General features: G+C 48.0%; 4 protein-coding genes across 4 annotated transcripts; 3 read left to right on the plus strand and 1 right to left on the minus strand.

Moving 5' to 3' along the window:
* Positions 1-37,279: 37,279 nt before the first annotated feature.
* Positions 37,280-40,683, minus strand: LOC127328360 (uncharacterized). The gene is made up of 5 exons (XM_051354965.1): positions 40,428-40,683; positions 38,444-38,553; positions 38,235-38,291; positions 38,071-38,139; positions 37,280-37,957 (listed from the first exon to the last, which is right to left on the minus strand). The coding sequence occupies exons 2-5, from the start codon at positions 38,549-38,551 to the stop codon at positions 37,280-37,282; spliced, it is 912 nt and encodes a 303-aa protein (XP_051210925.1). The 5' UTR covers positions 38,552-38,553; positions 40,428-40,683.
* A 335-nt stretch (positions 40,684-41,018) lies between these two features.
* LOC127329869 (BTB/POZ and MATH domain-containing protein 2-like) lies at positions 41,019-42,186 on the plus strand. The gene has a single exon (XM_051356285.1). The coding sequence runs from the start codon at positions 41,077-41,079 to the stop codon at positions 42,184-42,186; it is 1,110 nt and encodes a 369-aa protein (XP_051212245.1). The 5' UTR covers positions 41,019-41,076.
* A 1,726-nt stretch (positions 42,187-43,912) lies between these two features.
* Positions 43,913-45,052, plus strand: LOC127329870 (BTB/POZ and MATH domain-containing protein 1-like). The gene has a single exon (XM_051356286.2). It carries the CDS (start codon positions 43,913-43,915, stop codon positions 45,050-45,052), a length of 1,140 nt encoding a protein of 379 aa, XP_051212246.1.
* Positions 45,053-46,433: 1,381 nt separating this feature from the next.
* Positions 46,434-51,812, plus strand: LOC127331776 (uncharacterized). The gene is made up of 6 exons (XM_051357960.1): positions 46,434-46,700; positions 46,837-46,924; positions 47,703-47,767; positions 47,971-48,039; positions 48,130-48,179; positions 51,477-51,812. The coding sequence occupies exons 1-6, from the start codon at positions 46,629-46,631 to the stop codon at positions 51,586-51,588; spliced, it is 456 nt and encodes a 151-aa protein (XP_051213920.1). The 5' UTR covers positions 46,434-46,628; the 3' UTR covers positions 51,589-51,812.
* Positions 51,813-71,248: the final 19,436 nt, after the last annotated feature.

Genomic DNA, 71,248 nt, shown 5'->3' on the forward strand with positions numbered 1-71,248 from the left:
GCTGCTTGTCTGGTATTATCTGGGCGCTTTCGCGTTGTTACAATGAGTTGTGGTTGTGCCTCTAGGGCTCCCGGGATCCGGCTTATAAAGGCGCACGGATCTAGGGTTTACATGGAGAGTCCTAGCCGGATTACAGATAGCCTAGCTACGGTACAATATCTTGCCGTGCACGTCACGGATCCGCCTTCCATACACGTCGTACTGGATCCGGGTTCCTCATGGGCCTCCCTGGATCCGGGTCACTCCTAGGTCGGTACGGATCCGGCCTGCTGATCCTGGGCTGGACTTCTTCCTTCATGATCAACAAAGAATCGGGCCGCCCGATGGGCCACATGCCTCATCACCATCTCTGGGCCACCCGGGCTTGCCGGATCTAGGCACCGTCGATGGTACACCCATGAAGTATACCCACAACAAGAGCCCCCGTGAGTTCTCCGAGTTTCCCCTGCAGTCTCCGTCTTGCTGGTCCATCATGATCTCCGGCAAACGTTGGTAACGCGGAGAAACTTGAAGAGCTCCAACTTTGCATTTTCTTCTTTTTCCAACTTATAGCCGGAAAATGCTCCCATCCCGAGGGACTTCATCCATCGACGTTCCAAAGAACATTTCCGGGTTACTCCCTGCTTGAACGAAAGCCAATCTTATCTTCACAGAATCACCCGGAATCTTAAAAAACTCTAACGGTTTCGGAAATCCTTCATCTTCAGATCATGCTTAACAACGGAAGTTCCGTATTTCCCGCGCACAACTTCCTCATTTCCCGCACTAAAGTTTCGCAGATGCAAATCTTCAACCGGAATTTTCGGGAGTGCATTGTTAAGTCACCTCCACGTCGTTTTACCGCATTTGACCTAAACACGTGTCATCCATCCAACGGTGCGACCGTTCAGTTTCCACCGTTGGATCCGGATCCCGAATCTCCGAGCGCAGCCTATAAATACCCCGCGGCCCGGTAAAAATTCATTCTTTCACCCCCTCTCACCACATCGTCTTCCTCCTCGCGCCGCGCCGCCGCCGCTGAGATCTTGATTCCGGCGAACTTCGCCCCGGTGAACTTCGAGTGCCGCCGAACCAAGGCTTCCCTCGCTCCAAGATTCTCACGTTTGAACGGGAAACTTGCTCCGCCGCCGATTCGTGGTCACGCGGGCCGATTTCCTTCAAGTTCGGCGACCTCATCTTCCGCCGGAGCTCCGTCGCACCACCGCGCCATTAGCGGTAAGTACGCCGGACTTGTAGAAGACAACCTAGTGTAGAAGATAGGCTTAGTGATCCGGGTACTCAGACACTTTGTATGGGTGCAGCCGGAAGCATGCCACTCGAATCGTCACTTTGCACTGGTAGCTCTTCGAGTAGCCCGGATCCCAACCAAATAGAACCCATATGCCCGGATCCTATATCATTCCTGCCACCGTATGTTTCCGACATCAGACTAGCTCAACCTTTTTCCGCATCTTCCAGCACCGCTCCAAGCCGGATCCCTACCCTCCAAGAGCTCCAAGAAGAACTCGAGGGACAAGCTCGGATGGCAGCAAAGGTGCAGGAGGCGGAAAACAAGAGGGCGTCCAAGGCCCGGATCCGTGAAGGAGAAGGAGGTCAATGGTGGCCTTGCGCAACCACCGACGTGGAGCTTAGAGAGCTCCAGAACGAGGGAATGATCTCCACACACTGGAGTTTCGTTCGTGACTCCGACGCCCCCAAGCCAGAAGCCGGAGAAGTTGTCATGACCAAGGCTTGGGTGGAACGCGGTCTTTCACTCCCTTGTTCGGAATTTTTCCTCTCCATCCTCAACACCTACGGGCTCCAGCCCCACAACATTTGCCCCAATTCATACCTTCTCTTGTCCAACTTCGTGACTCTGCGAAGGACATCTTGGGATCCGGCCAGATGTCAAGTTGTGGCAATTCTTTTTCCGAGTGAAGAAAGAAACTAAGGACAAAGCAATGGTGAACTGCGGAAGCATGACGTTTATGCTCCGCCCTAATCGTATGTATCCTCCCCATGATTCACACGAGTCCGTCCGGTACTGGAACGCCGGATGGTTCTACGAGAAGAATGCTCCTGTTCCGGATGTCCACGAAGGCCTTCCCCAGTTCGTCAACGAACCTCCGGAAGAACTTGCAAGCTGGAGCTTCGTCCCTCCACTCGCCCTGACTCCAACCTTGGAGAAAGCTGCGCGGAGAATCTCCTGGCTAGTCCATGACGGACTTACCGGAGCCCAGCTTACACTTAGCTGGTTTACCCGGAGAATCCAGCCCCTTCGCTACAACGCGCGGTTGATGTGCGCTTACACCGGGGCGGATGATCTTCTCCGGGTTACCCGCCATGATCTTCCGGCTGACTCTCTGAAAAGAAGATTCAAGACGCTGGTGAAGATTCCGAGGGGCCAACAGGTCCCGGAACTGTTCAAGGATATCTACACGAACGATCAGTGTCCTCCGGTAAGCTTCGTTCTTTCCGTTGCTTCAAACTTCACAAGGATAACTCTAACTTCTGTTCATTTTCCTTCCAGCTCAATACTTTGGCGGAGGACAACTTCCGCACCATCATTCACGTCCCCGTTACCAGCGACACGGCGGAGGAGGCTCCGGAAGACGACGAGGAGGAAGAGGACCAGGCACCCCGCAAGGCGGCCCCTCGACCTACAAAGCGTCCCCGCGCCAAGGCTTCCGGCGCTGAAGCCGGAGCTAGCGGCGAGGCCTCCGCCAAGAAGCCAAAGATGACGAAACCACCTCCGCTTGACTCAAGGAAGGCGGAGCGTGCGCGTCTACGGATGCTCTCGACGGCTGGCCAGGGCACACGCCCCATCATTCCCGGCGCCCCGTGAGTTTCCGAGCATGATGCGATTTTTACTTAGCGAAATTATTTCTTGTCTAAACCCTTTCACTTGTTTGCAGGAATCCGAAAACCGCTGCCACGTGGACCACCAGCCAGGAGCCCATCACGAAGTACATGAAGAAATCTCCGGCTGTTGGTCCCTCTACTCCAGTTCCACCCAGCGCTTCCCACCCAACTCCTCAACCGTCGCCTCCTCAGGCTGACCCATCTCCCCCGCCTGCCGCAAACACTCCACCGGAGATAATTCCGGTTAGCAGCGGGCACCTGGAGGAAGAAGATCCCAAGGCCAAAAGCCCTGCCCAAGAAGAGGCGGAAACACAAGGCCAAGGAGATGCGGAAGTCACTTCCGAGAAGGCTGGAGAGGGTGCTGGCGACATAGTCGTTTTTCCGAAGAACCGGAGATCCGGCGGACACCACTTCCACCCCAAGGCGTATGCCACCAAGTTTTTTAACAAGCTGACTGAGGCGGAGAAGTGGGAACTTGAACAAGACCTGCTCAACGCCATGCTGAACAACGCCTGGGGGAAGCCGGATTCCAGGACATCGGAGATCCAGGACTTCAAGAAAAACATTGGCCAGTTCTGCGATCAGCTTATCTGCAAGCAAAAGGTACTCCCCAGTAGCCCCCAAGCATGTAGGCGGAAACTCAAAAAGTAGTTAGCGCTTAAATGCTTAGAGAAAAATTACTTCCGGGAAAGTTTTTTAGAATGGACCAGTAGCCCCCAAGCATTATGGCGGAAAAGTTCCGGCAATGATGCTTTAAAAGAAACCACTGCTACAGGCGGAATTTTTACTCCTGCACCGTTTAAATTTTACAGGAACAGCAGGCGCTGCACTACGAGCTGCACAAGAACATTGCCCTGCAGCGCCGCGTTACTCTGAGTCAGGCGGAAAATATCCGGACCCTGAAGGATGAGAATGCGGAACTGGCTAAACAACTGGCAGACGCCCAAGGTTGGTTTCCACCTTCTTCGTTATTAACCAAATTCCGACTTCAAATTTGCTGTTAACGTATATTATTATAGGCGCATCCTCCTCCCTTGCAACAGCTTCGACTGAACTTGAGAACCTGCGCTCCTCGTACCAAGAATTGGAGACGAAGCTAAAGGAGGCGGAACTTAAGAGGGAGCAGGCCGAAAGCAGCTGGCGGAGAAAAACTCCGAGCATATCGGGGTGGAGAAGGGCGAGCTGGAGCTGAAAAAGAATGCTGACAGCGAGACCATCAGGAGGCAGCAAAAGGAGCTCAACGGACTCCGGAAATTCATGGAGACAGCGGAGCAGCACTGGGACTTGCTCAATGAGAACATCTTGGGTATGATATCGGAACCTTATCAAGATATTTGCTCCGATTCTTTTACTTTGCGCTCAAATTGCATGCCTATATCCTGATTATCTTTTTATGTAGAGCCGCTTGGGTACCCGGAACAGCGCCGGAATTTGTTCCCACGAGACGATCTTACGCAACTCGCGGGTGATGACCGCAAGGATCTCATCTCCGCCTCCCGCAAAATATGCCATAATTTGAACATCAAAAGGAGCCGCACTTGTGACGTGCGCAAGCTTAGTGGTAAGCTGGACGTACCGCCGGAGCAGGTGATTGATCTACAAGCATCTTCAGCCCGAGGCGCAGCTGCAATGGCCTTGACCATGTGCCTAGCACATACTCCGGGTCTTGATCTTGATGAAGTGACCACGGGCGTTCCTCCGGATGCGGACGTCGGCGAGCTGCTGGATGCAGTGAGCGGCTACGACACCCGCATCGCGCGCAGGATCCGGCACGAGGACTTCTACGACCAGGTCGGCCTCGCTGCGACGAGGCCTTAGAAGCGGAACTTTGAAGGATCTCGACGCCTGTGCGCGACTGCGGAATCCGGAGCCGAGTTTACCTGGACCAGCTCCAAGGATGCGCCCCAAGAAGAACCCAAGACCAGCACTGCTGCTTCCGAAGAAAAGGAAAGTGAAGAAGACGTATCTTCTCCGGCCGAAGGCGCCAAGGAACAAGATCCAGAGGGCAAAACTTCTCCGTCTAAGGGGGAGTGAGAACTTTATTCCTGCGGGAAAAGCAATGCATCATTTTGGCCCCAGCGAGGGTTTGTAATAAGACTTTAAATTCTTAAGTAGCTAGGAACGAAACAATTATGCATGGGGCGGAAACACTTATCCTGCTATCCGTTAAATATTGTGTGCATGTTTCGTTTTATGTCGGAAAGCAAGTGCTGACTTCGTTATTTTCCGGCTTGCTCGCTTGACCTTCCACGAGCCGGAAAACCTTAGCCGGAAACGCTCGCCAGCGGCGACGAAGCCCAATGGCAGTCCGTCCATAACCGTGGAAACAAGCCCCCAGGCATAGGTGCCGGAAATCGCTACTAGGAATCCACGAGTTCGCAACAGATAACAACTTTATCAGAAAACTTAAGCTTACGTCCTAAAGGACGATTTTGAAAATCACAACTTTCATACACGCCTAGGCGGAAAAATCCAGCTCTGCGGTTTTAGTCGGAAAAAACATACACGATCTAAAATGAACAAGTAAAGGAGGTAAAAGACTCAAAAGAGTGAACCAGAAGCTTTATTTCATTGATCATGTATAACTATTACAGAGTTTAGAACTCGGAAAATATATGCTAAGTGTAGAAAGGACGTAGCTGTGCGATATTCCAAGGGCGATCTGTTTCATCGTAGATGTCATCCGGATCCTCACGCTTGCGTTTCCGGTGCCCGATTAGCAGGTCTATCCCTTAACTCGCGGAAATCGACAAGGTAGTACGACCCGTTATGAAGCACTTTGCTAACGACGAAGGGTCCTTCCCATGGAGATTGCAGCTTATGGTCTTTCACCTGTCGAAGGCGGAGGACCAGGTCTCCTGCCATAAAGGAGCGTTTCCGAACTCGACGACTGTGATAACGTCGGAGCTTTTGCTGATAGATGGCGGATCTCTGATCTGCTAAGTTCCGAGCTTCCTCGATCAGGTCCACAGATAGCTGTCTTGCCTCGTCAGCTGTTTCTTCATTGTAGGCGGAAACTCGCGGTGAATCGTGGATGATGTCGGAGGGAAGTACGGCTTCGGATCCGTATACCAGGAAAAAAGGGGTAAACCCTGTTGATCTGTTAGGGGTAGTTCGTAAACTCCACAGAACAGCCTCCAACTCATCAGCCCAAGCTCCGGCTGCTCGTCGCAGCGGTCCTTCAAGGCGTGGTTTAATTACTGATAATATTAGGCCGTTAGCCCTTTCAACCTGACCATTGGACTGTGGATGAGCCACAGATGCGAGGTCCGATCGTATCCCCATTGTCTCACAATAATCCCTCAATTCTCCTTGAGCAAAGTTCGTGCCATTATCTGTGATTATGCTGTGCGGGATGCCGAATCTCATCACGAGGCTGCAGATGAATTTTAGTGCCGTAGCACCGTCGGCTTTTCTCACTGGCTTAGCCTCGATCCATTTGCTGAACTTGTCAACAGCGACCAGGAGGTACTCAAAACCGCCAGGAGATGATTTTTTTAACTTACCAACCATATCAAGCCCCCAGACCGCAAATGGCCAGGTGATAGGTATGGTCTTCAGCTCTTGGGCTGGAGCGTTTGGTTGAGTAGCGTAGTACTGACAACCTCGGCAGGTCTTGACTATTTTATCAGCGTCTTCTTTAGCTGTAAGCCAATAGAAACCTAACCGAAAAGCTTTTGCAACGAGTGATCCGGGAGCGGCGTGATGCCCGCAGTCCCTGCGTGGATCTCTCTCGAGGATTTCAATACCATCTTGATTGGAGACGCATTTAAGAAATACCCCTGCCGCACTTCGTTTGTAGAGCTGTCCATCAACTATTGTGTAGGTTCGTGCTCGCCCGACGATTCGTCGTGCGAGGACCTCGTCCTCTGGCAACTTCTGATCGCTGAGGTAGTCGCGGCAAGGCTGGGTCCAGGCCGGAATGATAGCCATCACTTCCCTAGCCGGAGACACTGCCACCTCTGGGTTTTCCGGGTTAGCGCCCTTAACTGAGGGTATCCGGAGATGCTCCAGGAAAATGCCAGGCGGAATTGGTTTCCTGCCGGATCCGAGCTTGGATAGCATGTCTGCCGCTGTGTTATCGTCTCTCCTGACGTACTTGACTTCGTATCCGAGGAAGCTCTTGGCAATCTCGTCAACTTCGTCTCGTAGGCCGCCATGACGGAATTTCTGGCGTTCCAGGTTCCGGCTACTTGTTGTGCCACCAGGTCGGAATCTCCACAGCATATGATGTGCTTGATCCCTATTTCCTTAGCGATGCGCAGACCGTGTAGTAGAGCCTCATATTCCGCCATGTTGTTGGTAGCTTCGAAGTGGATCTGCAGAACATACTGCAATTCTTCTCCGGTAGGGGACTTCAGGGTGACTCCGGCTCCTGAGCCTTGATGCTGCTTGGATCCGTCGAAGTGCATGACCCATGTTTCTGGTTCCGGCTCCAGACTTGCATCCGGAGCTTCTGTCCAATCTGCAACGAAATCTGCCGTAACACGAGATTTTACCGCAGTCCTTGTCTTGTAAGCGATGTCGAAGGCGGATAATTCGATGCCCCATTTAGCCGTACGTCCTGTTGCGTCAGCGTTGTTGAGAATTGTTGACAGCGGAGCCTTGCTCACGATCACATCGGATGCTCTTGGAAATAATGCCTCAACTTCCGGCTGCCTAGGAACACGCCATAAGCTAGCTTCTGAAAGTGAGGATATCTCTGTTTTGATTCCGTCAGCACCTCGCTGATGTAGTAGACAGGTCTCGGACGTCATATTCATGACCTTCTTCCTTTCGCTCCACCACGATGACGAGGTCTGACGACTTTGTTGGTAGCTGCCGGATAAAGGAGCATTGGCTCGACTCTACCGGAGCTGCCAAGATAGGCGGGGAGGTGAGTATCTCCTTCAACCCACGACCAGCTGCATCAGCTGCCTAGTCCCACACAAACTTGTCTGTTTTCTTCAGCAGCTTGTACAGAGGTAGTGCCTTCTCGCCAAGACGGCTGACAAACCTACTGATTGCTGCAACACAACCAGTTAGTCGTTGCACATCTTTGAGACAAGTTGGCCTTTTGATGCACAGGATTGCCTTGATCTTTTCCGGGTTAACCTCAATGCCTCTGTGAGAGACTATGAAGCCAAGGAGTTTTCCGGCTGGCACGCCAAAGACGCACTTCAGCGGATTCAACATCATCTTGTACATGCGGAGGTTGTCGAAGGTTTCGTGAGATCGCTGATCAAGTCGGATCCTTTCCGGGTCATGACCGCGATGTCGTCGACGTAAGCGTGCACGTTCCGGCCAATTTGGTCCTTCAGCACCGCCGCATCGTACGTTGGTAAGTAGCACCTGCATTTTTCAAACCAAAAGGCATAGTAACATAGCAGTAAGTACCAAAGGGGGTAATGAATGAAGTCGCCTTTTGGTCGGATTCCTTCATCCGGATCTGATGATACCCGGAATACGCATCAAGAAAACACAGAAGTTCCGCCCCCGCCGTCGAATCAATGACTTGGTCAATGCGCGGCAAGGGGAACGGATCCTTCGGGCAATGTTTGTTCAAGCCAGAGTAATCGATGCACATTCTTAGTATTTCGGTGTTCTTTTTGGGTACAAGGACGGGATTCGCGACCCAATCGGTATGGATAACTTCTATTACAAAACCTGCTTCTAGTAACTTTGCTAGTTCCATTCCTATGGCGCGGCGCTTCTTATCTCCAAAGCGTCGCATAGCTTGCTTCACTGGTTTGGCCCCCGGATTTATGTTGAGGTAGTGCTCGGCGAGTTCCCTAGGTACTCCGGACATGTCAGAAGGTTGCCATGCGAAGATATCCATGTTAGCGCGGAGGAACTCGACGAGCGCGCTTTCCTATTTGGGGTCCATGTTGGCTCCGACTGAAACCTGCTTGGAAGAGTCACCTGGGATGAGGTCGTGCTTCTTGGTTTCTATCGCGGGCTTGAAGGAGGTTTTCTGCTCGGAGATTTGCTTCTTGGTGGTCTGCATCTCAGTCGGATCCACCGCGGCTCTGTAGCCTTTCAGCTCTTCTCCGGATATCACCGACTCTGCGAAGGCGGCTTCGCCTAACTCGCACTCATGAGCTGTTTTGTAGTCTCCGGATACGGTAATCATACCTTTAGGACCCGGAATCTTGAGCTTGTTGTAGATGTAGCACGCTCTTGCGTGGAACTTGTGGTAGGTGGGCCTGCCGAAGATGACGTGGTAGGAGCTCTTGAAGGGCACAACTTCAAACGTGATCTTCTCTTCGCGGAAATTATGAACATCGCCAAAAGCCACGGGAAGTGTGATGCTGCCGAGGGAGTTCGCCTTCTTACCCGGAACCACGCCATGAAACTCAGTGGTGCTGTGTTTGAGCTGTTCCTTGGTGAGGTTCATCCGCTCTAGAGTCTCCCGGGTACATGATGTTCGAGCTAGCTCCGCCATCCAGGCGGCACGTGGAGAAGTCATACCCGTCTATGCGGGGACTTACAACCAAGGCGTAGCACTCCTTTGGCACAATTGCGGGATGATCCTTCCGATCAAATGTGCACGGGATTTCCGACCACCTGACGTACTGCGGCACAGCCGGAACTATGGCGTTCAGGATCCGGGTAGCTGACTTGGAGGCGCGTACTGTTGGGGTTCCGAGGAAAGTGTGGTAAGCCCCCACGCTCTTTTTGTCGAATGGGTTGGATTTTCCTGCGGATCCTGCTTTGGGATCCGGCGAGTTATCATCCTCATCCATCGCCTCGGAACTATCGTCCTCCTTGTCCTTGTTCTTGCCCTTGCCACCTTTTCCGCGAGGGCGGTGCTTCCGGGCGCGCTTGTATCCGGCCTCCGGGTCGTTCTTTAGATCATTGACCCACTTGCAGTTGCGGTTGGTATGAGTGGACTTCCCTGTAACCGGATCCAGATGGGCCAGACAGGGCATGTCTCTGTACTCTTCATAGGTTTGCGGTGCGCGGGATCCGGCAGCGGTGACCTCGGAGGTATGCTGCGGCCCCTGCCGGCTCCGCCTCCGCGTCCGCGTCCTCTTCCGCCTCCTGGACCTCCGCGTTGAAACGCCATGGCGACCATCTCGGATCCGCCACTCTTCTGGTCATCAGGGTTCTTGCGCTTATGGCTGCTGCTGCCGCCGTTGTCACGGTTCTTCTTTTGTTGGTGCAGGGGGATTGCTGTGGCTGCGAGATCACCGCCTGCGTCGTCGTCGGCGGCAGTGTGATCGCTAGCGATGGTGATCATGTCATCCAACGTCAGTTGATTTGCATTGACCATGCAGGTTAGCTTGTGTCGCAGCAATCCTCCTCGCTGCAAGCCCCCAATGAAGGCGTGCATTGCCGTGCGGTTGTCAACGTTCTCGCACTCGTTTCTGCATGCCAACCATCGGGTGAGGAATTTCCTTGATGTTTCGCCCTTCTTCGGGATGCAAGCCTGTAGGTCGCTTGTTGTGGCAGGTCGCTTGTAGGTGCCCCTGAAGTGTTTCTCAAAAGCGTTCTTCAGGTCGAACCAGCAAAAGATGGAGTTCTTCTCGAGGTCGCTGAGCCAGATCCGGGCTGGACCTACAAGGTACAACTGGAGCATGCGGCAGGCGATGTTAGGGGTTCCTCCGGCGAAGGTTACAGCATTGTAGTAATCCTCAATCCAGGTATCCGGCCTTTCGGTGCCATCATAATGCTTCAGATTTCCAGGTAGCTTGAGGTTCATCCTTGGCTTTGGTTCCTCTCGAATCATCCTGCCAAAGCACTTCGGACCAATGTAGTCGGTTCTGTACTCGTTAAGGCGGTCCCGCGCGTCGCGCGAGCCGTGGCGAGGAGACTTGGAGCGAGAGCGAGATCTCCGGCCATTGCCTCCGCCTCCACCTCCGCCGCCACCGCTAGGTGGTGGTGAGGGAGACCTGCGAGGTGGGCGGTCTGACTTCTTGCTTCCGCCATCTGAATCTCCTCGGCCTTCCTGGTGCTGACTCCGGCTCCTGTGGCTGCCTTCGCCTTGGCGCTGGCTGCCCTGGTCGTTCCGGCGAGGCTCCGGGTCACGGCTCCGACGAGGCTCTGGGTCCCGGCTCCTGCGAGGTTCTGGATCGCGGCTCCGACGAGGTTACGGATCGCGGTTCCGGCGAGGCTCTGGACCGCGATCTTCATTCCGACTCCTCCTGGGCTCAGGCTCATGAACATTGTTCTGATTCCGGCGAGGTTCCGGCGAGCGCTCCCTGTTTCTGTTTCTTGGCAGCACGTTGTCGCGGATAACAAGCGCACCATGCCCTACGGGCCTGGTGTTTCCGGCTGGACTACGGCGGCGAGGGGGTCGCGGGTAACCGTTGGGTGGAGGTGAGGGGTTGCGGTATTTGTCTCTTCCGGAGTACATCGCGTCCTTTCCCTTCCTTGGATCCGACGGAGGCGTCTGTGACGGAACGGGGATCGGATTTGGGTGCTCCCTGGCCCTTCTTCTGCGCTCCGACGATCCGGTGTGCGATTCATCGTCCTTCTGCGCGGTAGATACACAGTTATCCGGATTGGATTCCAACCTGCGCGAAGTATCTGCCTTGTTCTGCTGCTGCATTGCTGAAGCGACAAGTGTGCGGAGATAGTTGATATCAACTTCTTCGTCCTTCTTCTTCAGCAATTCCGCAGCTTTCTGCATGTTGTCCTTTGGAGTTTCCAGCGGCTGGTGATCTGCGGGCGTGTTGAAGGGTATTCTGCGAGGCGGAATTGCTTCTCTAACAATTCGATCGGCCTCCGCCTGCGCATAGGTCATCTTTACCTCCCACTCAGCCCTCATGCTCTTGACCTGCTCGAGTGTGGCAGCAATCTCGCGGTCCTGTCTCTCGAAGTTTTCCGTCCGTGCTGCATGATCTGCCCTTCCTATCCTTAACGCAGCTTCGGTATCGGCGAGCCTCTTGGCTGTGGCCAGCATTTCCTTTCTGGCGGTCTCTAGGGCCTCCAGATCTGCGGCGTCGCCCGGGGTTATAGGTGTGTTAAGAACTGCTCGCGCGGCCACCTCCTCTCGCCGACAAGATTTCCTCCGAGGAGAATCCCTTTGGGGTCGCACTCGAGACATTGGAGATCCTTGATGGGATGGTTGGGGGTCAGATTGGCTGACTTGGTCTCCGGATCCAGTTTGTCCCAGCGCTGCTACCGTTGCGAGAACCTGCTTGGGCTGGGCGGAGTCGACTTCAGGCTGATCGCCGTATCCGTACTCCCTTATCTTGCGAACGAAGTCATCAGATTCCGTGGACGGGGTGTCGCCGGAAATTGGGCTCAGATTGCCCAAAATCGACTCTTCAACCGGAGCTTCGCTTTCTCCGACAAGCTGAGCCTGATCCGGATCTGCGCCGCTTTCCGGTGCCTCTACCTGCTCAGGACCAACTCCGTCTTCTTGAGGGGCGGTTCCGGCGGTATGGGCCAAGAAGTGTACGAAGTGGCACCTCTGCTTTTCTAACACCAGGGAAACCCAGGCGGATCTGCAATGGTCTTCCACCTGTGTTTCCTGCTCGGGGGCGGATTGGGTGGGCTTTGAAATTTTCAGATCCGAGGCGGAATCTTCCTTGGGAAGCTCCTGCATCTCAGATCGGATCTTCGCGACAGCGTCCAGCTCTGCGGCGGTCGCGTCTGCGTTACTTACCAGTGGGTTTCCGTCGGAATCGACGGTTTCCCCGATGAAGATGTGAATGCCGCCAATTGGGACGATGGAGAGCTTGACGGGGTTTGTCCTAGCCGGAATCCAGCACTCATCCGGAGGGACGATCGGCAGATTTCCGGCGTAAAGGACGCGCCCCACAGCGATGGTGTCGTCGTAGCTTCCCATGGCGGAACCCTCCCGGTTCCGGCCTCCAGACGCCACAGGCCCCACGGTGGGCGCCAACTGTCGTTGCCTAATCGACGGTACCCCGGAGGAGGGATCCTCATGAGGGGGAGAAGAGGTAGGGGCCATAGGGCGGAGTGCACACGGGACGGTGGTACGCGAGTTACCCAGCTTCGGAACACCTGCACGATGACAGGGCCTACTGCTGCTTGTGCAGTATTATCCGGCGCTTTCGCGTTGTTACAATGAGTTGTGGTTGTGCCTCTAGGGCTCCCGGGATCCGGCTTATAAAGGCGCACGGATCTAGGGTTTACATGGAGAGTCCTAGCCGGATTACAGATAGCCTAGCTACGGTACAATATCTTGCCGTGCACGTCACGGATCCGCCTTCCATACACGTCGTACTGGATCCGGGTTCCTCATGGGCCTCCCTGGATCCGGGTCACTCCTAGGTCGGTACGGATCCGGCCTGCTGATCCTGGGCTGGACTTCTTCCTTCATGATCAACAGCAACTGGGCCGCCCGATGGGCCACATGCCTCATCACCATCTGTGGGCCACCCGGGCTTGCCGGATCTAGGCACTGTCGATGGTACACCCATGAAGTATACCCACAACATTGATTGTTGTATTGTTACAGATTTGGGAGCCTCCAATTCGGTTGTGGATGTGTGCCCCAAGAACCTTGTAAAGGCCCGGTTTCCGCCTCGGGGAAATCCCTTAGTGGAAGTGGGCTAGGCCTTCGTGGCGTTGCTCACAGGAGATCTGAGTGAAGCCTTCGTGGCTGTTGGTTTGGCTTGCGTAGCAACCACACTCCTCCAAACGTAGACGTACCTTCTTGCAAAGGAAGGGAACTACGGGAATCATCTCCGTGTCATCGCGTGCTCCACTCTCGGTTACCTCTATCCCACTCTATCTCTTATATATTGCGTAGCTATATCTTGCCTAGTTGATAACCTTGTCATATAGGTAAATTCACTTAGTTGCATATCTAGAGAATTTACCTTTTGTGTCAAGCCTAAATCGAAAAAGAACTAAAAATTGGTTAGCACCTATTCACCCCCCCCCCTCTAGGTGCGGCATACGATCCTTTCAATTGGTATCAGAGCCTCGGCTCTTATTTCGGGCTTAACCGCCTAAGAGTATGCCGGAAGATGGGGCTTCGGAAGAGGCCGGTAAGATGGTCACCATGGAGGACATCAATTCATTGAGATCCTCCATGGACGCTCAAATGGAAAGCATGAGAAAAATGATTTCCGAGCTTTTGACTCCGGTCCTTCCTAAGGCTCCCACCGTAGAGGTAAAGGACACGGGTGTGTCAGAAGAGAGAGGTGCTTCGGCATTACCCTCCTCTACTAAACCCGTGGAAGGTGATAACTTAAACACTAACAAATCTCCCATTACATCTCCTAGAGATACTAGTGGAGGTGAGAGCTACAATCGAGTACCTCCACCTTTTCTATCTCCCGATATACCGGTTCCCCATCCCCATTTGAACATTCGGGGCGACCCACCTAAGTTTTCCGTTGAAAATTTCGATACTTGGCGATTTGAGTTTCGCTCTCATGTTTGCAGTGCCTCCAATGAACTTTGGAGAATCATCTTGGAAGGCTTCAACCCTTACAACCCCGACAAGTTGACTAGAAGAGAAGCGGTTGATAGTCAACTCAATAACACCGCCTTGCACATGATTCAAACTAGTGTGGGGACAAAGGATTTGCCTCGTGTTCGGAACTACACCACCACCAAGGAAGCTTGGGAAGGTTTGGCCGCTAGTTGCATTGGAAGTGAGAGCACGAGAAGGAACAAGTATAATGCTCTTCGGAATCAAGCCGAAGGATTCATGAGGCTACCGGATGAAGATCATCAAGTCATGTATTCAAGACTTCTCATCGTTGCCGACTCCTTCCGGCTTATTGGTGCAACCCACATCAATGACTCTTGGATCAAGGAGAAGTACATTGAATGCATGATGCCGTATGTACCCATTGATGTCAAGACCCTTGTTGGGAGAGAATGCTATTCCTCTCTCTCATCTCAAGATGCCGTGCACGAGATGCAAGCCCTCAAGGTGCTCGAGCAAAACTCTCATGATTCCCTCAATCGTGCCATTGGGATGTCAAAAGGGAACAATCTTGCCTTGACGGTCAACTCCGTTGAAGAAGTGATTCCTCAAGAATCTTATAGGGCATCTTGGAGCATGTCCTATCCGGAAGATTTCCAATGCCACTACCATGACCACATGGCCTTCCATGCAAAGTCGTTTTGGATTGATCCGTCCAAGGCCAAGGAAGACAACATCAAGAGAAACAACAAAAGTGGGTTCACTAGCTTTGGTCCAAAGACAAGATCATGCTACAATTGTGATGACAAGCGCCACTTCATTGCCGAATGCCCCTATGAGAATAGAGAGCTTCATAATGGGAGGCTCATTCCCAAGGACAAGAGCAAAGACACAAAGGGCAAATATTCAAAAGCCCCCAACAAGAAATTCTACAACAACAAGACCAAGAAGGGCAAGAGGCCCTCAAGAGTTGTGCTAGTAACAAAGGAAGAATATTCTTCTGATGAAGTGGGAAGCTCTAGTAGTGAGGAAGATGAAGAAAGCTCAAAGGAGTTGGCCGCCATCGTCACCACCAACATTCCCTCTTCATCTCTCTTTGACTCTCCCAATGAGAATCTTCATATCAAGAATGCACATTGCTTCATGGCAAGGTCCTCCTTGGACACATCTATTGTGCTATCAACTCAAGAAGAGTATACCTCCGGAGATGATGATGTTGATGATGAAGAAGATGCAACCTCTAATGGATTGGTCGCTCTTGCCTCTCTCTCCACTAACTCTTCATCACCAAGTGAATCCCCCAATGAGGTCATTCATGTGGAGGAAGAAAGTTGCCTCATGGCTAAATCCTCCGAGGTATCATCCCCTAACCCCTCTATGCCTAACATATCTAGTGATCTAGGGGTTGATGATGCTAGTCTAAAAGTGAAACAAGAAATGCTAGAGTTTGATGATTTCATTCTCAACCTACAAGGTAACACTAAAAAGCATGTTTCAAATCTCATGGTTCGTATAGCTCAACAAAGTGATATTCTTGAGAAAAAGGGTCAAATAGAGAGAGAAGATTCTCTTGAAATCCATGCTCTTAAAAATGCTCTTGAGGAAAGTCAAGAAACTATAGCTTCTCTTGAGGAGAGGCTAGAAACTCTTGAAGAGCCTCAAGATAAAATTAACAAGCTCACAAAAGCTAGAGATCTTGCTAGGGCTAAGTCTAAAGTGCTTAAAAAGGAAAAGGCCAAATTTGAGGTTGATCATGAGAAACTTGTGAAAGATCTAGATGAACTAGACAAAGCTCACAAAGCTTTGAAGAGTGAATACACTCTCTTATCCAAGTCTTATGAGCAACTTCAAATTAGGCTTGCCTCATATGATGTGCCTAGTTCCTCTACTCCGTCATGTGATCATGCAAATGTTATTGAGGAAAATGCTAGGTTGAAGGATGAACTTGCTAAGGCCTCCTCTCCCCAAAGTAAACTTTCGTTGGATGATCTCTTGAGTAAGCAAAGATCAAACAATGGAAAGGAGGGCCTTGGTTATGGGGCCAAGGCAAAGAAGGCAAACAAGCAAAAGGTCAAGCCCGCACAAGAGAAGAAGAAAGATATCACTAATGGTGAAGCCCCTAAGGGCAAATCCATGAATGATGATGATGCGGGAAATGCTAACCCTCACTATGTTTTATTTAAAGATTATTATGGTGATGTTTATGCTAAATATGTTGGCCCATATGATGGTTATGTTGCTTGGTCTATTTGGGTCCCAAAGACCCTTGTTGCTAACAAAAGAGGACCCATTGAGAAATGGGTACCTAAATCCAAGAATTGATCTCATGTAGGACTATGCCGCCGGAGGGTCAAAATGGGTACTTGATAGTGGATGTACAAGTCATATGACCGGCGGCAAGAACCTCGTCAAGGAGTTGAGGCCCAATACAAATAATATCACCGTCTCCTTTGGCGATAATTCTACATCCGAGGTAATCGGTTTTGGCAAGGTTGTGGTTGCACACAACATTACTCTTGTGGATGTCATGCTTGTCAAAACCCTTGGTTACAATTTGCTCTCCGTTTCCTCCCTCGGCAAGATGGGTTTCGCCGTCTTTATTGATAATGATATTGTGGTCCTCTTGTAGAGCAAGACTCTAAAAGTCGCTTTCGTTGGGTATCGCGAACATAACTTGTATGTGGTGGACTTTTCGGGGACCACCACTTCAAGTGCGATGTGCCTATTCGGAAAGGCGGATGTGGGTTGGTTGTGGCATCGCCGCCTAGCCCATGTCAACATGAGAACTTTGCAAAGTCTTCACAAGGGGAACCATATTGTGGGACTAATGGAAAATGTTTCTTTTGCCAAAGATCGTGTTTGTAGGGCTTGTGTTGAAGGCAAAATGCATGACTTTCCGCATCCAAGCAAGACTATCATCTCTTCCAAGAGGATCTTGGAGCTCCTTCATGTGGATCTCTTTGGTCCCGTTACTCATGCAAGTCTTGGTGCGAAGAAACATTGCTTGGTGATTGTTGATGACTACTCAAGATACACTTGGGTCTACTTTCTCAAGACGAAAGATGAGACTCAACAAATATTCATTGACTTTGCTACCGAGGTGCAACGCCAACACAACCTCCTCATTATGGCAATAAGAAGTGACAACGGCTCCTAGTTCAAGAACTATACACTCAATGATTTTCTTAGTGATGAGGGGATACATCATCAATATTCCGCTGCTTACACCCCTCAACAAAATGGTGTTGCGGAGAGGAAGAACCGGACTCTTATGGATATGGCAAGATCTATGATGGCGGAGTATAAATCCCGCTATAACTTTTGGGCCGAAGCCATCTCCACCGCTTGCCACTCTTCTAACCGGCTCTATCTCCGCAAGGGATTGAACAAGACTCCATATGAAATACTCACCGGCAACAAGCCCAATATCTCATACTTCAAGGTGTTCGGTTGTAAGTGTTTCTATAAAATCAAAGGAGTTCGTTTGTCTAAATTTGCTCCTAAAGCTTTGGAGGGTATATTTGTTGGTTACGGTGCCGAATCTCACACTTATAGAGTCTTTGATGTATCCTCCGGGATTATCATTGAATCTTGTAGTATGAAGTTCGAAGAAAATGATGGCTCCCAAGTGGGGCAAGTTGATGTATGTGCAGGTGATGAAATACCTCAAGATGCCATAGTAAGAATGGGTGTGGGATTTTTCCGCCCCATTGAGGGACACGGTGTGGCGTCTCGGGAAGAACTATGCTCTACCACGGTGGAGCCCTCATCCTCTCAACATCAACAAACCCCATCTCTTGAAGCAAATAATGCACCAACCCAAGAACAAGAACAAAACCCTCCCTCTTGTGTGCAAGATCAAGGACAAGATCAAGGACAAGATCAACCACGGATTCATGATGGATCCGATGGATATCCTTTCAACATTCTACTCTCACCGGATAATGTCCAAGATCAAGCACATGAGGATGAGCAACCTCAAGTAATTGAGGAAGCTCAAGTTGAAGGTCAAGACGGGGACCCAAATGATCAAGTTGATCAAGTGACACCTCCAAGGCCAAGAAGAACCAAGGAGGAGATCGAGGCCCGTCGTTTAGCAAGAAGAGATAGGACCCTTGAAATTCGTGGACACACTCATGACAAGGTCCTTGGTGATGTTCGAGCAAAAGTCTCCACAAGAAGGCAATTGGCTAACTTTAGCAATCATCATGCTTATATCTCCGTAGTGGAACCCAAGAAAGTGTTTTAAGCCCTTGAAGATTCGGATTGGGTGGAAGCTATGCATGAGGAACTCAACAACTTCAAGCGCAACAAAGTGTGGACCTTAGTAAAGAAGCCAAAGGAGTGCCGCAATGTTATAGGCACTAAATGGATATTCAAGAACAAGCAAGATGAGTTTGGAAATATTGTGAGGAACAAGGCAAGATTGGTGGCTCAAGGTTTCTCTCAAGTTGAAGGGATTGACTTTGGAGAGACCTATGCTCCCGTGGCTCGTCTTGAGTCCATCCGTATCCTTCTTGCTTATGCATCGCATCATAACTTTAAGTTACAACAAATGGATGTGAAAAGTGCTTTTCTTAATGGTTCTTTGCATGAAGAGGTGTATGTTAAGCAACCCCCGGGGTTCGAGGATCTCAACTTTCCTAACCATGTCTACAAGCTTGATAAAGCACTTCATGGTCTCAAACAAGCTCCTAGAGCTTGGTACGAGCACCTTAAGGAATTGTTGGTAGACCGTGGGTTTGATGTTGGGCTAATCGACCCCACTCTTTTTTACTAAGAGGGTCAATGGGGAGCTTTTCGTTTGCCAATTATATGTTGATGATATTATATTTGGCTCTACTAACAAAGCTTTCAATGATGAATTCTCAAAGCTTATGACCGATAGGTTTGAGATGTCTATGATGGGAGAGATGAAGTTCTTCCTCGGTTTTGAGATCAAGCAATTGAGGGAAGGAACCTTCATCAATCAAGCAAAATATCTCCAAGACATGCTCAAGAGGTTCAAGATGACCGAGTTGAAGGGTGTGGCCACTCCTATGGTTACCAAATGTCATCTTGCACTAGATCCAAATGGTAAAGAGGTGGATCAAAAGGTATATCGCTCCATGATTGGATCCTTGCTTTACCTTTGTGCATCTAGACCGGACATAGTGTTGAGTGTTGGTGTGTGTGCAAGGTATCAAGCTTCTCCTAAGGAGAGCCACATGATGGCTCTCAAAAGAATCTTTCGATATTTGGTTGATACCCCAAGATATGGTATTTGGTACCCCAAAGGATCAAGTTTTATTCTCAATGGATACACCGATGCGGATTGGGCGGGTGACAAGGATGATAGGAAATCAACTTCCGGGGCTTGCCAATTCCTTGGTAGGTCCTTGGTGTGTTGGTCTTCTAAGAAGCAAAATTGCATATCTCTCTCCACCGCCGAAGCCGAATATGTTGCCGCCGCAAGTGGATGCACTCAATTGTTATGGATGAGGCAAACTTTAAAGGAATACGGTGTCATTTGTGACAAAGTGTCTCTATTATGTGACAATGAAAGTGCCATCAAGATTACCTATAATCCGGTGCAACATTCAAGAATGAAGCATATTGAGATCCGGAATCATTTCATTAGGGATCATGTTGCCCGTGGTGATATTGAGCTTATCTATGTTCCTACCAAAGATCAACTTGCCGATATATTCACGAAGCCTCTTGATGAAGCAAGGTTCTCTTATTTGAGGAATGAGCTAAATATCATTGATTCAAGGAGTATAGCTTGACCATCTTGCAAACACACCTTCGTCTCAAAATTTTATTTGGTTTAGATGTGGGCATGGAGATAGGGGGAGTGCGGTTTAAATTATTGAGCTATCCCTCCCCCCATAATGCCAACATTAAAGATTTCATTCTCGTTATATCATATGTTGATATGTGAGCTTAAATGATGAGTATTGGTTTGGACCCAAGATATATCTTCGCGGTGCCATATCATAACACTCATATATGGTGGCCTAGGCCACCGCACTCTTCTTCGTGAAGAGTTGCAGTTGTTTAGATCTTCATTGGATTTTATTGACATCTCCTTGTTTATGGGAAATCACTCATTTTTGGCCTTCATTTGCATTATTTGCAAAAATGAGTGATCATGTACCATCTCACAGTTTGGCGTATCTGTCCTAAGCCTATCTCATCTAAGACATATCCTTCACCTTCTCCATGTGCACCTTGTTCGTGTCAAAATCCTGTTTTTGGGCACAGTTTCCTGTTCCACCGGAAGTTCCGGTCGTTTCGACCGGTACTTCCGGCCGGTATCCTTTTCGCCAGTTCAGCCCTGTTCGTGTCCAGCCTGGGTGGTTCCTGAGAGACCGGAAGTTCCGGCTCCAACGAGCGGAACTTCCGGCCTTAAGTGGCCACTATATAACTGGGCCGAACGGGTGAGCAGTTCCATCTTCCTCACTTTTCCCCTTTCCAAGATCTATTTGGTGGTGCTCCTCCCCTGTGACGGCTGCTGCTCCTCCGGCCGGATCTCCCTCCTCCGGCGCTCCCCGCCGGATCGTCTCCGTGGATCGGCATCCTCTCCCTCTTCTCCTCCATGGCTCCCCCCGGTTTGTGCCCTCTCCCTCTCTATGTGTGGGTAGACCTCACTAGATGAAATATAGGGCATACTCTAGGCAAAGCTATGGTAGAAATCCTCTAGATGCCTTTCCTCTACTAGATCGTGCTTAGGATGTCGTGGTAATGCGGTTCTCTTAGCCATTGCCTCAGATCTGGTGAGAAACTGCCATTGTTTTCGAACAGCCGGAAGTTCCGGCCCTTCCCGCCGGAACTTCCACCCGGGGGCGGAACTTCCGCCGGTTCTCACCGGAACTTCCGGCCTGGCGATTTTTTTTGCTGTTACCCGATATCCTGTGCATGCTCTGGTGTTTGGCCTCCTTGCTTATGTGCTTTCATTCATCATTCCTATCTTTTTGATTCCGTTATCAGGTGGTTCCAAGAAGAGAGGCAAGGATCATGTGGATGAGGTTGAGGAAGAGCTTGAGCAAACCCGACCATCCAAGCTCACCGCTCGCCAGCAAGCTGCAGCTGCTCAGAGGCACAAGTCACCGGCTGTTCGTGGGAAGAACATACATATATCCGTGAAGGGCATGCAATATAATGAGTACAAGGAGCTCCGTGACATGAACCCTTACCTCACCCCTCGGAACAATAGGGTTGGGGATAAGCGGTTCCACAACAAGTCCCAAGAGGAGATATTCTATGAGATCTACATTCCATTCAAGAAGCCCCTCAACATGCTATTGACACTGGGAAGATGGCCGCTAACAAGTACTTTGAAGAAGCTTATACTATGTGTGGAGAGTTTGGGCTCTATCCCATTATGGAGCTCAACAAGGACTATGATGTTGGGTTGATTCAACAGTTTTATGCCACCGTCCACTTTGAGCAAGATGAAGCAAGAACATTTCGGTGGATGACTCATGAGAGGCTCCTTGAGTCTAACTTGGCAAAGTTTGGAGCCGCCCTTGGATACCCTCGCTACCCGGGTGTTAATGCAAATGGTTGGAGGTGCCATGATAGCTCATGGGCTCAAACAAGGGAAGTCTTGGAGCACCTCTACATCCCCGGTTGGGGTGTTCCGGGCAAGAGTGCGGAACTTCTCCCCACTTGGGATATTATGCTTAGAGTCTACCGGGAAACCATTGGACCAAAGGGTGGCAACCTTGATGAGATACATCTTTATGAAGTGGATCTTATGGCGAACTCTTTTGCTAAGAAGGGCACCGGTGAGAAGCTTGATGTGATGGACTACATCTATCATGAGATGTGGTCATGTGTGATGGAGAAGAAGCTTCCCGCCTTTGCTCCGTACATTATGAAGCTCATTGAGGACACTTGGATGGATACTTGCAATGCTAGACTCGTTCAATCCATTCCACTCACTCTCACATCCCATGAAGTGAAGACATTGAGGGCCAAGCGCCACAACTCTCCTCTTGAAGATGTTAACCCCATGGATGAGAAGCCACCTAGTTGGGCTTCCAAGCTAGCACGCCGCATGAGACAGATCTTTTGCCTCACCTCTGCAGTCAACCAACGTCAGTATCAGCAGCATGTTGAAGCCAAGAAGTCAAGGGTTCGTCAGAAGAGCATCATGAGGGCACTTGAGGTGGAAGTGTCTCCCCCCGGATCTGAGGAGAATGTCACTCCGGAAGCTGAGTGGGTCTCTCGTTATGGTGTCCCTCTTCCTCCGGATGGCCTTGAGATCGAGTCTCCTCCTCACACTCCTCCCTACCCCGGCGCTTCATCGAACCTCCCTCCCGGCTGGGCTAACGCCGACCCTTGGGGCGCGTAGATTCTCCTTTTCCTTTTTGGTGCTTTGGTGCCAAAGGGGGAGAGTGAGACCTTATTAGGTTGCTCTTCGGTGGGTATTTGCATGGGGGAGTCACAAGCTCGTGTTGGCTTTGGTTTTTATTGCTTGTGATTCTAGTTATCTTTATGGTGTCGAACTATGTCTTAGCTATTTGGTTTGTAAACTCTATCTATGTGCTTGGAACCTTATTTGTGTATGGTAAACTCCGTATGTGAGTCTTCCTTGGTTATCTATGTGTGCATGATCTTACTATCCATATGCTTATCACTATGTTGTTTTGCTAACCCTTGGAAGACGGATGCAAGATATAGGGGGAGCTTCTTATGTACCATTGACAAGGTATCAACTGTCAATGCCTATGGATTGTAGGCTAGGGTTTAGTTGGAAGTAGAGGGTAAGTAGATCTCGAAGGTTTCAGCCGAAAAGTACTCGACGATTGTGAAAACTAGGGTTTGTAGACAATGATTCGATTATCTCTTCGTCCCTCGACTCCCCCTTTATATAGGAGGTGGAGCCGAGGGATTCGTGCTATACAAGTTACAGAGTCCGGGACGGTTTCTAACTCATCCCGCCAGATTACAAATAACACTTCCTATTACAACTCTTAACTTTCCTTAATATATCTTGGGCTCCCGAATCTTCTTATTCTTCGGGTAGTGGGCCTTCAGTAAACCCCGGGTACTATCTTCGGCAGGCCCATTTGGGATGCCTATGTCAGTAGCCCCCGAGATTTTGCTTGAATCGTAGAGTCAGGGAAAATCTCCACTGTTTATTTTTATTTCGAAAGCTTTAACCTTTTTATACTTCTTCACATAAAATTCTATATTGTACAGGGATAATGGTAGTTGGGGCTAGTTCATCTGACGGATCAGGTACTAGTTAACTGCTCTAGTGGCAATCCGCAAAAACCTACTTCAAGATCACGTCCCTGGACATGATCTCGGGATACTGGTGTAAACTTCGACAGGTGCCGCTTAAGGTCTTACCATTCTGTCGAGTCCCAGTCAAATTTATCGGGTACCTAACGCGTCCGTTAGGATTTTTCTTCGTATCTGTTGATACGGATAAAAGTAGCAGAGCGCAGTCTTTGGCAATGCCACGCCCAGCAGAACGGATCTGGGGTCTTACCTTCGCAAATTTGCGGCATTCAGAAATTGATCGCAACTTTGGCGTTCTGAGAATATATTGTCGAGTGCTTTTCCGGCTGTTGGAATGGCACATTTTATCGAGTCAAATATGACTTATATTGCTCTCCCGATGGGAGTATATGTAGAGTTAATTATAACTCGAAATATACTCTCTTGCTTTTCTATCTTTTATTTTTGAACTTCATCGGGTACGCGAACAGCGTTCCCGATGGGAGTAGCCCCCGAGGCTACAGCCAAGAACTTGTGCTTGGTTGTAGGCTCAACATTTTAGTCCACCTTGTCACTATATTGTCATTATGTTCCAATATGATCTTCTTTTTATCTCTCGGGTGCGCGAACAGCGCTCCCGATGGGAGTAGCCCCCGAGGCTACAGCCAAGGACTTGTGCTTGGTTGTAGGCTCCCGCAATTTCTATACTGCCATACTCGAAATTTTACTTTTTGTCGAAGTAGCCCCCGAGCATTTGGGCAAAAACTTGTATTTGATCAAAGGCTCCCGAAGTATTCAAATAACTCCTCCTGTCGCCAATCTTCTTTTATTTTCTTGTCGGCATGCTTCCCTTAATCAAATTTACTTCATCTCTATTTAATAGTCGTGATTTTTCTGCCCTGTGGGTCCATTGCTTCTACCACGTTGACACGTCGTGCAAGTGGGGGACACACGTCCTCCGCTTTTCCTGGCGCACGTACGGTAACGCTTATCTCAGTAAAAATACCTTTTTACCCTTTTATCTAGAAGATTTGTTGTCACCACACGATTTCTTCATCCAACGGTGCATTGCTTCACCCGATTCTTATATAAACCTTTCTTCAACCTCCGTTCACTCCCTCGCTTGCGCCGCACATCTGTTCCTCTTCGCAAAAGCTTCCCCTGCGCCCAACTCTCTCTGATCTTCCGCACTCACGAACATTGCTTTGCCCATTGCCGTTGATGCCACCGCGTACGCGACTCACTCGCCACAGCACTCCAGAATCCAAGATGGCCGCCGAAGATCTTGAGTGGGAGAGATCTAAAATCTCCAACCAGGACGTCAACACTCTGAAGAGGCTTGGCCTCATGAAGAAGGAAGACGCCATCCGCTTTCCCAGCGAAGAAAGCTACCCCAACCCTCCAATGGAGTACCGGGTTAGTTTCGTTGATCACCTCATCCGCGGCCTTTCGGCCCCAATTCACGATTTCCTCCGCGGCCTTCTTTTTGTTTACGGGATTCAACTGCACCAGTTGACCCCCAATTCCATCCTTCACATTTCCATTTTTATCACACTTTGCGAATGCTTCCTCGGAATCCCTCCTAATTGGGCTCTGTGGAAACGCATTTTCTGCCTCCGCCGCAATGGCTCCCACAACGCCACTTATAACATAGGCGGCGTTGTTATCTGTGTCCGAACTGACGTTGATTATTTCGACGTCAAGTTTCCTGATTCTGTGCAAGGATGGCGCAAAAGATGGCTCTACATTCACGAAGAAAGTGCCAACTCTGTGGAACACAACATAATCCCTTTCGACGGAAGTGCCAAAATTCAGCGCCGCCGTTCCTGGGACGCTGAAGCTTCCGAAGAAGAGAAAAAGACGACGAGCACTTATGTCTCGTATTCATCAGCTTCAAAATACTCGAGGCAAAGAAGCTGTCGGTGTTCAAATCACTGCCTACTTCCTTAGGATTAGAGTGCAGCCTCTTCAGGCTCGCAAAAATCCCCTTTGGACGTATTCCGGAGAAAACGACGCCAATAGAATCTCCAGTGATCTTTCTGCAAAGGATTTGGAGAAGTTGATTCGAAGAGTTTCCCGCTTGGCGAAGAAGGATCCTATTCCCTCCTCTTGTCGCGTGGAACCATACAGCTCCGCCAATCCTCTCCCCGAGGTATTTTGTCTTCTCGAGTTTCTGTCTTGTTCCGAACTTTCCTTGCATCTTATTGCATTGAAATCTCACTAATTTTTTCTTTTATCGCTATTTTCTTGCAGAACCATCCTACTATGGCTTCCCTTCCTCCTCTTCCTGAGGATGGAGAAGTCGAAGAACAGGCTATCGTTGCCGAAGACACCCAAGGTTCTTCTATTCCTGAAAGTGAAGTTGCGGGTTCTCACAAATCTGCGGCTTCCCATGAAAAAGAAATTGAATCTGAACCCAGCGAGTCGACGCAATCCCTTCCTCCTGCTGTTTCCCCAAGGAACAAAAGGAAAAGGAATGATGTCGAGGATTTTGGCACTTCTAAGGCTGAAAAAGTTGTTCCTTCTCATCCGAAGGCAGCTTATGATCCTTATATTGAATCCCTCGTCAGCTCGTAAGTCACCTTTATTTCTCCCTTTTTCTGTACTCGATGTGTTTATCTTGTCTTACTTTTTATGCTGCCGATTTTTGATCGACAGTGATGACGAGGAAGAAGTACCAACTGTTGACGTGGCTCCTCGGACAAGCACGTCACATACTGTACTTGCCTCAGACACGCTAGTTGAAGGAGAAGAATCCTCGCCTCCTCAACAAAACGTCGTCACCACAACTCCGCCGTCAAGCCTCCTTGCTCCTTCACCAAAAAGGGCAAGGATTGAAATGTTTGTTCAACCTGCCCCTCAATTGGGCAGCTCGTCGACTCTGCTCTTAGATGATGTAGGTTTGTCGATATCTATATTTCCCCTATTTTGCTTTTTCATGCCTTCACTCTCTTTTTCATGCCGATGTGTCTCTTGCTGTGTTCTTCTTTAACAGCCCATGATCAAAGAGCTTCTCCGCATCGGATCCCAATTTATTGGGTACCGTGAATATGCTAGCAGAGCCGAAGGTAACAATTTTTATGCTTGCCGTTTTTCCTTGACTTTTTGCGCCTGTTGCTTGTCGTGATTTTTGATCTTTCTTCTCTCTTTTTTTTTATCTCGACAGAGAAACTTGCAGAGGCCAACGAACGTGCCGACGCACTTGCTCAGAAACTTGAGCAAAGTGAAGCGGCTCGCAAGAAAGCCGAACTTGTTGCTAGCGAAGCCAAAGCCGAGGCTGATGAAGCCAAAGCAAAAGCTGCTAGTATCGAGGAACTGCAGAAAAAACTTGAGGATGCTGCATCTGCCTTAAACGAGCACAAAGCTGCACAAGCTTCTCGTGAACAGGGGATCCTCAAGCGCCTGAAATCACAAAGTCGACGCACTTACAGTAATATTATTGATCCCTTCTATTTTTATGAGAGTCGCTATTTCTTGTTGTTTGACCAACGTTTTGTTTTCTTGGCAGATCAAACAAACCAAGATTTTGATCTGGAGAATCCTGTCGATGACCCTCTCCTTGACGCACTTTCCTATCTGGAGCTGCATGGGTCCGAAATTCGTGAAGGCGTGGCAAATGCTAATGCAGGATTGTCGGCGTTGTTCCCCTACTTCTTCCCGAAGAAAGAGGAGCCCTCGACTTTCCTTAACCTTGCCAAGATGTTCAATTCACCAGAAGACCTTGGACTGAAGATGCGCCAAGAAAATATGAAAATTGCCGTCGAAAGCACTGTTGCTTTGGTTGCTGACAGTCAACAGGCTGTTGATTGGACGAAAGTTGGCGACACCGAGCAGATAGAGCAATCAAAATGGAGGTCGCTGATTAAGGCAGCCAAGCCCAACACGAAGAAGATCTTGGCCTATCTCGGGATCAAACGAAACGGCCGACTCCTAGCTCATCAAGGCCGGAGGTCTAGTTGCATGCCTCTTTATTTTTCTTTCTGTGTTTCTTTTGCTCTTGTCGCCAAAGTAGTCATTTGGCGACACGTACTTCCTTAGCTCCACTGTAATGCTTTTGTAATTATTCCGAGAGATTAATGAAAACTCTATCTTTGCTTGTTGTTTGATGTTGTCTTGTCTAAATTTCAGTTGATATTTGATAACTATACTCCGTCTTCCGCTCCTTCCAATATTTCGCCTTCTTCTTCTCGCTCGAGGAGAGCTTTTGCTGATACTGCACCTGTCGAAGATACCTTGTCGCAAGAACTGGATGAACTTCGAAAACAACTTCAGTATGCGAAGAAGCAAACACTTGTGATGATGGAGAAGTCTCATAAGTCATCTGAAGCCGAAAAAATTGCACTTCAGCAAGCTCGCGAGGCCGTGGCTGCTAAGGAAATTGCTGCTTCCGAGGCTGAAAAGGCGACTACTCGAGAAAATTTCATGCTCGAGTTAATGAATGAAGCCAGTGCAGATATGTCGGGTATGCTTGTTTCATCCTCCGATATCTTTCATCTTCATGCTATGTCTCTTAAAGGTTTCTACTTCGTTGTTTTGATAGGTTCCTTTATTGATGCTGCTGCCGAGGAAGAGAGGGTAAATACTAGGATGAACCTCCTTGTTAACCTTTCCCTTGACCATGGTTCTCTGTTTTGGGCTACTCCGGAGAGGACCCGCCAAATCGTCAGGTTTCAGGATCGCACCTCTCAAACTCGCGACTTCCTTGACTTCTGTACCAAGACCTTGTCTATGGTTTATAACTCCATGTTTCCTCGGAACATTCAACCAAAAACTCTTCCTGAGTTAATGGAGAAATTCAAAGAAGCTCACAGGATCCATGACTTCGTCAAAGCTCAATTGGTAGCTGGCGCCAGATTTGCTCTTATCATGCTTCAGATCTGCCACTCAAATCTTGACCTTACCCAAGTTGTTGCGAAAGTTCATCAGAAAGTAAAGCGCCGAAGAGTTGGTGTCGACCGAATTAACACGAAGGTTTCGCCTGTAGCCGAAGAAATGATTGAAGATCTTCTTCGGATGGATGCCGACTTTTTTGCCGATGGTCATTACGCTGATTTTCTTGGCGCTGCTCCTGAAGAAAACAGAATTACCCTTGATGACATACTGAATCAAGACTAATTACCTTCCTTTCTAAATAACTCTTCTTTGTAACCCATGATTGTGATTATATTGTGAAGCAATCATTATATTTCTATATTTGTCTAGCTCCCGAGTGTTTCGGTGGCTATTTACTGTATTTATATATTGCGAGGTTTTGAACCAAGGCATTTATTTAATATGTATTGATGGCGAATATCAGCCCCCGAGCTTCTTTATTGAGTACTATTTTGTATTTTCGTTGACTCACGAGGTACTTTAGTACCAAGGCAAGGCTTTTCTTTGTCGATGAACTATATTGAAATCCGTCGGGTCAGAGACTTTGAGCATGTCGATAAAGAAAAGTTATATTGACACTATCTTTATTATATTGCAGCACCGCGAGCCCGCCTCATTAAAAACCTTTCTCGGTCCCACTCGGTGCCCCAAGAAAGGAAAAGAGTGCGTCTGAAAACTCGCGGGCGTTTCAGTACATTGAAGTTTTACAAGGACTATATTTCGACTCTAGGCGTAGAACCGCCTGAGTTGCGCCACGTTCCAGGGGTTTTGCTCCTCCACCCCTGTCTTCTTGTCCTTTATCCTGTATGCTCCTCCTCCGATTACTTCCGTGACAATGTAAGGTCCAAGCCATGGTGACTCGAGTTTTTCATGACTTTTTTGCGTGAGCCGAAGAACTAGGTCTCCCACCTGAAAAGATCTTGGCCGCAAACGTCGACTGTGGTAATTCTTCAAGTCCTGTTGGTATTTAGTTACCCTTGATAGTACCTCGTCTCGAGCTTCGTCGAGTGCGTCGACGTCGTCTTCCAATGCTATCTTGGAAGTTTCTTCATTATACTTTGTGACTCTGGGGGAGTCGTGCTCTATTTCTATTGGTAGTACTGCCTCTGCTCCATGGACCAGGAAAAACGGTGTCTCCTGTGTCGCTGTATTTGGTGTTGTTCGGATGCTCCACAACACACTTGGTAGTTCTTCTGGCCAGGTATGTCGAGCTTTTTCCAGTGGTCCTAACAGGCGTTTCTTGATGCCATTGCAGATGATGCCGTTGGCTTTCTCGACTTGCCCATTGGTTTGAGGATGTGCAACTGACGCGAAGTGCAACTTGATACCCACTTCTTTGCAATAATCTTTGAATTCGTGGGATGTGAAGTTACTACCATTGTCTGTGACGATGCTGTGGGGCACTCCAAATCTGAAGACGAGTCCTTTTATGAATTTTACTGCGGATGCTCCATCTGGTGAATTTATCGGCTTCGCTTCTATCCACTTTGTAAATTTGTCGACAGCTACTAGCATGTACTCCTTTCCTCCTGGCCAGGATTTGTGTAACTTGCCCACCATATCAAGTCCCCATTGGGCAAAGGGCCATGACAATGGTATTGGTGTTAGTTCTGCTGCTGGAGAGTGGGGTTTTGCGGCAAACCTTTGACACGCGTCGCAAGTTCTTACTATTTCCTTGGCGTCCTCGATTGCTGTCAACCAGTAGAATCCTGCCCGAAAAACCTTGGCTGCGATAGCTCGACTACTTGCGTGGTGGCCACATATTCCTTCGTGTACATCTTTCAAAATTATCCTTCCTTCTTCGGGTGTGACACATCTCTGCAGGACGCCTGAAATACTTCGCTTGTACAATTCTCCTTTGACCACCGTGAAAGCTTTGGAGCGTCGAATTACTCGTCTTGCCTCAACTGGATCATCGGGTATTTCTTTCCTGAGGATGTACGATATGTACGTATGCATCCATGGTATCTGTATCACCATGACCAGGTCCTGATCTTCTTCTTCTTCCTCTTGCTTTTCCTTGGTAGCCCCCGAGGGTTTCTTCTCCTTCTTTTTTGATTTTATCGATTTTGTAGATCTCTCTGTTATCTCTTCCCAAAATACACCTGGCGGAACTGCAAGGCATTGCGACCCGATGTTTGCAAGGACGTCGGCTTCGTCGTTGCTCAATCTACTAATATGATTTACTTCGCATCCATCGAACAACTTCTCGAGCTCGTTGTACACCTCCTTGTATGCCATCATGCTATCATTGACTGCGTCACATTGGTTCATAACTTGCTGAGCCACCAATTGTGAGTCGCCAAAGATTTTTAGTCGAGTTGCACCGCAGGCTTTCGCCATCTTCATCCCGTGTATGAGAGCCTCATATTCTGCTTCATTGTTAGATGCGTTAGGGAACGTCATCCGAAGGATGTACTTCAACTTGTCGCCTTCAGGTGATATGAGTACTACTCCTGCGCCAGCCCCTTCTAGTCTTTTGGACCCATCAAAGTTCATGGTCCAGGTTCTCGATAAGTCTGGAGGTCCTGTGTTTTGCAACTCCATCCAATCTGCGATGAAGTCTGGCAAAACTTGCGACTTGATTGCTTTTCTTTTTTCATACGTGATGTCCCGAGGGGAAAGTTCTATTCCCCAAAGGGAGACACGACCCGTAGCTTCTGGATTGTTTAGTATATTTGACAAGGGAGCTTCATTGACCACTATGATCGGGTGTGCCGAAAAATAGTGGCGCAATTTTCGTGCTGTTGTGAACACTCCATATGCTAGCTTTTGGTACTGAGGGTACCTTTGTTTTGAGGGCGACAAAACTTCGCTCACGAAGTATACTGGCCTCTGCACTCCATGGATTTTCCCTTCTTCTTCTCTTTCAACAACTAACACCGTGCTAACCACTTGGGGTGTGGCTGCAATATACAGCAGGAGAGGTTCCTTTTCCTTTGGCGCTACCAAAATTGGTGGTGTCGAAATTGTGCGCTTCAAATCCTCGAAAGCTCTGTTGGCCTCTTTGTTCCATTGGAATTTATCTCCTTGCTTTATCAGAGCGTAAAATGGTAACGCTTTTTCTCCCAGTCTGGCGACGAATCTGCTCAAAGCTGCGACTCGCCCAGTTAGCTGCTGTATCTCTTTCAACTTTGTTGGCTTCCTCATTGTTACTATAGCTTGTATTTTGTCGGGAGTTGCTTCAAGCCCTCGTGCTGAACCTAGGTACCCCGTAAGTTCTCTATTTGGGACGCCAAAAGAACACTTCGTCGGGTTCAACTTCAGGCAGAATTTGTCGAGGTTGTTAAAAGTTTCTTTGAGGTCCTCGATCAGCGTTGCCCCCTTTTTTGACGTTATGACGACATCGTCGATGTATACTTGCACGTTTTTCCTGATCTGTGTCGCTAAACACTTCTGCATCATCCTCTGATATGTTGCTCCCGCATTTTTTAGACCAAAGGGCATTGTCTTGTAGCAGAACACGCCGTAAGGTGTAATAAACGCTGTTTTGGCTTCATCATCTTCTTTTAATCTGATCTGGTTATAACCAGAGTATGCATCCAAAAAGGAAAGACGTTCACAGCCTGCCGTGGAGTCGATGATTTGATCGATCCTTGGGAGGGGAAAGTGATCCTTAGGACAATGTTTATTGAGACACGTAAAGTCGACGCACATGCGAAGGACTGTTGTGTGTTTCTTCAGCACCATCACTGGGTTAGCTACCCATGTGGCTTCTGTAGATATCTCTTTGATAAAACCAGCCTCCTCAAGTCGATTTATTTCTGATAGCATGGCTTTGCGGTTTGGTTCCGAAAAACGCCGCAAAGGTTGTTTGATTGGTCTCGCTACTGGATCCAAGTTTAGGTGGTGCTCGGCAAGTTCCCTGGGTACTCCTGGCATGTCAGCTGGACACCATGCGAAGATTTTCCAGTTCTCACGGAGGAACTTGACGAGCGCTTTCCTATGCGATATCCATGTCGTTTGCGATAGATGTCGTCTTTTTTGGGTCTGTCGGGTGAATCTGCACCTCTTTTGAATTTTTCTCGGTATTGAAAGTTGATTCTTTGTTTGGCCTTCCAACGTCTGGCAGTACGTCGTAATCAGTCATGCTTTTTGACGCCAAGTACTCAGCTTGCATCCCGAAAGTTTCTGATAGCCGGTGAAAGTCCTTATCGCACTTATCGGCTAAGGCAAAGCTTCCTTTGACTGTGATTGGTCCCTTTGGTCCAGGCAACCTCCACAGCAGGTATGTATAGTGTGGTACCGCCATAAACCTAGCATATGCTGGTCGTCCCAACAGAGCGTGGTATTGCGACGGAAAATCCACGACTTCAAATTCCAGCCTCTCGATTCTGTAATTTTCTCGGGTCCCAAACTGAACGTCGAGATTGATCTTCCCCAATGGATAACTTGGTTTCTCCGGTGTGATGCCGTGGAACCTTGTGTCTGTTGGTTTCAAGTTTGCTAAGGATATGTTCATCTTCCTCAATGTATCTGCATACATAAGGTTTAGGCTGCTGCCGCCGTCTATAAACACTTGGGAGACATCAAATCCTGCGATAATCGCCGGCGAGAATAAGTGCCGACTGCCCTGGTCGAGGGACTTGCTGCGGGTGATCTGCTATTGTGAAGCCAATATCTTGTCCCGACCAATTAAGGTACTCAATCGTTGGTGGAGGCATTTTTTCTGCCATAAACACCTGTCGTGAGATTACTTTCTGAGCTCTATTGGACGGCCTTCCCTTCTGAATCATTGACACCGCTCCGTTGGAGTTAGGATCAACATAAGGTGGTGGTGGAGGTGCTGCCGCTATTCTGAGCTGATGCCGATTGTCGTCTGTAATCGCGGGAGGAGGCGGCAAGTGAATCTCGCTTCTGGGTTCCCGATGATTTCTCTGTGTTGCTCGCGCGTTAGCGTTTTTACGCATACCGCAACATTGCCTGAAAATTTCGACAGTCTTTCTGCAGGTGCCCCGACTGTCTTTTACCGTTGCTATCGAGGAAAAAGTGCATCCGACACGGTCCATTCATCATCTCTTCGTGGGACACAAAAGGCCTTGGGAATCTAGGCCCGCTATTTTGCCTCGTTGCGTGAATCATCCCTGTTATCACCTCGCTGCTCATTGCTTCTCTGATAATCATCTCTGTTGCTTCCTCCTGTGTTTGCCCGAAAGCCTGCCGAAATTTGCCCTGGAGCGTCATAGTTCGGATACTGCCGAGGAAATCGTCGCCTTGGTTGATAGTTTCGACCGCGGTCCTCCTCTGGTGACCTGTGCCGTTTGTTGTGGACAGCATCTTCTCCATCTGCCCATCTGTTTGCTATCTCCATTAATGCGGATACTGTCTTTGGATTGGTCCTTCCCAAGTCCTCGACAAAATCTCCACGCCTAATTCCTGCGACAAACGCATCTATTGCTCTCTCGTCAGATATATTTTCTGCCGAGTTTTTGATGATATTCCACCTTTGGATATACTTTCTCATTGGCTCGTCTGGCTTTTGTCGACATGCTCTCAACTCCTCTAACGACGCAGGTTTTTTGCACGTGGATCTGAAGTTCTTGACGAACACATCCTCGAAACTTTCCCAGCCGTCGATGGATCCTGGAGTGAGTTTCTTTATCCAAGATCGTGCGGCTCCACTCAAATGCACCTGGATGCTTTGCATAGCTGTTGCTCTGGTTCCTCCTGTGAGCTTCACCGTCTCCAGATAGTCGACTAGCCAATCCTCTGGACCTTGAAGGCCGTCGAACTTTTTGAAATTATCGGGTAACTTGAATCCTGAGGGGACTCGAGTTTTTCGGACTCTCCTCGTGAAGCATGGTAAGCCGCACATATCTTCGTCGTTAAGCTTCCGGAGATTGCCGATGATCCCTTCTGCTTTGCCGCGCTCCGTCGACCCTTGCTTGTGCTTCTTTGTGTCTCTTGCTCCACTTGGTCCTTCAGGTGCGCCGTTGTAACTGCTGCAGGTCGTGGACTATTTTGCCTTGCCGCTCCTTCGGGAGGCGTTGATACAAACGCTGTCCCCATAGCTCCAACTCCTGCTACCGCCATATTGTACAATGTTTCCCTTGGATCACCTGGAGGTGGTTTAGATGCAAGGATAAAAGCATGTGTCGCCATATACCCAGCTTCTGGTGTCTTAGGGATGATGTTTCCTCTTGTATCTATCGACATGAAGGACATGTCGAGGTTTTGGACCAAGTGTTCTCTTTCTGCTTCGGGTATGTGTTGCAGCCTTGATCTTGCTCTGTTCCGCGCCTCCCAGTCGCTATCACCCTAAGTTCTAGATTGTCGACTTAGATCTGCCCTTCTCCCCGTCGGGATGCGTAAGCTGCCTCCTTTCTCCCGTTCAACTCAGCTGTCTGTTTTTCCAATTCCACGGCAGCTCGTGCGAGCCTATATTGATATGCTTGTAATTCCTCTGGTGTGGCCGTGGTAGCCATTGGTTCTGTACCGTTCATAGCTCTCGCGGCTCTGTCCCACGCTGCTTGTGAAAGTTGAACTCTATCTCGCGGCTCTGGCCCGACGTATTTGTTGCCCAGGCCTTGTCGCAGATTGGAGGGATCGACGTATGGATTTCCCAGATCGTCGAAAGCCTCAGATGTTTCCTCTTGATCTTCAATGGCATAAATCTGATGATACTTTGTACTCAGATCTATGTTGGGTTTGGTGACATAATCGTTGAGATTGATGAAGACCTTGCCCACTGTGATAGATTTGTCGATGAAGTCATAACTGTCGACATCACTTGAGCCATCGCTTATATATGAGTCCGCAGATGACTCAAACGACATGTCGTTGAAGATCTTGGCGAGTTTCTCTCTTGCTCTGGTGCTGACGTAGCGTGTCGCCGAAGTTTCTTCTTCTCCTGACTCGGTTGACGATGCATAGCTTGAAAAATCGGAATCGACCGCCGACGATCCCGATGAATTCGGAATTTCGACACGATACGATCCCTCCTTCTCGACGCGAAAGTGAAACCTTCCGAACGTCATCTCCATGGGCTCCGCCAGATACGCATATGCATCCAAACGGGAGGGTGGGTGAGGAACAAAATCGACAAGACCAGCAGCGATCTGTTTACCTCGATCCATTGTGTTGCTTGCGGTTGACGATGTCGAAGATCTTGAACGTGCCATCGAGATCAGATCCTTACGCCTCTAGTTCCCACAGACGGCGCCAATTGACAAGGTATCAACTGTCAATGCCTATGGATTGTAGGCTAGGGTTTAGTTGGAAGTAGAGGGTAAGTAGATCTCGAAGGTTTCAGCCGAAAAGTACTCGACGATTGTGAAAACTAGGGTTTGTAGACAATGATTCGATTATCTCTTCGTCCCTCGACTCCCCCTTTATATAGGAGGTGGAGCCGAGGGATTCGTGCTATACAAGTTACAGAGTCCGGGACGGTTTCTAACTCATCCCGCCAGATTACAAATAACACTTCCTATTACAACTCTTAACTTTCCTTAATATATCTTGGGCTCCCGAATCTTCTTATTCTTCGGGTAGTGGGCCTTCAGTAAACCCCGGGTACTATCTTCGGCAGGCCCATTTGGGATGCCTATGTCAACCATTGCTCATATCTAGGGGGAGCTCCTCTATATCTCTCACATTGTTGTTTACATTATCTATTCCTTGCAAATACTTGTGTTGTCATCAAACACCAAAAAGGGGGAGATTGAAAAAACATTTCCCGCCCTTTTGGGTTTTGTGTGTTTGACGTCAACACTACGTATATTTTTATGTGTGTTGATGTAGACAGGTACAAGCCATCAAAAATTATGTTGGATCGGTGTATTGGTTTAGCTGTTCTGAAGTTCTGCAGGTTTTCTGTATCTAGCGGAAGTTCCGGCCTAATCTGGCGGAAGTTCCGTCCTGACTTTTTCAGCAGAAGCTTCTCAGCGCCGTCTGTGCTTAGTTTATCTCTTCAGGACCGGAAGTTCCGGTGGAGTTGGCCGGAAGTTCCGGTCAGCGGAACTTCCGCCCAACTTCCGGGCAAGTTCCGGAATTCCGAGTTTGTGGCTCAGTATAGTTCTGTAAGGTTTTCGCAAGTTTCCGGAACTTGGCCGGAACTTCCGGCCACCGGAAGTTCCGCCCAAGTTCCGCCCCTTCTTTTGCTTTGCAGGGATTTTATCAAGGGCGGAAGTTCTGGCCCGTATGGCCGGTACTTCCGGTGGAAGCCGGAACTTCCGGCCATCCTGGCCGGAACTTCCGGTCTAAGTGGAATTCGTCCCCAACGGTCAGATCTGAAAGCTCCACCCATATAAATAGCTTTCTTCTCCAAAGGGACAAGTTGCTCAATCATTGCACAAGAAATCTGCCAAGCTTCACCACCATTAGAGCCACCTCAAGAAACACAAGATTTGCAAGATCTCCTTCCTCCCCCAACCAAAGCTCTTGATCTTTGGAGATTCGAAGGAGAAGCCACCGATCTACATCCTCACCGAAGCGATTCTCATTTCCCCCTCATTTGTTTGAGGGATCTCATGCTAGTGTTCCTATTTGGTTCCCTAGTTGATTTGTGTTGATGTGTTGTTGTTGATTGTTGTATTGTTACAGATTTGGGAGCCTCCAATTCGGTTGTGGATGTGTGTCCCAAGAACCTTGTAAAGGCCCGGTTTCCGCCTCGAGGAAATCCCTTAGTGGAAGTGGGCTAGGCCTTCGTGGCGTTGCTCACAGGAGATCTGAGTGAAGCCTTCGTGGCTGTTGGTTTGGCTTGCGTAGCAACCACACTCCTCCAAACGTAGACGTACCTTCTTGCAAAGGAAGGGAACTACGGGAATCATCTCCGTGTCATCGCGTGCTCCACTCTCGGTTACCTCTATCCCACTCTATCTCTTATATATTGCGTAGCTATATCTTGCCTAGTTGATAACCTTGTCATATAGGTAAATTCACTTAGTTGCATATCTAGAGAATTTACCTTTTGTGTCAAGCCTAAATCGAAAAAGAACTAAAAATTGATTAGCACCTATTCACCCCCCCCCCCCTCTAGGTGCGGCATACGATCCTTTCAACAGCTATTATAGGTTAAAAGGACCAGAATAAAACACTCACAGCTAGAGCATAGTGGCACCCCCCAAAAGTGATTGTACGTTTTGATAATTTCTTTGTCGCCTCCTTGAAACTTCGTATGCTAGTAATTAGCCAGTCATATACAAACTTGGACAGATCATATCTCGCAAAACTTTTACAATCTTTGAAAATGTGAAAGTACTGGGTGCTTGGTAAGAGGCTTGAATTTGGACACAAGAAGCTTGTGAAACAAACTGACATGAAGCAAATGAAAATATCTTCATCTGACAACTCTTCCCCAGAGATGAGCTTGTTGGCAAAGAAGTTGACATTTGGAATGGAAGTTACTTTGAAATGAGACAACAGAAATTCACGGCCAGCTTCACAATCAGAGACAAGTTCAATACCACCAATAGGAAGATCCAGAATATTATGGATTGTTTGCTTATTAACAGGAATGAATTTCTTTGTTAACTGAATTTCAGAAGAATTGGTGTCAAATACACTTGCTATCCATTTCACAAATCTAAGCGGGACATCTGTTTTCACAAACTTCAACATGCATTCCATTCCATAGAGTTTGATTACAGAAATCTGCTTATCAGTCAATGCTTTGATTACCGTTGAAAACAACTTTCCAGAGTACCTTGTACACACTTTGCTGTCTGCAATCTCCATCCTTGACTTCTTAGACTGCAAATTAAATACATTTGGCAAGTTAGAATACATTAAAATTCAGATTCTACTTGATCTGAGATGTTGCTGATATCTTGTAAATGAACTAATAGAAAATTTTGGAGACACACCTGATATGCAGGTATTGGATTATCACGGATGTTGCTTTGCATTATTTTCCGTTTAAGGCTCTTAACTTTCTGCAAATAGAAACAAAATAGGTACTCAAATAAGTTATCTCAATCAATAACTCACATATTATTTTCATATGTGCATGTTGAAGTGAAGAACTAACATGTTTCATGTAAAACTCGATGAGCGCCTTATCAAAATTGCTATCTCTCATATTGTCCTATTAAAAACAAAACAACAGCACAGATATAAAATTATTAAAAAAATAACAAAAAACTGAAACAATATACTACCTCTGCATTTACACTAAAATACATGCATGGGTAGTACAAACTAGCAAATGGATGCATATACACAAACTACCAAATGAACCTTAGACACAGGATTGCAGAAGTTTTCTTCGTTGTCTTCTGATAAATCATCTTCTGATAAATCTTCCTCTATGTCTCTACTTGCAAAGTTTGTGTGAAGTTTACCCATAGCTGTACATAAATTCAAATAATATATATCAGAAACTGGAATAAAAAAATAGGAACTCATATACACTATCTACACTACATATACACTGCATATACAATTTATCTACACTGCATATACACTTGCTGCCCTAAATTCAAATAATATATATCAGAAACTAGAATAAAAAAATAGGAACTCATATACACTATCTACACTACATATACACTGCATATACAATTTATCTACACTGCATATACACTTGCTGCCCTTCACCATAGGAAAAGAAATATCATCGACAAGGATTCCTTGGTGTTGTGAGCACAAGCCAAGTTGAGGCTGCTAATTTTACTTCTATCTACACTACATATACACTTGTATCTACGCTGCATATACGTTGGAGATATAGAAACTATATTTACTTGCATATACGTAGGAGATATACTTTGGCAAAGTGAGGCTGCTCTACTCCTACCGGACCGTCTTCGACGACACAAGGCGAGGTGAGGCTGCTACCGAATATACACTTGTATCACACTACATATACAGTTGTATCTACACTGCATATACGTTGGAGATAAACAAATGCATCTACGATTGTATATACACTCTGCATATATGTATCTACACTACATTCTACATACATTTGACTTTCTGATATATACAATGCATCTACGGTATATATATATATAAAACAGATACACTGCATATAAGCTAGTATATATAAACAGATACATGCAGACAATACTGAACTGTCTATGGGGGACTTCCTAATTCATGAAATAACTGGCATATACACAGTTAAAAAGCTACAAAAACAAGAGCGCTTGCTGCCTAAAAAAATCCTACAACTCATGAATATAGCTCCAGATATCAGCTATATTCATACACAAACGCATGTAGAAATCTACACTTCTATCACATAACTTTACATGTCTGCATATATACACCGCATCTACGACAGTATCTACACACCTTTACAGCATGGCGATGCATATATAGCATATACATCCAACAATTCAAACAAACTGCATTTACATCCAAAAATCACTAGGTATATAGTTGCACTGCATATACAGCACATAGTAGTTGCACTGCATATACAGCACATGCCAAAAAAAAAAACTCCCTGCGCTTGGCATGAAAATCACATCCATAATCAATGTACATACACCACCGGCATCCACGGCGCTCCACAAAAAAAGCACTACAGAATCTGCATGTTGAAAAGGCTCCTCCATACTTTCAAGATGCAGATACTGCATATAAATTGCAGCTATATACTGACAAACCACAGCATGCGAACTGTAAAAAATGTTCAGAAACGACACATAGACAGTTACAATCCACGGATAATTCAACACATAACCTAACTCACACACCTTCAACACTTCCACGCAAGTCTGAACGAAGATTTGCCCCTCGCTACAGAGCAGCTCCATCTCTTTGTGTACAAGTTAAAATTCGTGTGGTATTCTGGATGAGGGTGAAATACTGCCAAACACGCCGACCGAACAACACAGAGAGCTCGGCTACCAGCCCTTGCCTATCAACCACATCCACTACCATGTATATCTGAGATGCTGAACAAACCACGGGTACATCAACATAGACAGCACGACATGAAACTACAACTACGACAAAAGAGCTAGACTAGGAACTTCCCCACTCCGAGGACTATCTACTGCACACAATCTCCCGATTCGCCGACGAAATCGACTCGTCATGAACCAAAACAACAGATCCACGAAAAAATCCGCCGACGAAAAACTCGCCACCCACAACAGCAACACCTAGACGGCTAGAAAATACTACACGCAGGTCGCCTACCACTCACGGAAGACGTCGTTGACGGCCAGCAAAAGAAGAACAGCGAGGGATTTGGGGGATCGTCGCTTACCTTGAGGACGAGCTCGACGTACAACAATGGAGATGCCGCCCCCAGGTCCCCGAGGCCCCGCAGCCCCGCAGCCCCCCACTCGCAGGTAGCAGAAGGGCGCAGCGATCTACGCTCGACCGCGGCGGACGGGCTCGTCTCCGACCGCGGCGGACGGGCTCGCCTCCGACCACGGCGGCGATTTCCCCCTTCCACGCCGCTACCTCTCCCCTTCCCCGCCTCGATTTGGGTCTGAATGAATTTGGTCGAAATGAGGATCCCGTTGGGCCAATGTGAGCCCCCCTGAGCGAAAAAAAATGGTCCAAACAAAACCAGAGAAAAGGAAAAAACCGGTCAACACTGGGGGAGCCAAAACAAAACTTCTGCTGGATGAAAATACACGCTAGAAAATTCGAGTGACAGCCAAATAGAAAACAACCGAGTGATAAACAGCAAAAGTGTATTTCTGGGACGTGCAGAGAACGGTGTCTATAAATTGATTCTAGCCCAACGTCGTACACGTACGTACTAAATCGTAACAGATCTGCTGAGATATTACGAACATGCCAGCGCCTCCTGGTTTGCATGCCCTAACACATATCCTGGCCCTGCATCTCCAAACCACGATCGATCTCTCCTGTTCCTCATCGGGAGACCCGCCCACACCGACACCATGCCGTCAATGTCCGCGGCTATGTCCGCCCTCCGCGCCGCCGGCCGGCAGCATCTCTCCGCTTCCAAGTTCGTCCCTAAGTTCGTCGAGAGGCAGGTGACCGGGTCACACGTGTTCCAGATCGACAAGTACGCGCAGGCCAGGAGGATGATGCCCCATGGCGAGAAGATGAGATCAGACGCATTCAGCGTCGGCGGCCACGACTGGCGTGTCGAGTGCTACCCAAACGGCCTCACGGGAAATTACGGCTTCATCTCTCTCTACCTCACCCACGCCAGCCACGCCAAGACCGGAGACGCTACGGCGAGTTTCAGGTTCAGTATACTCGACCAGTCCTGCTGGAAGCCATCGTGCATTAAGTTGTCAGATGACCATTATCGTTTCTCAGATACTCCTAGTAGCACTCATCTCTCTTGGTCTTGGGGGTTTGGAGATTTCATTAAACATGAGGATCTGGACAAGGAGAAGCATCTCAAGAACGACCGCCTCATGCTCCTGTGCGATGTCACCGTCGCCGGGCTGCGCGACGACGACCACGCAGTTGCAGAGGTAGAGCCGGCGTCGCCGCCGGTCGACTTGCATGGGCCACTTGGAGAAGCCATCTGGAATACAGAAAAACCGGACATGGAGATCGAGGCCGGTGGGGTGACGTTCCCCGTCCACCGGAGGGTGCTCGAGGCCCGGTCGCCTGTCTTCAAGGCAGATCTCTCCCTCGCCCCCGCGGCCGGCGAGGGAGCTGCTGCACTACGCATCGATGACATGGATGCTGACGTGTGCAAGGCTCTGCTCCGCTTCATCTACGATGAGATACCCAGTACGGACTTGCTAGCGACCGCTGGGATGGCGGAGCGGCTGCTCATCGCAGCGGACAGGTATAAGGTGGAGAAACTTAAGCATATCTGCGAGAAGGCGCTGCTGCCGAGCGTCAGCCTGAGCTCCGTGGCTGACACCCTCGCGTTGGCGGAGCGGCATCATTGCCCCGAGCTGAGGGAGGCATGCATGCGGTTCCTCTCTTCTCGTGACAACATTCTAGCACTTGCGGAGACGGATGATTTTGAGAAGATGAAGAAAGATTGCCCCTCTGCTCTGCTGGAGCTGTTCGTCAAATAGACGCTTGGACAAAACCGATAGGTCCGGTGCAACGTGCCATCTCTTTTTCTTTCTTTTAATCACTAGATTCTTAGTACTACATCGAGATTTTCTTGGGTCTCGTCGATTTTTTGGAAAGTGGAATTTCAGTTTAGTTATAATTAAGTACTCCCATTCTTATGAAACTTGTCTTAACTTCGTTAAATTTAGATGTATATAGATGCTAAATACTAGCTACCTCTGATTCAAGGAATAAGGCGCTCTCTCGTTTTACGTATTTTTCGTTTGACTAAGAGTTACTTTAAATATATAAAGATTATTTGTATGAAATTAACATCATTATAAAAAAAATTTCAATACGAATCCAACAATACTAATTACATATAATATAACTAAGATTTTGTTGCTCAATTTTTATGGTCAAAGATCGCCTTAGAATACGCGTGCGCTTTATTCCTTGGGACGGAGGTAGTAGTGTCTAGAACTCTAGATACACCCAAATTTTGACACGGAGGGAGTATAAAACTAGAAGGTTGTAGTTTTTAGTGAACTGAAGTTGCCTTTCATAATTACGGATAGGTGAAAATATCTCGGTTCGCTGGACGCCCAAGGTCGTACACGTAGCCAGGGGCATCTTTGTCAAACCAACACCAACACCCACCAGAAGTCCACGAACCGTTTTTCCTCTTCCGCTCCTGAGAGGCGGCGGCAGAGGCGATCCCTAATCTTCCCAATCTCCGGCTAGGGCGTTGGGCCTGGTTTCCTCTTCCTCCGCTTGCCGCTCTGGCGGCGGCATGAGGGAGGGGGAACCTCATTCCTCCGTTCTAGCCTAGTAGTTAGGGTTAGTTTTTGTCTCTTATGGTGCGTCGTTGGGGTGGTGGGAGCGGCGCCCGGGCAAATAAATCTGCCACAACTCCACTCCCACACCGGCGGCGACCTTCACGGCGGCGTCTCGGAGTTGTTGGCAACGTGTGCTTGTCGATCTTTCAGGTCGGCGGCTTGGTCTTCTCGCCGTTCTTCAGATCTGGCGAGATCTGTTTCTCAACGTGTCACTGGCGTTTGTCGTTGTCCACGACGGCGCTGGGGGCCGGGGCGAGGTGGTTCTTCTGGAGCGAAGATGTTGGTCCAGAGGTGGTGGTTATGTCGTTCTTCTTCGACTTCGTCGATGGGAGGCGGCGTATCTTGGTCCAAGACAGCACGGGGACGTCCCCCGATCGACGTGCCACAGCGACATGTGCCTCGCTGCTTGCAGCAGGCCTGTTCATCGACTCACAAAGCCTCGTTGGCGATGATGCTTTTTGGATCTTGCAACGGTGGAGGCTCGGCGTCTCTTCTTGCGCTCGTCTCGGCGGCGTTGGAATTGGACGGCCGCTGGCTACGGTGGTTGCAGCAAACCCTAGAGATCGTTTTGTATTTCTCGATCTTTTAGGTTTTTATCTGCAAATTTAGGATTATCATTTTATACCGGTTTTTCTTTTAGTTTCCACATGTGTTGCTTTCATTTGGTGTTCAATTAATGAAATATGTGGTTGCTCTCGAAAAAAAAGGTCGTACACGTACATAAGTCGTAACAGATCTGATGAGATATCCCGATCTCCTGAACATCATGCAAACTCTATCTGCACATGCCAACGCCTCCTGGTTTGCCGTACATATATATACATACCCGGACCTGCATCTGTAAACCACGATAGACGACCTCTCTCGTTTTCCTCATCGGGAGACCCGGCCCGCCCAAACCGACACCATGTCAATGTCCGCCGCTCTGTCCGCTCTCCGCGCCGCCGGCCGGCCGCATCTCTCCGCTTCCAAGTTCGTCCCGAGGCAGGCAACCGGGTCACACGTGTTCCAGATCGACACGTACGCGCAGGCTAGGAGGACGATCGCCATGGGCGAGAAGATCAGATCAGAAAAGTTCAGCGTCGGCGGCCACGACTGGCGTGTTGAGTGCTATCCAAACGGCTTCCCCGGATATGACGGCTTCATCTCTCTCTACGTCAACCACGCCAGCCACGCCAAGACCGGTGACACTACGGCCAAGTTCGGGTTCAGTATACTCGACCGGTCCTGCTGGAAGCCATCGTGCACTAAGTTCTCAGATGAACCTCATGGTTTCACTAGCACTGTTATCTCATGGGGATGGGGAAAATTCATTAAACACGAGGATCTGGACAAGGAAAAACATCTCAAGGACGACTGCCTCAGCATTCTCTGCGACGTCAGCGTCACTGGGCTGCGCGCCGACGATCACACCGAGGTTGCCGAGCAGGAACCGGAAGCGGCACTCCTTGTGCCGGCGTCGCCGCCTTTCTACTTGCATGGGCCAATTGGAGAAGCCACATGGAATAGACAAAAACCGGACTTGAAGATTGAGGCCGGTGGGGAGACGTTCGCCGTGCATCGGTGGGTGCTCGAGGCCCGGTCGCCCGTCTTCAAGGCAGATCTCTCCCTTGCCTCGGCGGGCGGCGAGGGTGCCGCTGAATTACGCATCGACGGCATGAATGCCGACGTGTGCAAGGCTCTGCTCCGGTTCATCTACGACGAGATACCGGGTACGGACTTCCTGGAGACCGACGGAATGGCCAAGAGGCTGCTAATTGCGGCGGACAGGTATAAGCTGGAGAAGCTGAAGCAGATCTGCGAGATGGCGCTGCTGCCGAGCATCCGCACAAGCTCCGTGGCTGCCACCCTCGCGTTGGCGGAGCAGCATCGTTGCGCCGATCTGAAGAGCGCATGCATCAAGTTCCTCTCTTCTCCCGGCAACCTTAAGAAAGCTCTCGCGGAGCGGCATCATGGCCCCGAGCTGAGGAAGGCATGGTTGCGGTTCCTCCCTTCCCGTGACAACAGTGTAGCACTCGCGGAGGCGGATGGTTTTCCGAGAAGATGAAGACAGCTGGTTGCCCCTCCTCTACTGGAGCTGCTCGTGAAGTAAATTGCGCAAGAAAAGCTAATTCAAGGTGTATGCGCATGGTACTCAATCACAATTCACAACCTTTTCCAATGCTAATCTAGAAAATGTCAACTATAACGATTCTTCTCTTGGCTTGATGACTCCATCACATCTGTTGATTGGTAGTAGCGCCCAAATATCAGTGCAATGATTTTGTGTATCCGGATGGGCAATTGCTAGAGTGGAACGCCTCTCTGAAACTTGGATTGAGTCTGGACCTGAAGATCTCCTTCAGTTGCTAGACATTGATCGTTATGTAATCCTTCCTGATCAATGAAGTTCCCGCTTTACCCGCTAAAAAAAAGTGAAAACACCTTCAATACTCCAAATTAAAGCTGGCAATCTCCTAGTCCGCCTGTTGTCTTTTCCATCGGACCCCTAATATTTTGTCAAAACCACCACAATGCGGGCGCACACACACCATCCATCCACGCGCGAAGTCACCGTAAGTGTTTAGATGCACAAAAATAGCACCATCCTTGAAATAATTTCAGTCTTAACAAGACACATGAATAACACATGACTATCTACAACTCTTAATTGTGCACAAGCACCAGGAATCTAGGATATGTTTGTTGTATCCATAAACCACCATAGACAATGCTTCAGTTTTGATGCCCTATGTTTCACTAAAATATAATACTATTTCGAAGGCGACATTCCATGCAACGGGGGAAAGATAAATGTGTTGAATTTTTCAGTCATAATACTTCTACTCCAATCTAATCTCATAGGCACCGCGTGAGTGTGTGTGCGCTTCTAGAATTGAAGTGTTAAAAAACTCTTCAAAGATATCATTGTAACGGGTCCAGGTTCGGACAGCGGTATTGGAGTAATAGCCGACAAATAAAGGGACATGGTGTTTCTCCTCCCTAGTGCATGTGCTCGATCCTGCCTGAATAGTAACATCAAAACAAATAGTAGAAAAAAAATTGTTCATAAACATGAGCATGTGTTCTAACTGTAATCCAATGGTCTCCAAAAAGACACATATTTAGTGGTTGGTGCACAAAAAGGACAAATATGAGGGATGTAAACAACAAATCTGAATGCTCTTGAAAGCATCATTTTTTTTTTGCACAGACCAACATACATGTTATTTCTCTGTAAAATGGTGCATGCAGCAACAACACGTTCTTATGTTTGTTGTAAAAAATCAGTTTTTTATTGTATTTTGTTTGCTATTTTTTCGATTTTTTTACTGGAGCAGTAGTATTTATTTTATTTTATTGAAGCAGTAGCATTTTTTTTTATTGAAGCAGTAGCGTATGTTAAGATGTAAATTTTGACAGATAAAGCCCACAACGTAAGTGCAAGCCCATACAGCAAAGATGGACCGGGGAAATTCACCGCATCATCGTGTCCAGCAACTAGGAGCAGCAAAGCACGAAGCCGCCGCCGCCGCCGCCGCCGTACGCAGGGAAACAAGCAGCAACACTGAGCGCAGCCGGCCGTACCGCGACGCCAACTCCCCTCTTCCTCCCAGCTGAACCAGCTTCTCGCGCACTCGACGATGGGCGTCGAATCGGCACACCCAACCCCCGCCGCCGCCGCCACCGCCGAGCAGGCCCAGGATCTCATCGACGTAATTCCCAAACCTCCCCACTATCTCACCCCTGGACTCTACTCTTCTTGTTGTTACGATATAGTGTTTATCGGGGTGTACTCTTTGCGCGATTGACTAACCGAGTTGGCGGGTTTCGATTGTGCTGCTCTGCCAGGCCGCGAGGTACGACGAGCTGGAAGACGTCGTTGCCCTGTTCTCCGCCGGAGTTTCCCTGGACTCGGCAGATTCGCAAGGGCGGACGGGTTGGTTTTATTCTCGCCCAAACTGCTCGAGTTCAACTGCTTGGATTGCTCTTAGTTTTCTGCTCAGATTTTTGTGCTGCCGCCATGTGATTTAAGTACGGTGTGTGAATATCTCATGGCGATAGTTGCGTACTTTCCATATGATGGGGTGGGAGATTAGAACGTTGTGGATATTTTGAATTGGGTTGGCTCTTTGGTAGAAGCCCAATGATGTGTCTTTTGATGTCTACTGGACGTGCCTTACAATGGAGTACTGGCATATCTTCTCCATGTTGCTGTCCTTATTAAGCCACTATCATAATTTAACTTATAACTATAGAAGTTTCCCTGGACTCGGCAGATTCGCAAGGGCGGACGGGTTGGTTTTATTCTCGCCCAAACTGTTCAAGTTCAACTGCTTGGATTGCTCTTAGTTTTCTGCTCAGATTTTTGTGCTGCCGCCATGTGATTTAAGTACGGTGTGTGAATATGTCATGGCGATAGTTGCGTACTTCGCATATGATGGAGTGGGAGATTAGAACGTTGTGGATATTTTGAATTGGGTTGGCTCTTTGGTAGAAGCCCAATGATGCGTCTTTTGATTTCTACTGGACGTGCCTTACAATGGAGTACTGGCATATCTTCTCCATGTTGCTGTCCTTATTAAGCCACTGTCATAATTTAACTTATAAACTCTAGAAGTCTCTGAAAATCGAGAACTTCCAAATTCATTCGAAGCTCGGTGACAAACTTGATGACCAATTAGGCAGATACCTAACCCTTTTCCCGTTACTGCCAGCTCTTCATATGGCTTCTGCCAATGGACATCTTGCTGTGGTGGACTACTTGATTCAAAATGGTGCGGTAAGAAAGCTACTGGTTCTTAGGGTTTTTTTACTGTATTGTACTACCATATAAACTATACTACTGCTTCAGTATTTCTATTTAAGTTTTGCTCCTCTGGACACTTGAAATCATCTTATGGATTTCAAACCGAATTTGCACATTTCTTCAGAAATTCGTGCTATGGTGATAACTGTTCTTTATGGATGTAAAATTAATTGCAGAATGTTAATTCTACAAACTTGGAAAAGAACACGCCTCTCCACTGGGCATGCCTCAATGGACATATAGAGGTGGTTCAGTTGCCTCACCGTTCTATTTTTTTTTTCTTGTACTGATTTGAATACTTATTCTCACCGCTGCTTATAAAAACAACTACCCAGGTAATCAAAGCTTTGATATGTGCTGGGGCTATTGTAAGTGCACTGAACAGGTATGTAAATGACTGCACCAATATTTTTGTTCACAGCTAAAATGGTTGCACCAATTAGTAATGGTTTATTGCTGCAGTCATTTCAGTTTTCACCTTTAGTCTTAAGGCTCACAGATATTTTTGAATCATAAAGTGACTTTCCGTTGGTAGTACACATTGAACTTAGCAGACGCACACACCGAAATAAAAATCGTAGAAATGTTGAAATCTTAACTGGGATCAAGTATGACTTACTTACTATGGGAAATAATGTACATAGAGAAAATAAGCACATGCATGGCAGGATCCCCACATTATATCATAGCATGTAAAATTCGTGGCGATAGAGCAATCCATTATTTGGATACTGTAATATCCCAATATTGTTTGCTTGAGTTGTATGCGTTCTATGGTGAGAATATGCATATTGAAGTCCTGGATGCTTAAGTGATATCTTCTGTCATCAGTTCTTTTACACTCATTTGTTACTATGTGCTTGTGTATAGACAAGAAAGGCATGGCCAGTATTGGATTCAGCAACCATAATTATTACACAAGAAAAAAGGCCTCCATATCTTGAGTAGCTTCAGGTGCTCAAGACCACATTTATTAGTTAAAGTAAAATAATAAACGTTAATGCGTACCAAGATCATGGAAAATTGGCATATCGACCTCAGGGAGAGCGGCACAAGGGTGTCGGATGATCAACTTGTGTGTACCTTGTCACGCGGAGGAGTGAGAATGAGCTATGAGAGTCTTTGTGGACGGAGAGGAGATGCTAGACTGAATGGTCAGATATGTGTCAGGTTGTGTGTGTAGAGGATGGATAGCGAGAGTAAAAAGACCACCAAAAGAGCAAACAATCTCCTACTTTGCTTGGTTATTTTTACAAGATCTCAATAAAAAAAATTCATCACACATCCTTGTCTTATCTTCCCTATATATTAATTTAGTTGTCTGTCTCACACGTTTGGTCTATTTTCCCTCTGAAATGAACATGTTTTGAGGATAGCACATGAGGAATACGAAACAAACAGTTTGTTAGGTCTTATTGGTAATTATTACTGGAACTCTTACACCACACAACTTCTAAATCATAGATAAATGAAAATAGATAATTATCTAATTTTCATTTAGGAACGAAGTTGTTGCAGATTATCAAATGACAGCTCAACATGACATTACTTACAATAATATTATGAACTTTTTTTGTGATTTTGTATTAAAGTTGCATGTGATTTAAAGTGCTCCTTTGTTCGTTGCAAGCTCAATCTTTAGTTGGATGCAACCGCTCTGATAGAGAGCTGAACTAGATTATTTGGATGCAACAACCTAGATAAAAAAATGAAGTGGAAATCATGCATACCATCCTTCATTTTTATGTGTTTTGTCTAGTCTTTTGTTTCGTATTCTTCTGTTCCTCCCTGTACCTTTATAGCATGGTGGGTTAAAGAGGGGAAATAGATCATACATGTCCAGTAGGGGAGAGAGAGAACTACAACTAACTACATAATGGATATGAAAGCTAAGACTGTGATGGTTTTGTGGCTGGGATCTTATAAAAACAATGAACTAAACTGGCTAACTACTTACTATGTTATCAATCTATGTTACTCTTTTCTCCAAACAGCTTCCGCATCATCTTTTCCCCCTTCCCCAAAAACTATAAACTAGGCTCATTGTCCCTCAGACGTGACATTGTACACCCAAGTCCAGGTGCATACTCATGTACACCCTTTGCTGCACATTCTCAGACTGCCAAGCCACTTTTTTGTCATCTTGCTCAATAATTTCTCCCTAATATTTTGCACGTGATTATTCAATTTTTAGTTAACTTAGGGTTAATTGGATAGATGCCATTGCAATTTCCAGCTATTTGAGAAACGCCACTACAACTTTCAACTTTTAAAAAACACCATTGCAATTCTCTATACATCCCATAAATGCTATTATGCTCATTTTAGCACACATACCACACAATATACACTCGTATTTTTGTCCTACATGCGTAACCGCATGCATGACTGTTGTCTGTCATCTGCCTCCACGTCACTAGCAAAGAGTATTAAAAACACAGTTTATAATGATATGTTTATATGAATGTATGTAAGCACCGCAAAAGCTAAAATATATTGTTTTACCAACTAAATAGTATATGATGGATTAGCACAACATGACTCCACTCGTTAGAAAATATTAGCAAGTAAAGAGAGAACTTTATACGTGCTGCCATTTCATAAATATACCACGTGTGTATTGTTTTATTACAAAAGAAATACTGTATCATAAATTAAGAAAATACTTATTACAAAAAAATGAACCGGCAGCACAAGCAAACTCTCGTAGGGACCACTGTGTCTATGTATGTACAGCGGTACAAGTGTATATTGCGTAGTTTGGTGTTAAAATTGGCAAAATGGCGTTTGTGGAATGTATAGAGAATTGTAGTGGCATTTTACAAAAGTTAAAAGTTGCAATGGTGTTTCTTAAATAGCCCAAAATTGCAGTGGCGTATATCCAATTAATCCTTTGACTTATGAATGTTCTCTTGTGCGCCTAAACCAAATACAACCCTGATCGTTGTGTGTACGGCTGAGCAAGGTTGTTTGTTTTCAATGATTACTGAAGTGAAGTTAGAAATGATGTGTTGAGATTATGTAAGACGTTTTTTCTTTTGGCAAGGGGATATAAGGCCTTCTTTTCTTGGGGTGGGATACGTAGTTGTTGATATCAAATGCCGAAGCGGCCATGCCTTACCTTATCTCCGCTAAGACTAACGAATGAGTGTAAAAATGTTAAGACATAAAATATATCATTTAAGCAACCCTGACTTCAGTTTTATCTCACTGTAAAATTCAGGCAAACAACATTATTTTATTATTTATTCATAAATTGGCTTGCTAAACCCCCTAGAATTTTGCATTATAGGATCTAATACTCTACAATGCGCCCTACAATGTTATTATTTTCACTAAATACATTGATGTCCGTAGGTGAGTACATTTACTTTCCGTGGTTACTAAGTCTCCCAGTTCAGACTGCAATATTTCTAAGGTTGCAGTGTGTTGTTACCCAAACAAGAAACCAATTTGAGAGTTTTACTGTTGTGTTATCTCAGTCAGTTATTGTTCAGTTACTGTGAATCTATTTGAACTGGTCTGCTAAGTTCTATATGTATTACCAATGGGAAGTTATTTATGTTAAAAAATTCCGTGAGTCTTCACGGTAAGGTGAAAACATGTATTTTTTCAGGAGCATCTATTAGATATTTTGTCAGTAATGATTTTGTTTTTGATGGCATGATTTGGTATTCTGCAGCCATGAGAAAACCCCTATGGACGAAGCAGTGACCCTTGGAAAGATGGAAGTGATCGATGCAATTGGTGCAGCAGTAGCTCAAGCAGAGCTCGATGGCGTTACTGTCTCCTAAACAGTCACTTAGGAGGCTGATATAAGCTAGTATCTGGGGCACTAGAACATGAGTTACCTATATCATCTGTTTGGGCCATCGCCTGCTAGTGTTAAATGGCATAAAATCTGGCTGTAGGTGCAGCAGATCACATGTAGTGTCTTGTTCTATAAGATTGCAACTCTCTTGTTTGTAACTTGTAAGGCCATCGACATCTGCTGAGCTAATTCTTTCTTGTTGAATCACATAGCTACATCTCCAGATTTACACTTGCAGTGAACTGAAAACTGGAAAAGAGCGAATATGCATAAGATTAAGGGAAACAATAATAAAAGCACCAAACTGTCATCTACTCTATAGAACCGGAAGACAGAGAGAAATTGAATGCCATGTAAGTCACATTATCAAGCTGGGCAAGGCCAAATACAAATTAATCAAAGCTGAAAATGGGATCCACCGAAAGAAAATAGTTGTAGAAACATATGGGTGACGACAAATAAACCAAACTAATGATACATTAGGTTCTGCTTATAAGTCGTATATTCTTGGTGGCAACAACATACTGAACATGGAAATTGTCTATTCTCATAAGTTCATCACTACGGAACGTAGGAGAGCACGCACCATGGACTATGCTGGCCCAAATGTGAATACTAAACTTTCATCACAGATAATAGGAGAGAACTCATCATACTCCTCTATTCCCAAACTATAGATGGTCTCTAGTGCGGCTGTCTTGGGGTCATAGTAGCCCAATGACCGACCCGTGCTGAGCAAAATCCGTCCGTCCGTTGGGTCGATACCCAATGGTGTGGTCTCCTCTGAAGAATATTCCGGGGAGAACTCTCTGAGGTCTATGCGATACTCCCTTAACCAGGTCCCAGTATTGTCCTTCATCATCCATATGTCAATTACGGTAACGCTCAGGTTCGAGCAAGCCACACAAAGCGCACCTTGTAGACAGAGGATAGACATAAGCCTGACGGGATGGCTGCACTGTGGGCCTTGAAGAACCTCGAATTCCTCTGAGTGAACATCGAAGGCCACGATTTCACAATTTGGAGAAGCTGGTCCAAGATTAGGATCTACTAGCCAGCAGATTTTGCCATTGGAATACGTGGGTGGCGTTCTAGCTAATACTACCTCCGTTTCAAGGAATAAGACGCACGCGTATTTCAAGACGAACTTTGACCATAAAAATTGAGCAACAAAATCTTGATTATATTATATGTATATAGTATCGTTGGATTCGTATAGAAAAACACTTTTTAATGATACTAATTTCATACAAACAATCTTTATCTATTTTAAGTAATTCTTGGTCAAACAAAAAGCTCGTAAAACGAGGGCGCCTTATTCCTTGAAACGGAGGTAGTATATGTCTCGGAGGAGGGTCTATTGGACGCCATTCCCGTTCTTCCACATACCGTAGTTTGCACTCAAGCTGGTACTCAAGTGTTGATGAGTTCTTCCGTTTGTAGCTGGTAAGCACTAGCAAATGCTTGCTAGTTTCCAAGTTATAGCCCAAGCCTATACGGCCACAGAAGGAAGTGTCTTCGTCGTCTTCAAACGCTATGTGCTCACAGTAAGCCGTGATAGGATTGCAAACAAAACTCCCAGTATGGCTAGTTCCGACATTGAGACCATGACAAGGTTGTGAACATGCAATACTAGGACCTAGGCATGGTGTAAAGTCTAAACCAATGAAGTTCTCCAAATCGATGCATCGTTTGTCGGGACTAATTATGATCATGATACGAGGGCTCTTGTTAAGGTTTGCATGGATGATATGCGAACGTTTAAAGCGTTCAGTCATGATCATCGCACGCCATTCTCTGCAGACCAAGCTCAAATCGGCGACCGAGCGTGCCGGCATCCACTTGAGGATGTGAAACCAAGCCTGCTTTGCAGGCGAGGAGAAGACAATCTCCTCGACCGTTCGTCCCACGGGGACGAGGCTCTCCTGGAACAAGCCTAGCGATGGGTGAGCGCAGCCGGCGAAGCTACCCGCGTCGTCCGCCCTGAATATGGTCTCCACTGTGCCGGCACCGTCAGCGTCGACGGCAAGCACCTTGCGGTTTCCTGTCCCGAACATGATCTTTTGGTGCCCGGCATTGTCATCGTTAAACATGTGGAGCGGAGATATCCAGTTGGCATTCGCAGGCATCCGCGCAGGTTCCGTCCAGACCATTAGGTCGATGCAGCAGAGCTGCTCCCACCTCCGATCTCCCAGCATCCATATACAATATAGGTCACCGTCATAGCAGACGCATAAACGCCCGTGTAGCTCCACCATATGGACGGAGTCATCCTCCGGATAGGGCGGTGGCGGTGGCGGGAGCAGCAAACCGAAGGTCTCGTCGCTTACGCTGAAAGTGACAATGCCACCATCATCGACGGAAAGGAAGTGCAGATACCCACAGAGGAACACGCCTGAGTCTCCCTCCGAAACGATGCACACCGAAGGCTGCTGGGCGGCGGGCCTCCAGTACGCCGGCTTGTCGAGGACGTAGACCTCGCAGCAGGGCGGACCGCCGTCGTAGCTATCGCTGAATAGGCGCACTACCTTGTACTCAGCGGTGACCGAGCAGTAGCCCAGACCGTAGGATACGTCGAAGAAACACGGTGGCTGGGGTTGGGTGGATGTCTCGTACCGGCGACTCATCTTCAGTGGCGCTGCGCTGTCAGGAAGAAGCAAGGACGAACCGATACAAGGGTTGTAAACGTAGTAGCCGGCATTGTTGCTGCGGACGAGGTGGAGGCCACGGACAGGCGTGGTGATAATAGCTGGGTCCCAGAACTCTTTGGGCTTGCGCGTGAGCTGCTTCACCGGACCATCGGGTTGCCATACGTGAAAGTACGCTTCTTCTCCGGGTGACGCGTCGCTTGGGCAGAACCGCAGAAGAAGAGCCTGGGCTGGCCATCCCTGTTGGCTCGCCGGAGGTGGAGTTCGATGAAGGTTGCCGACGAGAGCGCGGCGCGCCAAGCGCGCGACACGGCGCGGAAGCGGCCGACCGACTTTGCCGGCAAGTAAGGGAGGATCTCCATGACGATTGTATCCTCCGGCAACGTCGGCGAGGACTCCTGGGCTCCGTTCGCCATATTGGTCATCAATCAGCCGGCCGGTGGATGCGGTAAATCGTCTCTTGATTGGTAGCGATGGATGTGCACGAGTAAGTTTGCATTGCGGCGCGCGCAAATATTGTTAGAATTGTAATTGTCATCTAACTCTGTCTTACTTGTAGCACACGCCTATACGTGTTGTATACAGACGTGTATGTTGTATTGGTCATATATATATATATATGTGGAACGGGCTGGGATGTTAACCCAAGCACCAAACCCTAAACCTTGTTTTTGACTTGGTATCAGAGCCGACGCAGCCGCCGCTGCGATCCCATCTACCGCCGCCGCCGAGAGACCTCTCCTCCGCGTGCCGCGATGACTTCCTCCCTCCAACTCTCCACCATCGTCGGATCGTCCTCCTCTTCCTCGATGGCGAGCGTCTCCGCGGGGAACGTCCCGGTTCCCCCGTTCAGGTTGGAGGCCGGCAACTTCAATCTGTGGAAGGGCATAGTTCTTCCCAACCTAGCCGGCGCTGGACTGCATCGTCACCTCGACGCTACTGCCGTCGTGCCTGCGAAGACGATCACCGAGGGAGACGGCGACAAGGCCGTGACGATTCCTAACCCCCAGTATGACAACTGGTGGACTCAGGACCAGCGCCTCATCGGGCTGCTCCTCGTGACGTGGTGTTTGATGAGTCTGTTTTTCCGTTTGCCACTCCTGGTGTGTCAGTTGATGTGTCCACCTTTGAACAAGCCATTCGTTTTCCGTCTGATGAACCAGTTACTAGTGAACCAGTGCGGAATTATGATCTGTCTTATTTGTCTACTGATCCATCTATTCCAAGTGTTGTTTCTCCACAGGTGCCAGACAGCTCGCCGCTTGAGTCCGCCGATGGTGTGGCGATCGACGCCCGCACTCCTGTGCATGCTGTGATCGACGTGCATGGCGCGTCCATGCACGCGCAGGAGCCGAACAGCGCCAGCGAGCCGCTGAGCGGCATCGGCGAGCCGAGCCGGCCTCCTGCATCGTCCGTGCCTGCTTCGGGCCAGCCCACGTCGCCTTCTGCTGCGTCTCCAGCAGCCGCGACGTCTTCGGCTGATCCCATCGTGAACCAACATGCCATGGTAACGCGCCACCGTGACCAGACTCGCCGTGAGAAAACGTACACAGATGGTACCGTGCGGTATGATCCGCGTCGCTGGGCGTTCTTTGCGGCTCCTACCTCTCATCGCGAAGCTCTCCGTGAGCCTGCATGGCAATCAGCGATGTCTGCTGAGTTTGATGCACTTCAACAGAATGGCACTTGGATTCTTGTCCCGCGGCCGCCTGGTGTCAATATTGTGGGCAGCAAGTGGATTTTTAAAACGAAGCATCGTCCGGATGGCTCCATTGATAAGCATAAAGCGCGGTTAGTTGCGCGTGGTTTTACACAGCAGCATGGGATTGACTATGGAGATACCTTCAGCCCGGTGGTGAAGGCTGCTACAGTTCGTATTATACTGTCTCTCGCAGTTTCTCGCGGATGGTGTCTTCGGCAGGTGGATGTCAGTAATGCGTTTCTGCATGGGTTCTTGGCTGAGGATGTCTATATGCAGCAGCCGCCTGGCTTCGAGGACACTCGGTATCCCTCTCATGTTTGCAAGCTTCAGCAATCCATCTATGGTCTGAAACAGTCGCCGCGAGCGTGATATGCTCGCCTGAGTCAGCTTCTTTATCGACTTGGTTTCTCCTCCTCTAAGGCGGATACATCCTTGTTCTTCTACTCGCGCGCTGGAGTGCAGATTTTTATGTTGGTCTATGTCGATGACATTGTCATTGCTGGCTCTACTCCAGAGGTTGTTGATGTTTTGGTTCGAGCTCTCTCCAGTAATTTTCCTATCAAGGATTTGGGCCAGTTGGAATATTTTCTTGGATTGAAGGCCACTTACAATTCAGGGGGGGCTAACCTTGACTCAACGGAAGTATGCACTTGATCTTCTTCATCGAGTGAACATGGAGAATTGTAACCCGGCCACCACTCCACTCTCCGTATCTGAGACTTTGGCGCGAGACACCGGTACTCCACTCAGTTCAGATGATGCTCATCGGTATCGCAGTGTAGTTGGTGGATTGCAGTATTTGACACATACCAGGCCAGATATCTCGTTCGCTGTCAACAAAGTTTGTCAGTTCTTGTCACAGCCCACGGATGTTCATTGGGAATCTGTCAAGCGAATTCTACGTTATGTCAAAGGGACACTGGAAACAGGCTTACGTTTCCACGGGTCCACATCTACTGTCATCAGTATTTTTACAGACGCTGATTGGGTTGGATGTGTTGATGATAGGCGGTCTACCAGTGGGTTTGCAATATTTGTTGGTCCAAATCTTGTTTCTTGGAGTGCAAAGAAGCAACCTACTGTCTCGAGATCTAGTACCGAGGCAGAGTATAAAGCATTGGCTAATGGAGCTGCTGAAGCTATTTGGGTAGATTCTCTACTCAAGGAACTTGGTGTTGTTCGGCAGCGTCCTCCCATATTGTGGTGTGATAATCTAGGGGCGACATACCTGACGGCGAATCCAGTCTTTCATGCTCGGATGAAACACATAGAGATTGATTTTCACTTTGTGCGAGAACGAGTTGCTGCTGGTGACTTGGATGTCAGGTTCATATCCACTCATGACCAATTGGCTGATGTGTTTACAAAGACAGCCACTAGACAGATGTTAGATAGATTCCGGTTCAATCTTAACCTTTGTTCATAGCGGTTTAGATTGAGAGGGAGTGTTAGAATTGTAATTGTCATCTAACTCTGTCTTACTTGTAGCACACGCCTATACGTGTTGTATACGGACGTGTATGTTGTATTGGTCATATATATATATATATGTGTGGAACGGGCTGGGATGTTAACCCAAGCACCAAACCCTAAACCTTGTTTTGACTAATATGACATGGATCGGTTGTTGTAAGAGTATAAGGATTCTAAACCGGATAGAATACTGTGTATACATTAGAGGCTCGTACGTGATATACGTACCGGCTAGGCTGGGACCGCAGACACGGGCGGAGCAACGGCGTAACTCGTGCCGGCGGCGCTGCACGGTGCAGGCGGCGACAGGCGGGTCCCGTCACGGGCGTAGCTCCCAGTCCGCACGTACAAGATCCACGAGACAAGCTTAATGGAAGCTTTTAAGGAAGGAATTAATCGACACTTCTCATACAGGTGCTGCATATGCACCATGCATGTATGGCCAGAGGGCACGTGCCCTGTTGAATACTGATACCGTATATGGATACATAGGAGAGCACTATTTTTTAGTAAGGGACAATATTTTACCGATGCGTTCCCGCCAAGGCGCCAACATGTTCGTAGGAAAGTATGCGTACTAACAGCGGTACAGGCGAAGAAGATCTGATCTATGCTCACTAGTAGAAATAGGCCTAATGTCGCGGGCCGTAAGAGCCTTTTGTCGCGGGCGGTCAGCCGGGACAACGGAGGCCGGGACGTAAGGTCCACCACGTGGCAGCCGCGGGACGCGCAGGAGACACCCCTTTTATCATGGGTGGTAACACAGCCCGCGACAAAAGCCCCTCTACTATACGTGGCGCGCGCGGGACGCTGCTTTTTAGGGTTTAAGGGGTGCAACCACCCCCCACCGCCCCCCCTTATTTCATTTTTTCATTTCAAAATAAAAAATTCATATATTTGTACGCTACTACAAGCTGTACACGTTCATTCATTATATATAGATCGAGCAAACAAATATTCGAAGCAAAAGTCTATTCGGAGACTGTCCTTACATATACATGGAGCTCACGACTACTAGGAATATATCCCGTCGTCTATTTGAACTATTACACGGGGATCATGACCAGGTCCTACTTTGATTAAACAAACCTCTTTTGTCTATCATTTCTCTCATCAGAAGTTTCGCCACTTCCTTCGCAATTTCTAGTAGGTGTTCGTGTGGTTGGAGCTTCTCCCGCATGAACTCGACCTATATAGGAAAATGAGATGAATATGACTATATCAATCTTGATAACGAAATATTAACGATAATAAATTAAAGTTGTGAATGTTATTGCTTACGTTGAATATATTATCGTTCTTCTCATTGGTTAACATGCGAATGGACTCACAAACGTATTATCTACATAGATTCGTCCCCTGTGGCTGCTGGGCGTACGGTACATGAGTAAATGTTAGCTTCTCTGCGAAGTCACCCATATTATTCTTCTTGAAAACTCTCCAAACCCTGCTAGGCAAAAAAATGATTGAATGAGTGGATAATTAATTGATATCTCACAAAAGATATAGCGCGACAATTAATGATTGAAATTACCTCTGAAGCAAGTGCTGGAAGTCGCGGAACCCTTCCAGGCCTCTACTCAATGGGTCCCTTACTTCACTATTCCCTTATCAACTTGAATGTCTAGCAGAATTCAGTGGAAACTGCACATGTTTATATATATATACGTCATGAATTACACTTAATTCGAGTAAGAAAAATTGAATGTGTATAACAGATCAGTAAGACTCTCACCTGTAGTTGTAAGGAAACAATATTGAATCACAGAAATGTTGCTCCGTTATAAACCTTAGTAGGTTTCCACCTGTTTGTTCGGCTTTATCCCTTACCGTGTCATGATGTACTTTATCTGGGTCAACAAACCCAATACTGGTTATCTTTTTTCTTCTGCATTCATCGATCTTCAGTCTACATAAGAGAGTACATAAGATATAATGAGTATATGCAATGAACATGAACAACTGAATGAACAGGAACATATATGTAGTTAACAACTTACAAGCAATAGCAAGTCATGAGAGATTTGTTGAGGGAGTCTAAATTGAATAGCTGTCAGTGTTCGGAAATCTCAATATGAAGATCCTCGCTTCGGAAGTAATATTCTTCTGGGATATTCGCCACGATGAATTTTGTGTTCTCCTTGCACGCATCAAGGTACCACTGATGCAAATTCCGCATATGCGTTGGCAGTTGATGCAACCGCTCTTTGCTGACCAAGTCGGCCCCGTAGACATATTTAGGGGCTATATCAGCAATGGGTAGTGCAGCATCTTGGGAACTCAGCAATTGCTCCACAGTTCATCCCATTTGAGCCGCTAGCGCCGCAACTGCTTCCATATTGAAACCACCATGTCCCTGGTACACTGAGGGAACATCTAACACTTTGAGGGGTGGGATCGATTGTTTCACCTGTTCTTCGAGCTGGGGAACTTCCTTTATTTTTATCCTTGATGTCGCTTGTTTGGCCTTGAGGGGTGCAGTTTTTGTACTTGATATCTTCTCGGCTACACTTCTAGTTGATGATTTGCTCGTGCTGGCACTATCCTTCTCTTTGCCATGCTCAATTACCCTCGCAAGTGTGCGTGTATAATCATCCTTCTTCTTGTGTAAGTCATACTGCGATGGTGTGTTCAGAAAATCAAGAGCATATGCTTTTTTGCTTCTCGGTGTATGGTGCTGGGGGCTTGGGTTTCTCCTTATGAAAATGTTCATGCATTTGTTTCTTTACAACGGCCTCAGTTTCCTCGATACTAAGATCGTAAGGACGGGGTGGGGGGAGGAACCTTTGGTACTCTTGGGAGGGGTGACAGTCGTCGGCTAGGACTCTTGACACGCTTCTGCTTGGGTGCCTGCCGAGTCTTAGTGGGCGCAGGCGGCGGCTGTGGAGATGGAGATGGACTAGGGATGTGGTGGTCGTACTCATGGGGTGATGGCGACATGTGACCACTCGGAGGAGGTGATGGTAAACCTGCGATCACTTGGAGGACGTGATGGTGACCTGCAACGACTAGTAGGGTGTACCTAGCCTGGAAGCTTGATGTTTTTCTTATCCCAAAGAATGATGTCACCCAGTACGTCTCCGAGTGTATCCCGACCTTCACCTCCAGGGATTTCAAGCTGTAATGACTCAAACGACGGTACAATGGAATCCACCCCGGCAAGAGCATAGCCAGCTGGAATCTCATTGCCACGCCATAGTGCCAACTCACCTTCAAGTCCTAATGTAGGTAAAACAAAGCCAACCGCCACCTTAAGAGATAGGTTCCTGAACACCTCATGGAGATCACACTTCTCCATGATTCCATCCACGGGGTAGCCAGGACCACCATTTATCATCCGTGTACATTCAGGCGGGGCCACCGAGTCAGCCACGCTGCTTCGCCGCTGAGATATGCTGGCGGTATTATCTGGCTCGCGTCGTCCTTTAAGTTCGTTAATCTCCCGCTGCTGCTGCTCAATCTCCCGCTACTACTGGTCAAGTCGGTGTTGGAACTCGGTTAACCGGTCATTCTGCACCTCCTGCTGGCGTTGTTTTGCTCTCGCTCGGCTTCTATAAGTCTCCATGTTGCTCGGAAATCCAATCTCCCACGAATAACTAGGGCCGAGGCCTCTTGTTCGTCCTCCCTTTTCAGGATTCCCGAGGACAAGCGTCAGCAAGTCATTCTCTCTATCGGGAACAAACTTCAATTTTCCCGATTTAATATCTGCCCTCACTTCAAGCCATTTTCCCTGGGTACCTTTACCTTGCTGTCATACTTACATCCATGCGCAAGGAACCAATTTCGAGCCCTCAAGTCCCAGTTTTCTCGGATGGGTTTTGGAGTGACCCCATTTCGCTGCATCTCAGCCTCTTGTTCAGCCCACTTAGGCATGGCTTTTTGGTAGCCCCCTCACCCCGTATGATGGTGATATTCCTTTTCACTTGCATTCTTCTTGTTTTTCTTTGACAATTCCACAACATCCTCTGAGGTCTTGTACTTCACAAATGCATCCCAGTTATGCTCTTGCTTCGTTAGATAGCCTTCGAATTTTGGAGGCTTCTTCTCCTCCTTATAAGTTGCCCATAATCGCTTCTTCCAGGCCCGAAATAGTTCCCCCATCTTCTGAAGAGCCCACTTCTTCACTAGCTCCTTCTGCTTGTCCATCTCAATCTGCGATTCCAATTCTGGCAAGGTGAAATGTGCCATGAGGTCGTCAAAAAGCTTGCCTTTGAACCTATCGGCAACAAACTCACTTTCGGGCACCTTCTTGCTCTTGTTCCATTCTCTAACAGTGATCGGGATGTGATCCCTAACCATAAATCCGCACTGATTTTTAAATGTCGTTGCGGCATTTGCGGGTTCCACCGGTTGGCCTTTAGGTGATATACGTGTAATTGTGTAGTGGTCATTTTTGCCCAACTTCTTTGTCGGACCTCGTTTGTCCAACTTATCTTGGGAGGCCTAAGAGAATAAAAATTAATTAATTTATATACATGTACATATAGAATTCCATTAATGGCTCTAGTGATCATATACCTCGCTATCACCGGAGCACTCGGCTTCTCCATCACCGGAGCCGCCGGCTTCTCCATCACCGGAGCCGTCGGCTTCTCCATCAACGAATCCGTCGGCTTCTCGATCGACTTCTCGGTCGGCTTTTCCATCAACGAATTGTTATCACCAGATTTTCGCCAAATCAGAAGATGGGCCGTGATTAAGATGGGCTTGGAAGATATGCACATGAAGTGTTTATGAATCAGCCTCGTGCGAGAGTTTGGGCTAGATTGCCCGTGTATCTGTACATTATAGTAGATCACGTTTTAGTTTAGATTTAAGAGATAGAGTTTGGTTCGTACACAGTTAGGTTTATTCCAAAGATAGAAAGTCCACGGACTATAAATATGTACCTAGGGTTATTGAGAAAGGAGGACGATCACGTTCACAACAAACACAATCTAGGCGCATCGCCACCCCTTGTTTCGAGGGTTTCTTCCGGGTAAGCGTCATGCTGTCTAGATCGCATCTTGCGATCTAGGCAGTATCATTTTATTCGTTATCTTGTGTTGCTCGTACTGAAGCCTTGTTGATGGCGAGTAACACTGTTATCATAGATGTTTTTGGGCTAGCATCGATACTTTTCTGATGCGTTTGCTTAGCTATGCTGCCCCTGAATATCTAGCTGCCTTTGCACCTATCTTGGGTGTAAGGGCAGCGTCTTGCTTGGACTTTATTTAGTAGATTTGATCTGTTATGGTTGATCCTTGTTCTCCAAGGATTTGTTTGATATCCGCATGGTCAGGCCTTGCAAACGGGTTGAACGATCCAGTAGTGCGTGAGGTATGGTTTGCCGATCCAAGAGGGGTTGTTCCGGGAATTGACTCTATGTTGGTTTTTAGGCCTCTTCTTGGATTAGTTTTCTGTTATCTTTCGTATCTGCCAGGTTCAACTACGTGTAGGATGTTCCAATTATGCGGTGAAAACCCTAGACTGTCGTAGATTGATTTAACTTGGTATTGATCAAGCAGGAACCCCATGTTATCGTAGATCCACTACGAACCATGGATGAATCGGCTCTTTAAGCTGATCCACAGGGTAACCCGAGAGCCGATCGAGGCTCGGATTTAATGTTTACGTGTCTGCCATGCAGGAAATTAATCGAAGCAATCCATCACCTTCCTGACCAGGTATAGGTCAGGTGGCACGCCCTTCGCAACCGCAAGGACGCGTGCCGGAGCATTGCGGGCCGTCGCCCGAGGGACCAGGACCCACCAGCAGTTCTGGGAGCCTCTCGGCTCTCCGTGTTGCCCGTCGCCGCTCGCCGGTGGGTTTTGGCAGGCAACACATTCTGGCACGCCCGGTGGGACATTCTACAGCAACTACGTCAACATCTGCAGCTGAGATGTCGGACGAACCAATCAAGTACGAAGATCTGCCTGAGGATCACAAGAAGAAATATGATGAGATTAAAGCTGTCTTCGAAGCCGATCTCATCGGCTCTTTCGAGAGAACCCGTAAACATGGCATTAGGTTCAAAGGATTCTCACCCGAAGGCGTTCTCGATGAAGTAGATCTGTCTCTCCCTTCGGAGGAACGCACCAGAGCTCTGCGCTAGGAAGTTAATTACATGGTGGCTCATTCTCTACACCGCCATTCTGAGAGCCTGGTGAACACTTTGGAGCGTATTGCGGTCCGCGTGGTTCAGGAAATCATGAAGCATCAGTACTCTCCGTCAGGGCCTGCCCTAGGAACTCACCAGGGAGAAATACCGTTCCACACCAGACCGCAGCTGCCATTCACGCTTGCAGCTCCAGAGCCACAGGGTTCACCGGCATACGTCGTCTATAGGTTGGAGGCGATCCTGGCGATTGCCAATTCCTGTATGAGCCACCTAAAGAAATCCCACATGGATACGTGTGCACATACGTTCCGGACTGCAATAACTTGGCGCGCACGAACCAGATTGCAGCAGGAGGGATTTCTGGAGCAGACGGCGATAAACAGGCGTGGCTAGCTAAATGTGCCACCGGAACGAGTCATGAAAGCTCAGCCCCTGCAGCTCATACCGTGGAACAAATCAGTACAATCTTGAGAGACCAGTTCGGCATCCTGCCAAAGAGGAGAACAATCGGCTATTCCAAGCCGTACCCCAATGAATATGATTTGATTCCGCTGCCACCCAAGTATCGGCTCCCTGAGTTCTGAAAGTTCAATGGATCAGAAGGGTCTAGCTCAATTGAGCATGTGAGCCGATATTTGGCACAGTTGGGCATGATTTCAGCATCAGACCTGTTACGTGTGAGGTTTTTTGCGCAATCTCTCACAGGACCAGCTTTTGGGTGGTACACCTCGTTGCCACCAGATTCAGTCCGGACGTGGAAGCAACTGGAAGAGCAGTTTCATGTTCAATATCACTCAGAAGCTACCGAGGCTGGCATTGCCGATCTGGCACAGGTGCGGCAGAAGCGGGGAGAAACGGTGTCGGAATACATTCAGCGTTTCAGGACTGTCAAGAACCGATGTTATTCGGCTCGTTTAACTGAGAAATAAGCAGTTGATCTGGCAGCGTTGGGCCTCGCAGCGCCGATCAAGGTTCTGGCTTTCCAAGTGGAATACAATTCACTGGCGCACATGGTCCAGAAATTAACGTTGTATGATCAGCGCCACCCAGAATTGTACCAAGATAAGTTCAAACGCCCGATAGGCCTGGTCGAGACAGAAGAAGTTGAGGACTTTGCAGAAGACCAGGAAGTAGCCGTGGCTGAATGGGCTCGGGGGGCGGCTCCCGTGTCCTGCAAATGGGTGAAACAACAAGGACCAGCAAGAGGGTTTGACTTCGATATAAGCAAAGCTGAGCAGATATTCGATTTATTGCTTAAGGAAAAACAGCTGAAGTTACCCGAAGGCCATAAAATCCCTACGGCGCAAGAAATGAACGGGAGACCGTACTGCAAGTGGCATCACTCATTCACCCATATCACCAGTGACTGCAAAGAACTGCGTCAGCAGATCCAAACGGCGATAGAACAAGGCCGTTTGATCCTTGGTCAGTTTGCCATGAAAGTGGACACGCAACCGTTTCCTGGCGTCAACATGGTGGAACACAATCACTCCACGAGGCGTCAGCTGGATTTCTCATTCGAGGTTAACATGGCAGGGCCAGTATACCACCATGGCAGGGATAAAGAAGAAATCGGTCCCTCCCGTGGCAAGGAAAAGGAGGAGGCCGGCCCACGCGACCGGCCCCGATGTGATGACAGACGGTACATCACCGAGGAACAAGTTAGAAACGTGCGGTATCAGCGGCCGCTCTCTGCGCATCTCCTTAACAAATATGAGCATCAGTACGACCGACACCGGCGGTACGATGTAGACAACGAAAAATATCGTCGGTATGATAGAGACGACGAAGGGTATGAGCACCGCGCTAGGGGGAAGTCAAGAGAGCAGGAAGACATGGACAGAGACTGGGATTGTCCTTTCTTTAAGCACTGCTGGGATTCAGGAATGAGCCGATTACGTACAATCGACAACTGCCCGGAATGTAGACAGCAGAAGAAGGACACGAGTGAGGTTCCAGTGTTCAAGCGTCTAGGGCCTCTCCCATCTCAGAACAGATGAGCTGAGTCATCTCGGGGGGAAGATTTCGACGAGTCAGAAGATGAAGAAGAAGATAGATACCACCGGCCAAGGTGGTGCCCTGATGGACTTAGTCACTCCCAAAAGCGTAGGGTTCAGCGGCTACGTAGCTTGGAGGAAGCCGAGGCACAATACCTGCACACGTTGAGGAAAGCGCGGCCTGATCTGGCCGTGAAAATTCAGCAAACTTTGGAGGCAGAGAATCGTCCACCGAAGAAAGAATGGCGCCCCAAACAAATAAAAGCCGATGCGAAGGCATCGGCTGGCACAAATATGGTGTTCATACTTCCATCGGAGTTTTGTGCTCCAAGAGCCGAAGAAGTGCCGGTAGCACAGTTTGACTGCGGCCCGCGGCCAGTTATCTTTGAAAAGCCACGAGAGAAGAGCTACAAACATTTGAAAGCCTGTACCTAAAAGGTTATATCAACGGGCAGCCTGTCGGCAAGATGATGGTTGACACAGGAGCGGCAGTCAATATAATGCCATACTCCATGCTACGGCGCTTGGGACGCTCTAACGCCGATCTGATCAAAACCAACGTCACATTAAGCGACTTCAACGGCCAAGCATCAGAAACACAATGCGTTCTGAATGTGGATCTAACCGTGGGCTGAAAAACCATCCCTACATCGTTCTTCATCGTCGACAGCAAAAGCACCTACGCTGTCCTGCTAGGGAGGGATTGGATTCACGCCAACTGCTGCATTCCATCCACAATGCACCAATGCCTGATACAGTGGGATGGAGATGAAGTGGAGGTCGTTCATGCAGATGACTCGATCGATATCTCCATAGCTGGCATGAATATTTGGGACGCAGATGACCAAGAGCCGATCTCTGGAGTCAGTTTGGACGGCTGTGAGCGCATCGAAGCTTCAAAAAACGGGGTGAGGCTGGTCTTATCCACCGGCCTGACAGAATAGCAAGAGCAAAGTCAATTGACGTACGTGGCAAGGCCGATCCCTGCGATCGGCCCCAAAAAATAAAAAGCAATGATCTTACCTCAAGCATGTCACGTAGTCGTAGTAGAGCACAAATAAGGTGTAAACCTTCATTGAGCAATGCAATCGAAAAGGAGGCCGATTCCAGCAATCGGCCCAAATTATCCTCACCATACGTTTTGCCTGTGTTCAGCATCGATCTAGCAGGCGACGGAAAGCTAGGATATGGGTTTACATCGGCTGATGAGCTAGAAGAGATTGACATTGGTCCTGGGGATAAGCCACGACCAACATTTATCAGCAAAAAGTTAGATCCGCATCTGAGGGGCCTGATGATAGCTTTGTTGAAAGAATACCCAGATTGCTTTGCCTGGGATTACACAGAGATGCCCGGGTTAGACAGGAGCATCATTGAGCATCGGCTCCCTCTTAAGAAAGGATTTCGGCCGTTCCAGCAGCGAGCACGACAGATGAAGGCCGAAATTTTAGAAGAAGTCAAGAAAGAGATCGAGAAAATGTTGAACGCCGGGTTCATCAGGCCATGCAGGTATGCTGAGTGGATTTCTAGTATCGTACCTGTAGAGAAAAAGGACGGCCGATGGCGCGTCACCATAGATTTTCGGGATCTCAATAGAGCCACTCCAAAGGATGAGTATCCAATGCCGGTAGCAGAGACATTGATCAATGCAGCTGCTGGTCATAAGGTTTTAAGTTTCATGGATGACAATGCCGGTTACAACCAAATTTTCATGGCTCCAGAAGATATACACAAGACTGCATTCAGAGTACCAGGCTCGGTGGGCTTGTTTGAATATGTAGTCATGACATTTGGACTGAAAAATGCCGGCGCAACATACCAAAGAGCCATGAATTACATCTTTCATGATCTAATCGGCAAGTTGGTGGAGATTTACATTGATGACGTGGTAGTCAAGTCTGTTTCAGTAGAAGGACACTTGGAGGATTTGCGACGCGTCCTGGACCGAACTAGAAAATTCGGGCTGAGAATGAATCCAAAGAAGTGTGCTTTTGGTGTGACGGCCGGTCAATTCTTGGGTTTCTTGGTTCATGAACGCGGAATTGAGATAGGCCTGAAAAGTCAGGAGGCAGTGCGAACAATGAAGCCACCTACCACGAAGAAGGAACTCCAGTGTCTCATCGGCAAAATCAACTTCGTCAGAAGGTTCATCTCCAATCTGTCAGGGCGAATCGAGCCGTTCATGGGATGGGTAAAAGTTAAGTCTGATGAAGAGTTTCGCTGGGGGGCAGAGCAACAGCGAGCGTTTGACGAGATTAAAGAGTATCTAACGAAGCCACCTGTGTTGGTTCCGCCCCAGCAAGACAGACCATTCTATATTTACTTGTCAGTAGCTAACACTTCCATCGCCTCAGTGGTGGTGCAAGTTTATGATGGTCTGGAGAAAGTCGTTTTCTACCTCAGCAGAAGGATGTTGGATGCAGAAACTAGGTACCCTGAGATCGAGAAGTTGTGCCTCTGCCTATTTTTTACCTGCACCAAGCTTCATCACATCTTGCTGTCAGCGAAAATTGTCATCATATGCAAATCAGATGTCATCAAACATATGCTGTCGGCTCCTGTGTTGAAAGGCCGACTCAGTAAGTGGATGTTTGCATTATCGGAATTTGATATCCGGTATCAGCCTGCGAAAGCAGTCAAGGGACAAGCGTTGGCCGATCTTATTGCTGAACGAATCAACACTGATATAGCAGCACTGTCTGTGCGAGCATGGGCCATGTTTTTCGATGGATCGGTTTGTGATGATGGTTGCGGCATTGGCATTCTACTCGTGTCACCCCGGGGGGCAACATTTTCCTTCTCCATCAGGATATCTACCCCTTGCACCAACAATGTCGCTGAGTATGAAGCAATACGCAAAGGAATGGAGTTGCTATTGGACGCCGGGGCAGAAGCAGTGGAACTTTTTGGAGACTCCAAATTGGTGATTTCCCAACTCACGGAGGAATACAGATGTGAGAGCGAGTCGCTCTTCCCATTATGGATGCAATGCCGCGAGTTGATGGCACAATTTAGGTACCTAAACTTCAATTGGATCCCGAGGTCGCAAAATACCGAGGCAAACGATCTCGCGCAGATGGCGTCAGGCTACAAGGACGTAGCAGATGGAGCCGATGTTCAGGTACAGTTCCTTGAACCGGATGACTGGAGAGCCGATATCTTCAATTACTTGAAAGATTCGGCTCGGGGGGCACCTAAACGGATAAGGTACAAGGCCATGAAGTATGTCCTTATTGGGGATGACATGTTCTACAGGACTTTGGAAGGGTTACTTCTCAGATGTCTGGGACCAGCCGAGTCGAATCGGCTCTTACACGAGGTACACGAAGGAGCCTGTGGAACTCACCAATCGGCCCATAAGATGAAATGGTTGATCAGGCGATCGGGGTTTTATTGGCCCACCATGCTTGAGGATTGTTTTAAGTACTATAAGGGTGTCAAGCGTGTCAGAAGTTTGGGAGAATTCAGATGGTACCCGCATCAGCAATGAACCCCATCATCAAGCCTTGGCCATTTCGAGGTTGGGGCATGGATATGATCGGCAAAATCAATCCCCCATCAAGCAAAGGCCATGTGTGGGTTCTAGCCATTACAGATTATTTCACTAAATGGGTGGAGGCTATCCCTATGAAGTTAGTGGCATCGAAAGATGTTATCAATTTCGTGAAGGAACATGTCATTCATAGATTCGGGATTCCCCAGACTATCACGGCCGATGGAGGTTCGGTCTTCGTGTCTCACGAGATGCGAAAGTTCTACGAGGACATGGGGATTAAGTTGATCCGATCATCTCCATACTATGCTCAAGCAAATGGGCAAGCTGAAGCGTCCAACAAGAGCCTGATCAAGCTGATTAAGAGGAAAATCGACGAGCACCCTAGACGTTGGCACGAGGTATTGTCAGAGGCTTTGTGGACTTATCGCATGTCATGTCATGGATCGATAAAAACCTCGCCATACCACCTGGTCTATGGACAAGAAGCCGTATTGCCCTGGGAAGTCACGGCTGGGTCGAGACGTATTACGTTTCAGAATGATTTAACAACTGAAGAATACGCAGCCCTGATGAGTGATAGCATTGAGGATTTAATGGAGCTTAGACTGTGGTTGCTTGAGAAAATTAAAGAGAACAAAGCCAAGGTAGCTCGCGCATATAATAAGAAGGTGAGACCAAAGGAGTTCCATATGTTGGTGACCTGGTATGGGAAGCTGTATTGCCATTGGGGACTAAGGATCCAATGTATGGTAAATGGTCTCCAAATTGGCACGGGCCGTACAGGGTCGACCAAGTTTTAAAGGGTAACGCATACATGATCGAGGAGCTGAGCGGCGTGAAGTTCCCAGTGGCTGTCAATGGTCAGCATCTCAAGAAATATTTCCCAAGTATGTGGGATGATGGACAGTGAAATATGGGGGCCGATGCATGAAATCGGCCAGTAAAATTTCACAAGTATGTGGGATGATGGATAGTAAAATATTGGGGCCGATGCATGAAATCGGCCAGTAAAAAAAAATATATACAAAGCAACAAGACGCAAAGCACAGCCGATGCACAGACATCGACTTTAGACTAAAAAGCCGATGCGCAGCCATCGACTCTAGAGGTACAAACTATTACATGATCCGCCTCGGGCTCTATTGAAGGAATGCCTCACAGGCACGGAGGGCGTCAGCACGGGACACGATCTACTTCGGCGATCTCAGCCTCGTCATCTTCGTCCTCGCCCGTCACTTGCTGTTTGTTCAAGGGCACGTATTTCTGCAACAGGTACAGGAACTGGCCTTTTCCTGGAAGCCGATGGTGGCAAATTTGGCTGGCTCTGTGCCTATAAAGAAAGGAGTTAGTAAGTACAAGCATGTTTGCAGAAGCCCATGAGGATAGATGAAATCGGTCAAGGTACGGATCAACATACGTGCAAGCTTTCTTGATCTGGAGAAGGACTCCGGCGCTTCAAAGTTTTCCTGGTGGCTACCTTCCTCACCGTCGTTCTCGCCTTGGTTGGGCTCGGGGGGCAGCTGGCCCGGAAGATACTTTGCTCTTGGAAGCCGATTTTGGTGAAATCGGCTGGCTCTGTATCACGACCTTTTTCAAGGGTGGCGAGCTTTTGCAGACGAGGGTCACAGGTTACCATTTGAATTTGGGGAATGTCTGCTTGGATCCATCTAACTAGGTAACCGAGTCTGGCCTTACCGGCGTTTTATGGTAAAAGACCGATGCGTTGCCATCGGCTCTTTGTGCGTTGACTTACTTTGACAATCGGAAGAATCAAACATGGAAGCCTTCTTCATTGATTAAAAGGGGATTTTTACAATAAGAGCCGATTGCTCGCAAAAGGAGGATCTGCTGCCTAATGCACTACTACTACTAGCCTTATTCTAGTAGTTCCTAATCTAGGGGCCGTCGCTGCCCTCGTCGTCGCCGTCCTCGCCGCTATCGGCGCTGCTGCCGGCGACGTCTTCGTCGCTGCTGCTGAAGCCGTCGGCAGGGGCTTCTTCTTCGTCTTCGTCGTTGTCGTCGTCCTCCGACCCGGCGACGAAGCGCTTCGCCGGCGGGTACTCGTCGGAGGAGGTGTCGTCCTCCGCTTCATCCTCCTCGTCGGAGGAGAGGTCCCCGCCCCAGGAGAAGGCGTCGTCGTCGCTCTCCTCCTCCAACTCCCCGTCCACAAGGAAGTGGAGGTTATCCTCCCCGTCGGTCAAGGAGTCGTCATCCTCTGACTCGACGG

The sequence above is a fragment of the Lolium perenne genome, chromosome 2, assembly GCF_019359855.2.
Source record: "Lolium perenne isolate Kyuss_39 chromosome 2, Kyuss_2.0, whole genome shotgun sequence".
Lineage (NCBI taxonomy): Eukaryota > Viridiplantae > Streptophyta > Magnoliopsida > Poales > Poaceae > Lolium > Lolium perenne.

What these genes read in the sequence shown, in the direction of transcription:
- LOC127329870 (XM_051356286.2), top strand. Translation starts at nt 43,913, where the DNA reads ATGTCAATGTCCGCCGCTCTGTCCGCTCTCCGCGCCGCCGGCCGGCCG.
- LOC127328360 (XM_051354965.1), bottom strand. Translation starts at nt 38,551, where the DNA reads ATGGGTAAACTTCACACAAACTTTGCAAGTAGAGACATAGAGGAAGAT. An exon ending in TCTGCAATCCTGTGTCTAAG is followed by an intron (nt 38,292 to 38,443) that starts GTTCATTTGGTA and finishes TGTTTTTAATAG; the next exon opens with GACAATATGAGAGATAGCAA. An exon ending in TCGAGTTTTACATGAAACAT is followed by an intron (nt 38,140 to 38,234) that starts GTTAGTTCTTCA and finishes TTCTATTTGCAG; the next exon opens with AAAGTTAAGAGCCTTAAACG.
- LOC127329869 (XM_051356285.1), top strand. Translation starts at nt 41,077, where the DNA reads ATGCCGTCAATGTCCGCGGCTATGTCCGCCCTCCGCGCCGCCGGCCGG.
- LOC127331776 (XM_051357960.1), top strand. Translation starts at nt 46,629, where the DNA reads ATGGGCGTCGAATCGGCACACCCAACCCCCGCCGCCGCCGCCACCGCC. An exon ending in ACTTGATTCAAAATGGTGCG is followed by an intron (nt 47,768 to 47,970) that starts GTAAGAAAGCTA and finishes AATTAATTGCAG; the next exon opens with AATGTTAATTCTACAAACTT. An exon ending in GCCTCAATGGACATATAGAG is followed by an intron (nt 48,040 to 48,129) that starts GTGGTTCAGTTG and finishes ACAACTACCCAG; the next exon opens with GTAATCAAAGCTTTGATATG.